The sequence below is a fragment of the Mobula hypostoma genome, chromosome 4 (genome assembly GCF_963921235.1).
Source record: "Mobula hypostoma chromosome 4, sMobHyp1.1, whole genome shotgun sequence".
In the NCBI taxonomy this organism is placed as follows: Eukaryota; Metazoa; Chordata; class Chondrichthyes; order Myliobatiformes; family Myliobatidae; genus Mobula; species Mobula hypostoma.
The window spans coordinates 10,547,685-10,619,773 of NC_086100.1; the positions used below are offsets into that span (position 1 = coordinate 10,547,685).

The 72,089-nt window shown below is 43.8% G+C and overlaps 3 protein-coding genes across 3 annotated transcripts; 1 reads left to right on the forward strand and 2 right to left on the reverse strand.

The window, feature by feature from the left end:
- Nucleotides 1-988: 988 nt before the first annotated feature.
- LOC134344708 (extracellular calcium-sensing receptor-like) lies at nt 989-7,637 on the reverse strand. The gene is made up of 5 exons (XM_063044791.1): nt 7,359-7,637; nt 5,814-6,647; nt 5,013-5,240; nt 1,982-2,105; nt 989-1,896 (listed from the first exon to the last, which is right to left on the reverse strand). Exons 1-5 carry the CDS (start codon nt 7,611-7,613, stop codon nt 989-991), a joined length of 2,349 nt encoding a protein of 782 aa, XP_062900861.1. The 5' UTR covers nt 7,614-7,637.
- A 27,399-nt stretch (nt 7,638-35,036) lies between these two features.
- LOC134345060 (extracellular calcium-sensing receptor-like) lies at nt 35,037-40,773 on the forward strand. Its single transcript, XM_063045194.1, has 5 exons — nt 35,037-35,327; nt 35,511-36,344; nt 37,155-37,382; nt 39,652-39,775; nt 39,872-40,773. Exons 1-5 carry the CDS (start codon nt 35,046-35,048, stop codon nt 40,771-40,773), a joined length of 2,370 nt encoding a protein of 789 aa, XP_062901264.1. The 5' UTR covers nt 35,037-35,045.
- Nucleotides 40,774-50,894: 10,121 nt separating this feature from the next.
- LOC134344709 (extracellular calcium-sensing receptor-like) lies at nt 50,895-56,993 on the reverse strand. The gene is made up of 5 exons (XM_063044792.1): nt 56,703-56,993; nt 55,670-56,503; nt 54,872-55,099; nt 51,903-52,026; nt 50,895-51,808 (listed from the first exon to the last, which is right to left on the reverse strand). The coding sequence occupies exons 1-5, from the start codon at nt 56,958-56,960 to the stop codon at nt 50,895-50,897; spliced, it is 2,358 nt and encodes a 785-aa protein (XP_062900862.1). The 5' UTR covers nt 56,961-56,993.
- Between the last annotated feature and the right edge of the window lie 15,096 nt (nt 56,994-72,089).

Consider the following 72,089-nt stretch of genomic DNA (forward strand, 5'->3'; position numbering starts at 1 on the left):
AGGGAAGTATTGAAGGTTGAGCTCTGCTACGTGGCCAAAAAAGAGGAAGTCATACGTGAGGCCTGTCTCAATACCCATGGCTACAAGTTTGGTTCAGAGAAATTAGGAGAAAGAGAACATTTTGAATATGTGGACCTGTTCATTAGTGTGGTGGAGAGGAGCTGGTCGGTCTGTTGTTGAGTAAAAAAGTGGAAACCCTTAAGACATTCTGAGTGGGCGACAGTAGTGTATAAGGACTAGATACCCATGTGAAATTAAGGCGATCCGGGTCAGGTAAGTGAAAACTGTTTCGGTGATCGGGAACATAAAAAGTGTCCCGTATGTAGGTGAAAAGCGATCGAACCAGTGGGGATACAATAGAGTCAAGACATGCGGATACAAGCTTAGTGTGACAAGAATAGGCGAATGTAAGGGCTACGGGGTCAGTCAAGTGATGTAAATACACATTCTTTGTTGATCGCCCCAGTCACCGCTCAATCTGTCGGGTCAAAGATGCAGTCTTTAATTTTTCCCAGTTCCAAACCCTTAATCGTATGGATGTTGAGAACTGAAGGAGATTCGTGGCCCGAAACGTCGACTGCTTATTCACTTCTATGGATTATGCCTGATGTGTTGAGTCCCTTTAGCATTTTATAGGTATTGCAATGGATGGAATGTGTTTAGTGTAAATTTGAGATCAGAACCCGTTGGAGGAGAGGTTTCGACGGCTAAAGTTTAATCATCAAGACACCATGAGAATAAATCGGACATCACATTACTGTGGAAATAAACATGTGGCAACGATTAGCGTGGTCGCAGTCCATATTAAGGCATTCCAACTGTGCAATCTAACCTTTTTGGAGAATGTCTTAAATGATTTTAAAACACTGAATTTCAATTTTCACAGATGTAACCTGCTGATACACGAAATTAAATAATCAAAACTACGTTTACTGATCCATAACTACACACACCTAAGCACGAAATGAATATGAATGTACACTTGTAGTTACTGTGATGTCCCTTTAGCCATCATATGTTTCTTTGTATTAACGTCCGGTTTCAGTAAGATAATGTAACATTTCGGTGCAAATATACACACAAGCAGACCGAAGCTCGATGCCCAGATAGCAAACACTTCAACAGCCACAGTGTACTTTCCTGGAGAGCTCACATAGGCCGGAATAAAAGTTATCCAAACAGCGGAAAAGATCAGCATGCTGAAGGTGATGTACTTGGCGTCGTTGAAATTGTCCGGGAGTTTCCGAGCAAAGAATGCAAGCACTAAACACAGGACAGACAGCAGAGCAATATAGGCCGAGACTGCATAAAAGGCGGTCCATGCGCCGACGTCACATTCCAGAATAATGATGTTCCTGTAATAGTTCATGTTTTTCAGGGGGTAGGGAGGTGACACACTTAGCCAGACAATGCAAACTAAACCTTGGAAAAATGTAAGGAGGAAGACGCCCAGACGTTGCTGCGCCTGCCCAAACCATTTCATCACACTACTGTCCGGAAGAGTTGCTTTAAAGGCAACCAATACAAGAATGGTTTTACTCAAGATGCAGGAAATGCAGAGAGCGAACACAACTCCGAAAGCTGTGCGGCGCAACATGCAAGACCAGCCCGATGGATGTCCAATGAAGGTGAGCGAGCAAATGAAGCAAAGCAGGAGGGCGAAGAGGAGCAGGAAGCTGAGCTCGGAGTTGTTCGCTTTGACCATAGGAGTGTCACGATACCTATAAAAAATAGCAGCTGTGGCCAAGGTAAGACACATTCCTACAAGAGCAAGCGTCACTAATACAAACCCTAGAACTTCTCGAAAGGAAAGGAACTCAACATTCTTGAGGACACACTGGGTTTTCGCCTGATTGGACCAGTATTCCGAGGGGCACTTGATGCAATCCGTGGCATCTGGAAATGAATTATTTTATGAGATAACACGTGTGAGCACAGAAATGGTGAATTGAGGGATATTGCTGTGCATCTCAACACTTACCAGTGACGTTGCTAATTTCACCATCTGCGCAATCTGTACAGTCAAAACAACATATCGGCTGCCCTTTCCGGCTGACTCTTCTTGTCCCAGGAAGACAGGGTTCTGAACAAATTGCTCGGGGGATCTGAAGCAACAGAAAACATCCTGACTGTGTTTGTTTATTGGTAGTTAATATCTCTATGCGCATGATCGAGTTTGATCTTTTCCAATATTGTTCTCAGTCCACAAAGATTCCCCGAATCCGACCTGTATTTTCTTCAAATACTTTTAAAAATGAATTTGAATTGAATTGAATTGACTTTATTTCTTACATCCTTCACATATGTAAGATTTAAAAATCTTTATGTTAGATCTCCGTCTAAATGTGCAATGTGCAATTTATAGTAATTTGCAATGAATAGTATGTAAAACATAAAAGTCAATATAGCACAGAAATATAATTGTGTGAGTTAATCAGTCTGATGGTCCGGTGGAAGAATCTGTCCTGGAGCCGATCGGTCCTGGCTTTTATGCTGCGGTACCGTTTCCTGGTTGGTGGCAGCTGGAACAGTTTGTGGTTGAGGTGACCAGGCACCCCACTGATCATGCTGGCATATTTATGCACCCGTCTCTGTAAATATCCTGAATTATGGAAACTTTACATCTACAGATGCTCTGGGCTGCTCACACCACTCCCTGCAGAATCCTGGGATTCAGGGATGTATACTTGCGATACCATGCAGTGATGCCACCAGCCAGGATGCTCTCAATTGTGTCCCTGTAGAAAGTTCTCAGAATTTTGGGACTCATGCCAAACTTCTTCAAATGTCTGAGGTGAAAGTGGGGCTGTTCTGTTTTTCTTCCCCTACATAGCCGGTATGTACAGACTATGTGAGAACCTCGGTGATGTGTATGCCGAGGAACTTAAAGCTGTTCACCCGCTCAACCCCAGACCAATTGATGTGAATAAGAGTTAGCCTGCCTCCATTCCACCTGTAGTTCACAACCAACTCCTTTTTTGCAACATTGAGGAAAAATTTGTTTTCTTGACACTATAGGAAACATGTGGAAACCTAGAAACGGAGAAACGGTGCAGATGAGATTTACAAGGATGTTGCCTGGTTTGGGGACAATGCCTTCTGCGAATAGGTTGAGTTAACTCGGCTTTTTTTTCCTTGGAGCGACGGAGGATGAGAGGTAACCTGATAGAGGTGTATAAGATAATGAAAGGCATTGATCGTGTGGATAGTCGGAGTTTTTTTCCCAGGGATGAAATGGCGAGCACAAGAGGGCACAGTTTTAAGGTGCTTGAAAGTAGTTACAGAGGAGATGAAGGGGGATGTTTTTTTTCCACAGAGGGTGGTGAGTGCGTGGAATGATCTGCCGGCGACGGTGCTGGAGGCGGATACGATAGGGTCTTTTAAGAGACTCCTAGACAGTTGCATGGAGCTCAGGCAAATAGGTAATTTGTAATGTAAGGACATGTTGGGCCCAGCTTTGTAGGTTTTCTACGTTTCTATGAGATCAGTATGTAAGGGTGATAACTTCTTCTCTGTAGGCTGCTTCGTTATGATTTGACCTTAGTCCAACCAATGTAGCCAATTTTAATTAGCAGTTTGGAGCTGTGGGTGGCGACACAGTCATGGGGATACAGAGAGTGAAGGAGGAGGCTTGAGACACAGCCCTGAGAGGCACCTGTGTTGGGACCGCTCTGGCAATCTGACAGGAAGTCCAGGATACAGCTACACAAGACAGTGTGAAGGCCGAGGTCTCTGTGCTTGTGGTTGAGCCCAGAGTTGAATGCTAAACTGTAGTCCCAGAACAGCGTTCTCACATGACCGTCCTTCTTCTCCAGATGTGTAAGGACGGTGTGCAGATCTGTGGCTATTGCGTCAACTGTCGATCGGCTGTGTCGGTAGCCGAATTGTGTGGGGTCCAGTGTTGTTGGTAGCATGCTGGAGATGATGCCTTTGACAAGCCTCTCAAACCTAGTGCTTGTTATTGAGGTTAGTGCGACAGGACGCTAGTCCTTCAGGCATGTTACTTTGATTTTTTTTAAGTACCAGAACAATGCTGATGTTTTGAAACACGACGACACTTTACACTGGGAGAGGGAAGGATTAAAAACGTCTGTAAACAGGCCTGCCAGTTGCGCCAAGCATACTCTGGGTACCCATCCTGGGATGTCGTTCCGTCCTGCAGCCTTGCATATGACATCAAACTCGACTTTCCTTTTGAACTATTTCGTACATTGAATCAGGAGCATCGCTTACTCTGTTTGTAAACGAGGATCTCCATCCATCCCACCCACCACCCACATACAGCACACCGTCACGTCCCAAGGTTTTACCATTCATCCCAGATAAACTTTGAAATAAAATTGCTTCTGAAGCCTTTTTAAACGCTAAGCAGCAGTTGGAATAGCAATGAATGTACTTTCGTGGAACTGCGACCAAATTAAGAACCGAGAATTAAAAGTCCGTTCCAATTCTATACAGGAATTATATGGCTAAAATATAAAACAAGATTGCATTCATCAGCACTGTCTTAAAGATATGTAATTGTCATAGCGGGAGGAGTAGAACGTGTTGTCTCGCAAGGACTCAATGAAAGAAGATATTGTCACATTGCCCTTCATGCTCAGTCAGATCACGGCAGATATCCGATCTGCCACTTCGCCACCACCTTCGATTCCATTCAAATACCTATATGACGTAATCTTGAATATACTTGACTTGACCTCCAGGATCCTTCAGGGGCAGAAAATGCAGGAAATTCACCAGCCACAGAGACAAAAAATGTCCAATAACATCATTTTAAAATGATCAGCCTCATAGCTCGTGTGGCAACGCGCTGTTTGAGGCTCCTACTGCACAAACCAGTTCTACATCTGCTTTAAGGTTATATATTATATGTTTGAATAACGTCATCCCTTGTAATGCAAGAGCATTATTTGCAATAATCACATCTATCGCCAATATCACCCATATCACAAGCATGCAAATAATTTCCGTTTCCCCAAAGTAAATTAATTGTAAATGAAGGGCCTTACCGTATTTCCCTCCGTGCTCCACATGATATCCCCGATATTAATCATCAGTTCGTGACCTGGCGGAGCCGTGCCATCATAATACCCAATGTTTATAATGTCAACTTTACCCTTCAAATTCGTTTGCAAGTTCACGAATTCGTATCTTGGCACTGGGTCTCCATTTACATCAAAGTATACGGTTTCACCCGTCTTGGCTGTGAAATTCACTGTGCGCAGGTAGTGCAGTAACTAGGATGGAATAAAGCAAGGGAAGCTTATTATTAACCGGATCGTAGATTCGTTGAATGTAAGCACAGGCGTACAATAAAACTGTCATCAGACCACACTTGGAAAATTGTGCTCAGTTCAGTTCCGGTTGCAAATAACTAATACGTGAGTGCAAAATTTTGAGGAGATTGGAGGACGGCATAGGGGGCGTCGTTGGTAATCATTTTTTCACACAAAATATTGTAGGTGCATTGCACGCGCTGACAGGGACATCTAAACTATTCCTTGATTAGTGCATGGATGACAGAAAAATGGAGGGCTACGTGGGACAGACTGGTTGGATTGATCTTTGTGCAGGTTGTGTAATCGGTACAACTCTGAACCACCTGGATGTATCGGAAAATTTATGATATACAAATGTGAAATATTTTCTGAGAACGAAGGTTTAGCGGTTATAAACGGAAATGGTGACTAAAGTATAATGGACAGTGGTTGAATGCACAAGAAAATGGAGCAATATCAGCTTCAACTGTAAGCATACCTGTCCCCGTTATTATTGAGGCTCTTGCTTTAGCAAAGGAAGTACAGCCCTACCTGCCACGGCTGGAAGTTTGAAAGTTGCGCACAGGTGTTATTCGTAAAGGGCCCGTTTCCTTCTTCGCAGGTTAACATATCGTGGAGTGCATGAGCGATGGAGTAGACAGCTTTGTACACGTGGTACGAGCTCCCGTCCATTATCGCCGGAAGATAGTTATTTTCTATGCCATCCATTTTCTCCTTCCCTGAGCATTGCCGAATAGCATCTGAGGAATTTCCCGGGCTCGTCCCGTCGTCTGTAGTAAAAGAGCAGCTGAATAAAGTTTCCCAAAACTCAGTTACCAGAATGTTGCCAAGAAAATTGGAAGGATGGACGTTATGAAGAAAATCTCTGAGATCATCTATCTCTGTCCTGCGTGTGGCCGGACCTATTGTCCCGGCGAGATAAATTGCCCTTTCTGCAGGCGGAAGAAGATTTCTTGTCACCCACCCTTCACTTCCAATCCACTGAATACCGGTTACATTTTGACGCCAAATCTCGTTCAACAAAATTCTCATATCACCACCTTGGACAAAGGCCACGACTACTTTAGTAGACGCCTGTTTAATCACCTGGACAATTTTACTGATTTTTTCTGGCGGGTCGGTCCTGTAAAAAGACTCAGAGTAGGCAATGCAAACCCCAAACTTTTCCACATGTTCCACAAATCCTTGCATTCCGAAATTACCGTAATCGGTATTACTTCTGATCGTTCCAATCCAAGTCCAGCCAAATGTTCTCACCAATTCAGCAAGGAGTTTGGACTGGTACTGGTCGCTGGGAACGGTTCTCAAAAACGTGGGATATTCTCTCTTATCGCTGAGACAGGAGCAGGTGGAGTAGTAACTAATCTGTAGAGAAGGAGATAAATTAATCAGTACCTGGATCTGACTTTTAACTATCAGTGTCTGATGCACCAATAGTGTTTCATTCCGATAGCCTTTATCTACCACGTAACTGTAATTTTTAGAATACAGCATGAAATATAGAAAAAAATATATAAAATCATTAACCGGAAATTACTGGCATAATATACAATTTTTCATAAACTACTTACTTATTACACCACAAGACACTCATTTAAGTTGAGTTTGGTAAATACTAATGCAATGCGATGGCCAACCTTATACGGAGAAAGTGATGGTGGCCTGAAATACATTGCCAGAGTTGGTGCTGATGGCAGAAGCGTTTAAGAGGCTTTCAGAGAACTGATGAATATGAACGTTGAGGAGTCAATAGATACTCTTTATCTTATAGTTTAGGCTTATGTTGTTCTATGTTCTGTGCTCTGTGATTCAGTAAAACAAAATTTAACAAAGGCTAGAATTATGTAAGTAGAATATATTATTATGAATACAGCATAATCAAAGTCTGGCGGATTTTGACTATTATAAAATCGAAAGGTATAAAGTATCATTTTACTGTGTTTTTACGATTAGTTGAAATTATGTCAGATCCCCATTTCCTTTCTGTCCTGACATGAGAATAGCATGTTCATGTTTGGGCTAATAAAGTGACTTCACCGCAAGATTAAAAATGCTGTCAGCTATTTGATACATTACCAGCGGAACCCCAAATGATCCGATTGCTCTTGCGGCTACGATAGAGTGTCTAGATGTATCGCAGCCAATAATGGCAGCGACCTTAGAGGAGCCTCTACATTCCGGATATTCAATTGATTCTTCTCCATTGATCAACTCTAGCGCTGCTTCAGACGCGATCGTGGGAGATGAGCAGTCATCGTGGATTTCATACCCCAGTGCGATCCCCGGCAAGAGATTCCCATTCCGATTTATTTCTTCAATGGCAAAAATCATCGTCTGCGCCAGTCGGAAGCTTTCAAAGCCAAAACTGTGGGATAAATGTTCGAGAGCACGTACCCATTACACTCAGCAGTGCAATTAAGCCATTTCACACATTGAGTCTTTTCGGCCATTTGATTATCTTCTAAACTTCTATCAGGTGTCATGTCAGCCTCCGCCCCACCGCGGAGGAAACCACACAGGCTTTTCCATCATTTCCTTCTATTACAGGCACTTTAACCTATGCAGCATCCCGGTAAACCTGTGCTTCACCATTTCTGAAGGTGGTTGGGTGACAGTCAGAGGGGGGAAAGCGAAGGTGGTTGGACAGGTAGTGCAGAGCACCCCTGTAGCCATTCCCCTGAATAATAAGTTTACCGTCCTGGCTACTGTTGGCGAGGACAAGCGACCAGGTGTGAGCCACGGTGGCAGGGCCTCCGGCACTGAGTCTGACCCTACGGTGCAAAACGGTGGGACGAAATGGAGGAGAGTTTTCGTCATTGGAGACTCTATAGTCCGGGGTGCAGACAGGAGATTTTGTGGACGTGAGAAGTACACCCGCACGGTTTGTTGCCTCCCGGGTGCCAGGGTCCGGGATGTGTGTGACCGGGTGCACGACATCCTGGTACAATAGGGAAAGCAACCAGAAGTCCTGATACATGTTGGCACCAACGACATAGGCAGGAAGAGGGATCAGGTCCTAAAGTGTGAGTTTCAGGAACTAGGCTGGTTGAAGAACAGGACCTCAAGGGTGGCGTTCTCAGGAATGCTGCCAGTGCTACGTGACAGTGATAGTAAGAATTGGAGGAGATGGCAGTTAAATGTGTGGCTGAGGAGTTGGTGCAGGGAGCAGGGTTTTAGATTTTTGGATCATTGGGATCTCTTCTGGAGAAAGTGGCACCTGTACAGATTGGATGGGTTGCACCTGAACTCGAGGGGGGGGGCAATATCCTTGCAGAGAGGTTTGCGAGCATGGTTCGGGAGGGTTTAAACTAATTTGCAAGGGGGATGGTACCCGCAGCGATAGAGCAGTGAAATAAGTGCATGGAGTAAAGCCAGATCTAACATATGGAGAGGCTTTGAGGAAAAAGAAGCAGAATAAAGGGTGTAAAAGGTAGTAAGGTAGAAGGGCTAAAGTGTGTGTACCACAATGCAAGAAGCATCAGGAACAAAGGTGATGAACTGAGAGCTTGGATACATACATGGAATTATGATGTAGTGGCCATTACAGAGACTTGGCTGGCACCAGGGCAGAAATGGATTCTCAATATTCCTGGATTTCAATGCTTTAAAATAGTTTGGGGGGGGAGGGGAGGAGGGGTGGCATTTCTGGACAGAGATACTATTACAGCTACAGAAAGGGTGCGTAATGTAGCAGGATCCTCTTTTCAGTCAGTATGGGTGGAAGTGGGGAACAGGAAGGGAGCAGTTACACATTTGGTAGTATTCTATAGGCCCCCTGGTATCAGCAGAGATACCGAGGAGCAGATTGGGAGGCAGATTTTGGAAAGGTGCAAAAATAACAGTGTTGTTATCATGGATGACTTTAACTTCCCTTATATTGATTGGCACCTGATTAGTTCCAAGGGTTTAGAGGGGGCAGATGTTGTTAAGTGTGTCCAGAACGGATTGCTAACACAGTATGTTGACAGGCCGACTAGGGGGATTGCTATTCTAGATCTAGTATTTGGTAACAAACCGGGTCAGGTCACAGATCTCTCAGTGGGTGAGCATCTGGGGGACAGTGACCACCGCTCCCTGGCCTTTAGGTTATCATGGAAACTGATAGAATCAAAGAAAACAGGAAAATTTTTAATTGGGGAAGGGCAAATTATCAGGCTGCAAAGCTAGAACTTGCGGGTGTGAATTGGGATGATGTTTTTGCAGGGAACTGTACTATGGACATGTGGTCGATGTTCAGAGAACTCTGCAGGATGTTAGGGATAAATTTGTCCCGGTGAGCAAGATAAAGAATGGTAGGGTGAGGGAACCATGGGTGACAATTGAGGTGGAAAATCTAGTCAGGTGGAAAAAGGCAGCACACATGAGGTTATGGAAGCAAAGATCAGATTGGTCTATTGAGCAATATAGGGTAGCAAGAAATGAGCTTAAGAAGGGGCTGAGAAGAGCAAGAAGGGTGCATGAGAAGGCCTTGGCGAGTAGGGTAAAGGAAACCCCCAAGGCATTCTTCAATTATGTGAAGAACAAAAGGATGACAGGAATGAAGGTAGGACCGATTAGAGATAAAGGTGGGAAGAACGGCCTGGAGGTTATGGAAGTGAGCGAGGTCCTCAATGAATACTTCTCTTCGGTATTCACCAATGAGAGGGAACTTGATGACGATGAGGACAATATGAGTGAGGTTGATGTTCTGAAGCATGTTGATATTAAGGCAGAGGAGGTGTTGGAGTTGTTAAAATACATTAGGACAGATAAGTCCCCAGGGCCCGACGGAATATTCCCCAGGCTGCTCCACAAGGCGAGGGAAGAGATTGCTGAGCCTCTGGCTAGGATCTTTATGTCAGTTGTCTACCGGAATGGTACCGGAGGATCGAAGGGAGGCGAAAGTTGTCCCCTTGTTCAGAGGTAGGAATAGTCCGGGTAATTATAGACCAATGAGCCTCACGTCTGTGGTGGGAAAGCTGTTGGAAAAGGTTCTTAGAGATAGGATCTATGGGCATTTGGAGAATTATTTTCTGATCCGGGACGGTCAGCATGGCTTTGAAGGGCAGATCGTGTCTAACAAGCCTGATCGAGTTCTTTCAGGAATTGACCAGGCATATAGATGAGGGTACTGCAGTGGATGTGATCTATATGGATTTTAGTAAGGAATTTGACAAGGTTCCACACGGTAGTCAGTAAGTCAGAAAGCATGGGATCAAAGGATGTTTGGCCAGGTGGATTCAGAATTGGCTTGCCTGCAGAAGGCAGACGGTCGTGGTGGACGGAGTATATTCGGAGTGGAGGGTTGGAACTAGTTGTGTCCCACAAGGATCTGTTATGGGACCTCTACTTTTCGTGATTTTTATTAACGGCCTGGATGTGGGGGTAGAAGGGTGGGTTGGAAAGTTTGTAGACGGCACAAAGGGTGGTGGTGTTATAGATAGTGTAGACGATTGTCTAGGGTTGCAGAGAGACATTGATAGGTTGCAGAAGTGGGCTGAGAAGTGGCAGATGGAGTTCAACCCAGAGAAGTGTGAGGTGGTACACTTTGGAAGGACAACCTCCAAAGCAGAGCCAAAGTAAATGGCAGGATACTTGGTAGTGTGGAGGAGCAGAGGGATCTGGGGTTACATGTCCACAGATCCCTGAAAATTGCTTCACAGCTAGATAGCATAGTTAAGAAAGCTTATATGGTGTTAGCTTTCATAAATCGAGGGATAGAGGTTAAGAGTCGCGAGGTAATGATGCAGCTTTGTAAAACTCTGGTTAGGCCACATTTGGAGTATTGTGTCCAGTTCTGGTCACCTCACTATAGGAAGGATGTGGAAGCATTGGAAAGGGTACAGAGGAGATTTACCAGGATGCTGCCTGGTTTAGAAAGTATGCATTATGATCAGAGATTGAGGGAGCTAGGGTTTTACTCTTTGGAGAGAAGGAGGATGAGAGGAGACATGATCGAGGTGTACAAGATATTAAGAAGAATAGATAAAGTGGATAGCCAGTGCCTCTTCCCCAGGGCACCACTGCTCAATACAAGGGGACATGGCTTTAAGGTTAGGGGTGGGAATTCAAGGGGGATATTAGAGGAAGTCATAGAGTGGTTGGTGCTTGGAATACACTGCCTGAGTCAGTGGTGGAGGCAGATACACTAGTGAAATTGAAGAGACTACTAGACAGGTATATGGAGGAATTTAAGGTGGACGATTATATGGGTATAGGGTTTGAAGGTCGGCACAACAATGTGGGCCGAAGGGCCTGTACTGTGCTGTACTGTTCTGTGTTCTATGTTCTATGTTCTATATCCTTCCCATAATGCGACCACTGGAAGTGAATGTAATGCTCCAGATTCCGTCTTGCTAGACTTATATGCACAAGAAAAAGAATTTTTTTAATGTATATCTAATGTTTAAATAGTGACGCACGCTCTAAGAAGTTGTTTTCGCTATGGTAAAATAGCATAATCTTAAAATTTCAAGTATACGCAAATACCAGGCGGTTCATCGTCCCGTGTAGTTGAAACTGCCTTTCATAACAAATGCAAGAGTTGATAGTCATTTATACGTGTAAATGACAGGTGGAAAATGACCAAATGCACCCAATCAGTCGGCATAGACACGATGGGCCGAAATGATAGCTTTGTCTGACATGAACGCTTATTTTTCTATCTTACTATGACTCGAACAGAGTTTCTATTACTTGCAGCGTTAAGAGGAATGTTAATTCTTTAAGAAAGTGACATAATTCGGCGGTCCCGTTTGACAATTACTGATTATTTCGAAAGTGTTCCTTCTGGATACATCCTCGCTTGGCGTGACAAATAATTTACATCTGACAGCAAGAATATGCAGGAGATGCGGACACACATTAGCAGTCACAAAAGACACCTTCCTCTCCATGACTTCAGCCTATTCTGCTGCCGCTGCAAAAGAGACAATACTCTTCCTCTCGTTGAGCAGGAGATATAAACGTCTGAATATACGCACTAATAGGCTCAAGAACAACTTCTATTCCAAAGTTAAGAAAATACTGAACAGACATTTATACATTAGAAGAACTCTTGGCATCCCACCTTACTGGGTCAGGGATTTACACCCAATTGAATTCCCTCACCGCTCTTTCTCTGTAACGGTCGCAGATTATTCCGTGAACATTTACTGTTTTCCTTGTACCACATAATGCATCTTGAATGAAATGACTTGTATGAACGGCATGCAAAATGAAGCTTTTCGCTGCACATCAGTACACTGACTTATTTACCCATTAAAACATAAGAACATAGGAAATCGAAGCAGAAATAACCAATCTTTGCATAATTTGCGTTTCTGCTCTATTTATATCAGCAACCTTTTTTTCATCACCAAACATAGATACGCTGCACCCGGTCTCCACTTAAAGTTCGTTAATGTGCTTCAAGAACAGTTGCGGGCTGTGCAACGACATTTGCCTCACACCATACAGCAATGACCGCCTTGTAGAAAAGCTATCTAACTTCTTTTCTATCTATTGGTTAGCTAATCCTCTACACATTCCATTTCCACTCTAATCCTTAATTGCGGAATATCCGTGTATGTGGCACGTTATGGAATGCCTTCTGGAAATCCACGCAGACAACATATACTTATTGCTCTCCATCCACTGCACTCGATATATTTTCAAAGAACTGGGTGTAGCATAAGCTGGTCGGTAGAAAACAGAGAGTGGGAATAAAGGGATCCTAATCTAATAAAGGGAATAAGGGATCATAGACTGTTCCACATACCCAACGAAGAGGCAGGCATAGCTGGGGCCCATGCGGGTGCCCATAGTTACACCCCTGGTCTGAAGAAAGCGGGAAGAACCAAAAGAGAAGTTATTAAGTGTGAGTACCAGTTCCACCAACTGGAGGAGGGTGGTGGTGGTGGGGAACTGGTGAGGTCTATTGTCCAGAGAGTAGCGGAGGGCTTTGAGGCCGTCTTGATGGGGAATGGAAGTGTAGAAGGATTGGACATACCTAGTGAAAATGAAGCGGTCGGGACGGGGGAACTGGAAGTTATTGAAGAGGTGGAGAGCATGGGATGTATCCCGGATGTAAGTGAGGAGGGACTGAACTATGACAAAATGGAGTCCAGGTAGGCAGATACAAGTTCAGTGGGGCAGAAGCAGGCAGAGACTAGGGGTCTACCGGGACAGTTAGGCTTGTGGAATCGTGGGAATTAGGTAAAACCGGGCAGTGCGGGGTGTGGGAATTATGAGTTTATTGGCTGAGGATGGAAGGTCTCCGGAGTTGATAAGGGTGCTGATGGTGCAGGAGACAATGGTATGATGTTTTTTGGTGGGGTCCTATTCCAGGCGCAAGTGAGAGGTGGTGTCAGACAGCTGCCGTTTGGCCTCAGTGAGGTAGAGGTCCGTCCGCCAGACTACTCGGCAGCACCTTTGTCTGCGGGTTTGATGGTGAGCTTGGGATTAGTGCGGAGACAGTGGAGGGCAATGCGTTCAGAACGAGTGAGGTTAGAACAGGAGAGAGGAGTGTTGAAGCTGAGACGGTTTGACCCTTGTATCTGCAGATTATTTTGTGTTTACGCTTTATTCATGATACTCCTCGCATTAAAATAGACACATCTCAAACCGTCGGACTGAGCGCGTCCCTCCTCTATCACCCGGTTATCGTCCCTTTCGTACTGTCTCCAATATATCTCTATTTGTGAGCTAATCCTATTTTCCTCTGTCACATCAGTTCGGTTCCCACCCCCCAGCAATTCTAGTTTAAACTTTCCCCAATAGCCTTAGCAAACCTTTCCACCAGGATATTGACCCCCTCGGATTCAAGTGCAACCAGTTGTTTTTGTACAAGTCACACCTGCCCCAGAAGAGGTCCGAATGATCCAGAAGTCTGAATCCTTGCCCCCTGCTCCAATCCCTCAGCACGCATTTATCCTCAACCTCATTCTATTCCTATACTCACTGTCACGTGTCACAGGCTGTAATCCTGAAATGACTACCTTTGAGTTTCTGCTTCTCTACTTTTTTCTGTCTTTATTTTAAATAGATAACACACCTGGCCTCGACCCCTTATCGCCTGAACCCTGTTGAGCCAAAACCTTCCTACTCTGTGTCCCACTACTCCGTCGACGGCACCTCCCATGCCCGTACTATTAATCTGTCTTCCTTTTTAAACTCTTCCAGCTGTTCGTACTGGCCGACCTCCACGCTCTTGCGCAGTCGTGCCCCGTTCAAACCGCTGAAGAAATAACCGTCACCTTTTCAATTCTACTCGCTTTTAAACTCTTCCAGCTGTTCTCACCGGCCAACCTCCACGCTCTTCCGCAGTCGTGCCCCGTTCAAACCGCTGAAGAAATAACCGTCACCTTTTCAATTCTACTCGCTTTTAAACTCTTCCAGCTGTTCTCACCGGCCAACCTCCACGCGCTTGCACAGCCGTGCCCCGTTCAAACCGCTGAAGAAATAACCATGTCGCCAAGAACCTTTTCCGCAGCGAATACTGATTAAGTACCTCTGCTATCTCCTCTGATTCCATACACACTTTTCCACTGTCACACATGATTAGTCCGATTCTCTCACGTCTTGTCCTTTTGCTCTTCACATACTTGGAGAATGCCGTGCGGTTTTCTTTAATACTACCCGCCAAGGCATTCTTGTGACCCCTTCTGGCCCACCTAATTTCATTCTTAAGATTCTTCCTGCTAACCTTAAAATCTTCGAGATCTTAATCATTACCTGTCCTTTTTATTTTTTTGGAACCTTTCCTAAGCTCTTCTTTTCTTCATGAGTAGATTTACAACAGCCTTTGTACACCACGGTTCCTATACCCTACCATCATTTCCCTGTCTCATTGGAACGTACCTAAGCAGAAGCCACGCAAAAATATCACCTGAACATTTGTCACATGTCTTCCGTACATTTCCCTGAGAATATGCTTCTAAGTTCCTGCCTGAGAGCCTCATATGTCCCCTTACTCCAATTAAATGCTTTTCTGTTCCTATCCCTCCCCAATGTCATGGTAAAGGAGTTAGAATTGTGATCCCCTTCTCCAAAATGCTCTCCCACTGAGAGATCTGACATCTGATCAGGTCCATTTCCCAATACCAGATCCAATACAGCCTCTCTTCTTCTGACAAAGTTATTTCCGATGGTAGGGAATTCAAAGACAAGACGGCACGACTTCAGGATTTTGGAACTAGATGCGGAGATATTTCTTTAGACAGAGTGTGTTAAGTCTGTGGAATTTGTTGCCAAGAGCTGATGTGAACGCCAGGTCATTGGGTGTATTTAAGACTAAGATAGATAGGTTCCAGATTAGCCCAGTCATCAAAGGGTATGGGGTGAAAGCAGAGGAGTCGGGATGACTGGAAGAATTAGGTCAGTCCATAATTGAATGGCGGAGAAGACTCAATGGGCCGAACGGCCCACTTCTGCTCCTATATCTTATCGTCTCATGGTCTAACTCCAGGAAGTTTCTCAAACTGCATCTACCCTTCATGGATCTATGCAGCGTCCGCCTGATGAAACCACTTCTATCCAGATGTCTCGCTATTTCTTCGTTAAGTATTCAAGCATCTTCTCGACAACAATAATTAAGTTAAATGAAGTGTAGTTACCCACCCTTTGTCATGAATTCTGCTATAAACGGAAGTGTGGATTTCACTGTTTCATTAGTTAGTACCACCGTGTCTACTATAATCTCCGCCATTACTTTCGGTAGCCTGGGATTCATTTTATTCAGACGAACGGACTTGTCTACCTTTAACCCATTAGGTTGCTCATCACTATCTCTTCAGATACGACACTTGAACTGATGTCTCACGTCCCAACCAATCCATAGATTCACTTTTGGCGTGCTGGACAAGTGCTCTACAGAGAAGGTCGACAGAAAGTAGACTTCCTAGGACTCATGTAGTTCCAAATTATCCAATATTAATTCAAACTCCTTGTCTTCCTAGGGACATCCGTTCACTTCATCCACCTTATTCTACCAATGTAACTATACAGTCTGTATTTATATTCTGTCCCAGTTTAATTTCATAATCTATCTGCAGTTTTCCAATTGTTTCCTCAGTGGTTCTTTTTTGTTTCTCAAAGTTTTTTCCCAGCTTTCCAGCAGTTCATTGTTTTTTTTTTACTGCAATTTTCAGCATCTCACGTAATTGCTGCCGCCACTTATCGTATCTCTCCAAAGAATACAAAAATATCTTTCACAGTACACCCAACACCTAACGATATATAACATCGAAATGGACAACCATTGATTGTCGCAGAACTACCGCTGCAGATTCGTGGTATCGGCATAGAAGGGAATGTTCTTATTTAGCTGATGACAAAAATCCTCGTCTGCCGTTGTGGTAATTCAACAAAAACTTTTTTTCCACAAAACGTGAACCTCCAGCCGTCAAACTATTTATTTCAATTGTTGTACTTTTAATTTCTAGCTACAGCACGATGAAAGGCCCTTGCCACCAGATTACACACACATGAGCAATAGGCCAACTAACGCCTACACCCTTGGGAAATGTCTTATCGTTCTTTTTTCTTTTTTTTTTGCTGCGATATCTAAGCTGAATACCAGAACCACTAATAGACAATAGACAATAGACTATAGGTGCAGGAGTAGGCTATTCAGCCCTTCGAGCCAGCACCACCATTCACTGTGATCATGGCTGATCATCCACAATCAGTACCCTTTTCCTGCCTTCTCCCCATATCCCTTCACTCCGCTATCTTTAAGAGCTCTATCTAACTCTTTCTTGAAATAATCCAGAGAATTGGCCTCTACTGCCTTCTGAGGCAGAGCATTCCACAGAACCACAACCCTCTGTGTGAAAAAGTTTTTCCTCAACTCCGTTCTAAATGGTCTACCCCTCATTCTTAAACTGTGGCCTCTGGTTCTGGACTCCCCCAACATCAGGAACATGCTTCCTGCCTCTAGCCTGTCCAATCCCTTAATAATCTTATATGTTTCAATCAGATCCCCTCTCATCCTTCTAAATTCCAGTGTATACAACCCCAGTCGCTCCAATCTTTCAACATATGACAGTCCCGCCATCCTGGGAATTAACCTCGTGAACCTACACTGCACTCCCCCAATAGCTAGAAGGTCCTTCCTCAAATTTGGAGACCAAAACTGTACACAATACTCACCAGGGCCCTGTACAACTGCAGAAGGACCTCTTTGCTCCTATACTCAACTCCCCTTGTTATGAAGGCCAACATGCCATTAGCTTTCTTCACTGCCTGCTGTACCTGCATGCTTACTTTCAGTGACTGATGAACAAGGACACCAAAACCTCATTGCAACTTCCCCTTTTCCTAACTTGACACCATTCAGATACTAATCTGCCTTCCTGTTCTTGCCACCAAAGTGGATAAACTCACATTTATCCACATTAAATTGCATCTGCCATGCATCTGCCCACTCACCGAACCTGTCCAAGTCACCCTGCATTCTCATAACATCCTCCTCACATTTCACACTACCCCCCAGCTACGCGACAACAGTATCATAGAGCAAAATATCTATAGACTATTCCCTGCAAACCTGCATAGTGCCACTATATTGTTTTAATGACAAAGTGGTGATCAAAGTGCTGAATAGCAAATACATATTTTGACAATACACAAGAGAACGCTACGCCCATCATTTCACGTTGATGTACAATGTTAAAATTACCATTCCACCACGCTGCAACACGCTGCAAAGACGGTGACAAGTGGACGCAAACTTGTTAGACGATAATTAGCTATCGAATTCAATTATCTACTCAATGGTTAATAGCGATTTCTATAAGACTGAGCGGTGAAGAATTGCCAGTATACAAGAAGTTAACTCACGTTTTGCACAGGGTGCTTTTCGGGGAAAAGGTAAATGTATGGAAGTCGTGAATCGGATCCAGATGTATTGTGAATATCCCGCCGATGGTGATGTCTCCATCTTTGGACAAAACAGGTAAACTGACTTTTGCTCGGCGCTTGCAGATTATTCCATGTGTCTGTGGCTTCGCGACCAATAACAGGATAAACAGAAACGGAGACATGTCCTGCTGAAGGGACCTTTCAGAATCAGAGGGAAGAGCCTGGATTTATGTTGTCTCTCTCAAGATCCGAAGACGTCCCAAAGTGGTTTACCACTTCAGCTACTATTGCAATACATTTAGTCTCCGAAGACGACATGGTGTATAGGGACACATGTATTCACAGAGAAGCAGCTGGGGGAATTCTCAGAGAAGAAGAATTACTTCCAGCAGAAGAAGGGCACCGTGCTCTCTCAGCAGCGGGCCGAGACTTTCTAATGAAATCCAAAGGAACCCCGGAGAGTTCGAAGGTTCTTTACTGTTAATAATTGAATCCAGATATGCAATTTTGTCATTAGACACCTGATCCCATCCAGATTCCAGCATTTGCACTCTTTTGCTTCCCCAGCAGAATACAAGTATCACTGATAATTTCACACACGACTCGCACTTGGGAAGAGTTGAAAAAATCAGCCAATAATGATGTATTGAGGAACCAGAGCGGGAGTCTTTTATTGACCAGGAATTCTGTCCGAGAGGCAGCAAAGTCTCTATCGCGAATTGTCTTAACACTGCTCCCTCGAAAAAGCTACGTCCTTTGCCCCCGATTCTTCTCCCTGTAAATTCAGGACTCGGTGGGCATATTCTGCTCGAAATCCAGTGAAACGTTTGCCGATGATACCACTGGAGGGTGCAATATTAAACAGAATGATGAGGCAGTGTAGAAGAACGAGACAGTGTGCTTACATGGTGTTATGATAAAAAAAACTTCCAAGATATGCTGAAAATAAAAGCGATGGTTGTTGACTTCAGGAATTGCGGTGGTGCACTTGCTCCTTTATTTCAACGATGCTGAGCTTCAGAGCATGGAGAGATTCATAGGAGTTAACATCCCAAATTCAAATTTCAAAGTAAGATTAACATCAAAGTATATTTATGTCATCCTATACTGAGATTATGCTTCTTGAGGTCACTTCAGAGTAAATACAAAGAAACACCAGAGAATCATTGGAAAACACACAGACCATGACGGAGAACTTATGTGTAATAGACAACAAAATGTGTAAATACATAAAGAAATAATTATATTAACAGGAAAGCTTATAAAGAAAAATAATAACTGAAATGACAAGGTTCAAAAAAAATTATGCACATTGCAATGCACGTGGATTAACATGGCCTGGGACAGAAGTTGGGAGAGGAATAACAGATATTAAAGATCTACATAATAGTCAGTTAAAACTTTAAAAATATAATTTCATCAACGAAAAGAAGAATCAGCACTCCAGACAAGCATATGTAATTTTGATAAGAAGTAGACACCACTAAGCTTGAAAGAGAGCATATCCCAGAAAAAAAGAATACGTCATCATAATTGAAGAAAAAGTTAATCAATACTGTAGGGCTCTGAGTAAAACTAGATAGACAGTTAACTGTTAATTGCTTATTACCAAAATGGCTTCTCTGAGGTGTAATATTAAAATGGCTTCTCTTACTGTTAACTGCTGAGCAAGGGGTTCTGTGTAACAGCAATGTTTGGGTTATACAATGTGATAATGGAAACTGTATTCATTTGTCAGCTAATGGAAGACATGTTCTGTTATCTTGTATATGTGTGCTGAGTTGAGGAGCGTGGGCTTTTCTGCGAGGCGAGCAGAGAGGACGGATGTGTGAGGAACGGACAGCGGTTCCAGGGCGGCGGATACCGGACCTCGGGGGTTCGGAGGGTGGCCAGAGTCTCGAAAGGACGTTGTGGATGGAATCGGAGGCGTTAGTTCCAACGTATTAATATATTATGTGCACAAGACTGATAAGTTACTTATGTGGTGCCTTATCATTTAGTTGTTGCTGCTAACCCATCACCAAAATTAGCTATAAAGTATAATTCTTTACTCCCACTTTGTATATTGTTTCATATTTGTGTGTTGGCTGATCATTGAGCGACTCACACCTTATCGGCACCAAAGCATTTGCACTGTTTGGCAGGGTCGACGGCGATTCAGCCTAGGCAACGGGAGTCAGTGGGGACATTTTGGGCCTCGTCTCACGGATTTGAATTCTGTCAGGATAAGGGGTAAGTCGCCCGAGTTAAATTAGAATGGATGGGCGCGGATAAGATCGAACTTTGGTATGAGATCACGGATATACCGGTTACTCATGCCTGCGTATTAAGTGGGGCGTTTAGGCTGACGGAAAGCCGGGTGGGTCTTTTAGGGGGGATTCAGAATCTGCGTCAGGAGAAAGGGGAAAAGTTTTCTGAGTATCTTCTTCGACTTGAACGTGGGCTAAATTGCTTGAGGCGCCGGGGAGTCATTTCGGCCGCTGAGGTGGATCAGATAAGGATCGACCAGGTAGTCAGGGGCGCGCAGAGACATGATGCGATCGCTAAGAGCCTCCGGCAGTCTCGCAGAGCGCGTCCACACCACACCACCACCCCCCCACCCCCACACACACATCTTTTGTTCAGTTGCTCAGAGAGGTAAGGGAGGAGGACGAATTGGAAGCGGAAGAGGGCTCTGTTAACAAGGTACAATCCTCGGTAGTAGACTCTTGAGGTGAAATGACCGGGGCCAGTTACACGCGCGAGACGTAAAAGGGGGTCGCGGCAGGTGGGGTCTCTCTGCGGGAGGGGACTAGCGGAGAAGGCCCCTCCCAGAAGCGAGGGATGGCACTGAGACCAGGCGGAGGCCGGGTTCCGGCGAGGCGAGGCGTGTACTATAACTGCGGGGAAGAGGGGCACTTCAAGCGGGAATGTGGAGGGAGAGTTCCCGGGTGTCCCAGCAGAAAGGGGGGTCGGGAAACTTAGAGGGGACTCAGTGAGGGAGCGGACTGGAGTCTCTGCGAAAATATGTTCCCAAAAATGCGCCGCGGGTTCCTCGAGAGGAAAAGACCCTATCCCAGAAGGATTGGTTGGGCCCCGATCCAGCGTGTCGATAAATTAGTTTACTCGTGTTACTCACGCTAATTTACTGTGATACAATTGTCCTTAAAAAGCTGATAAACTTGTCTTGTACGACTTCTATATATTAGAATAGTTCATTACTACAGAACGTATTTGCACCCTCCATCTATTATATTCAGTATTCACTTGAACTCTGCTCTAAGCAAGATTAAACCAACATAGATTCTATTAATACTTTGCAGAACAGTTACATTATTACATAATCGATCGTCAGTTGTCAACAAAACTTCCACTTTAATATGTGTGGTCGAAGTATCGTTCACAATTTTACTTAGTTTTGGTTTAAGAACAGCATTTATTCATATTGTCACAAACGGCTTTGGGAACCAGTACTATTTCGGTAATGGTTAAGTTTATACGATATATACAGTGTTTTCGGAGTTATAGATTAATATAACATTAATGGAGGCCATTCTGCCGAGCTCCTCCATGCTGCCCATGATACACTTTTCAAATGTCCCCATTTGGCACATTTCATGGCTTATCTCTATCTCATTCCATTTATCTCCTGTTTGTTGCATTTCCGATCTGCAAACCTGGCTGATCAAACTCTTAGAAACGTTACCATTCATGCTTCCCATCCTTTCCCATTTTATCTACCTGTTGAAACAAACTAAAGAACGTAGCGGTTAGCAATTCCATCTGGACTGACGGCAAGTCGTCAGTGATGCAAATCAGAAAAGTGCAGAACAGGTAAATAATAAGCTTTCAGATCATAACGGAGTATATTGTGAGGTCAGAGTCCAACATATCGTGCAACTGAGCTATTTAACAGTCTCACACAGTAGGATTGGAGCTGTTCTTGAGTTTTGCTGCTGTATTCCCAGAAAGCTATTTTAGGTGTTCTAGTTAGACCAAGCATAGTGATGAACGTGGTAGATTGATGTGCCGTTGAAAATGAGCTTTGAACAGAGTCCTGACATGAAAACAGGAGGCTTTGAAGAAAGTCCAATATAAGCAGATGAATAACAGAAAACAAATTGACTGCTATACAGGTATAAGTTTAGACTGCTATAAGTTTAGAGTGAACTTGGAGTAGGTTAAAAGGTTGGCACAATATCCAACATCCTGTGCCGAATTTCCCGTACTGTGCTGTCATACCTGTTCTGTGTTAATAATCAATTTCTGAAATTTGCACTGAAAATAATGTTTGATCAAGACTAAAATGTTAATCAGCTATTTCTGCCATCCTTGAATATGCATATGCTTCACCTAATAACCTTTTCTATGTCTGTATCGTATTTGATTCTATGACTAACTCCGAAATCCCGTTCCAGACAGCGACTACTTTCTGTGCAAAAGGCGTGCCCTCAGGTCTCCATTAAACTTATCCTCTTTCATCTTGTATTCATGCTCAGGAGTTTATGGAATCACCGCCCTGCGGAAAAGGTGCTGACTATCTATGATAACTATCTCTTGTAAAATTTTGTAAACTTCTATCAGGTGTTGCCCTTATTGGCTGTGTTTCATTCAGGTAATTATTCTCCTGTAATCCGTTAACAACTAATTTGCATGGGGCTCACCACATTCGGAACTCACCACAGCCTTGATCCAACACAAACTACAGTCTTAAAACAACCTGGCAGTAACCACACTTGATTTGAATACAACATTAGTCTATGTAACATCAACGAACGGTAGCAAATCTAATCGAAATCAACAAATAACGGTTTCTCTTTATTCTCTGCTGAAGACTAAATCACCGTGAAGGTTCCTGACAGTGTATTTACAGCTATTTCATCAATGAACATCTGGATTTGTGTACACCCAGGGTGACGGACAGCTTCTACCCCCATTGCTGGAAGGGTATTGAATGGTTCTGTAGTGCAATAAGATGGATATGCACATAGCTGCATTGCACTTTCTCTCTAAATATACCACTAAATCTTGCATTCTGTTGTTGGTTCCCCATCTACTACTGCGGTGTTCTGTGATAAGGTTATCTCTATGGATGGCATTCAATGCAAAGTATTTCAAAGTACCTCGCCACACGTAAAAATGATCATCATGTGCCAGCCAAAGGAAATGGTGGAGAAACATCATTCACTATTCATGGCCCTTTTCAACAGCGGTAAAGACTTTGAACATCAGTGGAGCAGGATGGCGGAGAAGCTCCGTCCGTCTTGAAGAATCTCCATCACACAGGACATATATGAGCTGAATAAACTTAATACAATTTACAGTTATTTTTCTCATTATTATGCACTGAATTGTACTGCTGCCATAATTTTTTTTTAAAAATCACGGCATATGTTGGTGATATTAAAATTGACCCTGATATCTATTGGCACAATAAATTTACCTCCGATTTACATTAGTTCAGGATTATACACATTGATTTTAGAAATGTGCCGGTACCAGTAAAGCAATATGACAAAAAAAGGTGGATCGTCAGCTGTCACTTTTCCGAATATCTCTGCCACCACTACATCGGCGGGATGTGTGTTAACATACAGCGACTATGGAAAACTGTTGAGGATGCATCAGCCTAAACCAAAAACAAGCCTCTACGGAACCTCCGTAGCGAAGCTGTGCTGCAAACACCACAAGGTAGGTGTCAACGGATAGAGAGTGATTGCGTCGTAGAACGATAGAGCATTGATCATTTCAACAGTAAGTAGAAAAAGCTTGTCAGAAGGGCAGTGTTATGATAATTGTGGGGGATTTTAACATGCGAGTGGACGGAGAAAATCAGGTCAGCAGTGGATGTCAAGAGAGAGAATTTGTAGAATGTCTGCGAGATGACTTTTTAGAACAGCTTGTTGTTGAGCCCACTAGGGGATCGGCTGTATTGGATCAGGTGTTGTGTAATGAACCGGAGGTGATTAGAGAAATTGAGGTGAAGGAACCCTTAGGAGGCAGTGATCATAACAGGATTCAGTTCACTGTGAAATTTGAAAAAGAGAAGCCGAAACCCAATGTGTTGGTATTTCAGTGGAGTTAAGGAGATTATAGTGGCCTGAGAGAGGAGCTGGCCAAAGGTGACTGGAAAGGGACTCTGGCGGGAAGGACGGCACAGCAGCAGTGGCTGGAGTTTATGCGAGAAGGGAGGAAGGTGCAAGACAGGTATATTCCAAAAATGAAGAAATTTTCCAATAGAAAAAGGATAAACCCGTGGCTGACAAGAGAAATCAAAGCCAAAGTTAAAGCAAAGGAGAGGGCATACAAGGAAGCAAAAATTAGTGGGAAAACAGAGGATTGGAAAGTATTTAAAAGCTTACAATAGGAAACTAAGAAGGTCATTAAGAGGGAAAAGATGAACGGTGAACGGAAACTAGCAAATAATATCAAAAAGGATACTAAAAGGTTTTTCATGTATATAAAGAGTAAAAGATAGGTGAGAGTAGGTATAGGACCGATAGAAAATGATACTGGAGAAATTGTAATGGGAGATAAGGAGATGGCAGAGGAACTGAAAGAGTATTTTGCATCAGTCTTCACTGAGAAAGACATCAGCAGTATACCGGCCTCTAAAGCATGGCAGAGAAGAGAAGTGTGAGCAGTCACAATTACGACAGATTGCTATGTTTCTATTCGTGAGATTGGGAGTATCAGGCCTTGGCTCAAAGGAAACTTAGGATACGATTAGGCGTTGGTTTCTGTTAATTTTCAATTTTTACCTAATGCATTGTTTAAATGACCGTTGTGTGTTCTTCATGCCGGCTGTTAAGAGTCCTGGGAGACACTGGTACTCCCAGGGAACTATATCTGTGTGATGTGCATCCATCTGCAGCTACTTGAAATCCATGTTAAGAATCAGGAGCAGTGGCTGTATGATCATTGGCTTGTACGAGAGAGTGAGGACATCATCCATCGGGTTACAGCGAAGTTTTCACCCCATAAGTTGCAGGAAGCTGTGTCACAGCCAGGAATGGACAGTTACCGCAGAGCAAATCTGTGGTCATTTCATTCCCTCAATAATAAGTATACCTTTTAAGATATTGTTTTGTGGGATGACCTCCCACTGGAATGCGACAGAACCAGGTTAATGATACTGATCAGGGGTCCGTGGTGCAGAGGGGAAAGAGGGAGAAGAGGGGCGCGGTAGCAATAGGCGACTCAGTAGTCAGAGGAGCAAACAACAGATTATATGGACATAAACAGGGCAGACCGAATGCTATGTTGCCTCCCAGGTGCCAGATCAAGGATGTCTCGGGTTGCTTCCACAAAATTTTGGAGGGGGAGAAGGAAGCAGCCAAATTTCTCGGTACATATTGGTACCAAATATATAGGGAGGAAAACAATTAGTTTCTGAAGGGAGAAGTTAGAGAGCAGGCAGAAAGCTGAGAAGCAGCTGCCTGTTACAGGCGCCCATGAGGCTAGGTACAGGATGATTACACAGATAGTGGCGTGGTTGAGAAGCTGCTGCACGGGACAGGGTTTCGGATTCTGAGATCATTCGGATCTCCTCTGGTGAATACATGACTGTAAAGAAAGGACCGGTTGAACGTGAACCGGTTCGATCAATATTCTCGCGGTCAGGTTTGTTGGAGTCGTTGGGGAGGGCTTAAACTAATTTGGCAGGGGGATAGGAACTGGAGTGAAATGACTCCGGATATGAGAGATGATATAAAAGCAAAGATACCGTGAAGTCAGATTGTCGAGAAGGGTAGACAGATGATGGGGCAAAATTGCAGCCAGCAGGATCACTGTCAATGCTAGCCTTCTAATCTTCTAGATTCATAACAGTACCTAGTGTTTTGAACCTTTCGTAAGCTCGTCTTTTCTTCTTGACGAGATTTACAACAGCCTTTATACACCACGAATCTTGCACTCTCCCATCCTTTCCATGTCTCATTGGAACGTACCTGCTCAGAACCCCACGCAAATACCCACAGAACATTTGCCACATTGCTTCCGTACGTTTCCGTGAGAACCTCTTTTCCAATTTATGCTTCCAAGTTCCTGTCTGATAGCCTCATATTTCCCCTTACTCCAATTAAACGTTTCCCCAACTTGTCTGTTTCTATCCTTCTCCAATGCTATGGTTAAGGAGATAGAATTGTAATCACTGTCTCCAAAATGCTCTCCCACTGAGAGACCTGACACCTCCTCAGGTTCATTTTCTAATACTAGATCAAGTACAACCACTCCTCTTGTTAGCGTATATACATATTGTGTCAAGAAAACTTTCTGAACACACCTAACAAACTCTACCCTATCTAAACCCCTCACTCTAGGGAGATACCAATCAATATTCGGGAAATTAAAACCTACTACCACAGCAACCCCATTATTATTACTCCTTTTCAGAATTTGTCTCCTTATCTGCGCCTCGATATCCCTGTTACTATTGGGTGGTCTATAAAAACACCCAGTAGAGTTATTGACCCCTTCCTATTCCTAATTTCCACCCACAGAGACTCCGTAGACTACCCCTCCATGAGTTCCACCTTTTCAGCAACCGTGACACTATCTCCGATGAACAGTGCCACGCCCCCACCTCTTCTGCCTCCCTCCCTATCCTTTCTGAAACATCTAAAGCCTGGCACGTGAAGTTGCATTTCCTGCTCCTGCACCATCCAAGTCTCTGAAATGAACAGAACATCACAGCTGCAAGTGGTGATCCACGCTCTAAGATCATTCGCTTTATGCATGATACTCCTCGCATTAAAATAGACACATCTCAAACCATCGGACTGAACGCGTCCCTTCTCTATCACTTGGCTACCCTCCTTCTCTCCAAACTTTCTCTATTTGTGAGACAACCTCCCTTCCCTCCGTCACTTCAGACAAGTTCCCACCTCCCAGCAATTCCAGTTTAACTTCTTCCAAATAGCCTCAGCAAACCTTCAAACCTTCCCCGCTGGACATTGGTCCCCCTCCGATTCAAGTGCAACCCATCCTATTTGTGCAGGTCACATCTGCCCCAGAACAAGTGCCAATAATCCAGAAATCTGAATCCCAGCCCCCTGCACCAATCCCTCAACCAGGCATTTTTCCTCCAGCTCATTCTATTACTATACTCACTGTTACGTGGCACTGGCAGTAATCCCGAGATTACTACCTTTGAGGTCCTGCTTCTCAACTTCTTTCCTAACTCGCTGTAGTCTTTTTCAGAACCTCCTCCCTTTTCCTAACTATGCCGTTGGTACCAATATGTACCACGATCTCTGGCTGTTCTCCTTCCCACTTTAATATATCGTGGACACGATCTGAAACATCCCGGACACTGGCACCTGGGAGGCAAACTGCCATCCGCGTTTCTTTCCTGCGTCCACAGAATCCCTTTCTGAACCCCTAACTGAAGAGTCCCCATTCACTGCTGCCATCCTCTTCCTTTTCCTACCTATCTGAGCCAAAGGGCCAGACTCAGTGCCAGAGGCGCGACCACTGTTGCTTCCTCCAGGTTGGCCGTGCCCCCCAAGAGTACTCAAGCAGGAATACTTATTGTTAAGAGGGACAGCTACTGGGGTACTCTCTAGTACCTGACTCCTGCCTCTTCTGACTGTTATCTACTTCTCTGTCTCCCGTGGTCCCGGGGCGACCACCTGCCTATAGCTCCTCTCTGTCAGCTCCTCACTTTCCCTGACCAGACGAAAGTTATCAAACGATCTCTAAGGAGCTGCAGCTCGACGCACCTGGTGCAGATGTGGTCATCCTGGAGGCAGGTAGTCTCTGGGACCTCCCATTTCTGACACCGAGCACAGAAAACAGGCCCCACACACATACTCTCTGCCTTTATTTTAAACAGATAACCTACCTGACCTCGGCTCTTTATCGCCTAAGCCCCGTTGAGCCAAAGCCTTCCTACTCTGTCTCCCACCTCTCCGTCGCCCGCTCCTCCGACGCCCGTCCTGTAAATCTGTCTTCCTTTTAAACTCTTCTCGCTGTTCTTACTGGCCCAGCTCCACGCTCTTGCGCAGTCGTGCCCCGTTCAAACCGCTGAAGAAATAAAACAGAAATTTTCTATTTATATTATTATTTTCTGAACACACTTTAATAGTTCACAGTTACTTTACTATACTAAGAAGAACGTCAAATACTAAACATTGCAAGATCTAATTGAGGACTGAGTAAGTAGGAGGAACAAGATTAGCAGATTTATTGAAGAGATATTTATGTATCTAAGCCGGTGTCCTCAATCTTCCACTCTCAGGAGTCTCGGATTCCCCTTGAATTTGATTGATCGATCGAAACGACGTCAACAAACAGTGTGCAATTGCGATCGTACCCAGAATCAGCTGTTCGCTGACAACTGCCCATAAAGAAAGACAGAAGAAGCGAAACCACCTGGAGCATCACCTGGTGCAAAGGACATTGAATTCCTCAGCACTATTTGTTTTTTTTTTCAAGCTCCATCTGTATTATGAGTAAGTATTTCTTGCAATGTTCTAATGAAGCCAAAGGCTGCATACGTTAAAAAAAAATTTAAAACGTTACCGAATCCTCTTAATGTCAATTAGTCGCTCTAAAGCAGAAAGTATTCTCTGACATTAATCCACTTAACCAATGCCTCACCAGGTTCAAGTAGATTAGCGGTCCCTTTTACTGAGTTTCTGAAGAGCGTAATGTTATACCATGTGTTATTAGTTACATTATCTTACCGTTATGGCATGGATAATTATGATTAAACAGTAAACAAAATTGAGCACTTTCAATAGACGACCATACCTGACGCTTACTCGCGCTCCAGATAATTTGATTGGGATTCAGCACAATTTACCCGAAGGCGCTGATTCATTGTGATATCCAATTGTCCGAACTTCATTGCTACCGTTCGTATTGATTTGCCAATTGATAAAATCATAAGCGGCTGTTGGACTGCGTTTCTCATCACAGTATACCTTCTCCCCGGTTGTTGTTGTGAAGCAAGTTCATTTAATCTAAGTGAAGAGCTACAAAATAAAGTGCAAGAGATTTCTTCCAGATTCTTGTATATTAAATCCAGCAGCTTGACCGATGTTTGTTGCACGGAAGAAACGATGTTGCATTCAGGAATTTATCGTCCAGTTAAAAGTATTTGAGTCAGGACCTGACAGGTTTGCATCTCCTTGGCATCATAGATCAAGGCAGAGGAGACAAAGTGCGTTCCGTCCAAGAGGACCGAGCCAACCAAGGCATTCTCGTTGCTAGTCCCAGGTGCTTGAGTTCAACCCACTATTCTCCCGGATATTCCATGTCACTTTTTAAATAGTTCTTGAAACTTGCAATTCTATCTGCCTAAATATCTTGCTCAGGCCGTTCACTCCAGGTACTCACTATCCCATGTGAAAAGCAGTTAACCCTTACATCTCAGTAACTACTTCCATATGCAAAAATATTGACCCTTCTCCTAAACTGTATCTCCTGACTGTTGAAGCCTAGCATGCTAAACAGCTCTTTCATCACACTGTATACATTCACAGCAACTATCAGCGAAATTGCTCTTTTACTTCAAGGCCAGATCGAGGGACGACTACAGAAGCGCGTGGACGTCAGCAAGAGAGACCGGCGCGAAGAGTTTAAAAGGAGGCAGATTTCTCTTTACTGGTTTGATCAAGGGATGGCTGTGCAAGCGAGGGGCCGTCAGCGAGTTAGACCGGCGCGAAATGGACACCCCTCTGTTCTGGGGCTGTGCCCCCTGGTCTTAGGTGCTCCCATCACAGGAAACACCCACTCCATATCTACTCTATCAAGGCCTTTCAGCATTCGATAGGTTTCGAATAGATCAGCATTCTTAATTCCAGTGAATACAGGCCGAAAACTATCAAACGATCTACAAATGACAAGGCGTTTAACCCTGGAATCATTTTCATGAACCTCCTTTGAAACCTCTCCAGTTTCAATACATCCTTTCAAAGGTCCTTGCGGCAAAACCCCTCACAATCGTGCTGGTGAGGCTTCACCGGTGTTCTTTAAAGTTTCAGTATTGTGTCATAACTTTTATATTCTGGTACTCTTGAATTGAATGCCAACATCACATTTGCGTTCCTTACCACAGACTCAACGTGCTAGTTAACATTTCGGAATCCCGCACAAGGACTCTTGTGCTGCCTTAGTAGTCAGTTATTTTATTTGTCATTTAGCACCCTTTGCTGGTAGTTTTGTATAGCAGTCTTTTAGGTCATGTGATCTGTGTCGCTAGTTGATGACATCATCAGTAGGCGTCGAGAAAGTTCTCCATGTAGAGTTGAGGGAGAGCTTGTGCCTTTTCATCCGACATCATCCTGACGTTCAGGTTTGGAAAGCATAGTCGGTATGTAAAAGTAATCTTTGGGTTACTTATTTATTGATGCATATGCATAATTCCACAGATCAGAGATATTTGAACGGTTTGTGTGCAGATAAGATACAGATGGAATATTCATGTGGGGCACGTGTTCTGGCTAACCTGCAGTGAGAAAATGTGCATAAGATACATTGTATGTTGCAACATCTTGCTTCCCAGTAACCTATCTGTTTGATATATTTGGAACTTATCTGTATACAGTGTCTTGTGTATTATTTTCTATCACTTCTGGTGTACTTTACGCTTGCCTTGTACTTACCATAGTGGGAATTTGGACACCTTTTGATTGTAAGTTTTTCTTTCTGTCAGTTTTACCCTACCGCCAGTTGTTACATTAAAGGACGTCAATTTGGAGCATCTTTGTCAGTGTAGTAATTGGGGATGGAGTTCAACTGCCTGTAAATTCATGCAAGGCGTGTGAAGGGGGCAGGACAACTCCCAAAGCTCCTCGTGCCTCAGATTTTTGTATTTTCTCTCCATTTAGAAAATAGTCAACACTTTCATTTCTTGTACTTCCCGACACCCTATTCTATCTGCCACTTATTTGACCATACTCCTACACTGTCTTGGTCCTTATGTAGCCTCCCTATTCGCTGACAACTACCTGTCCCACCACAGATCTTCATATCATATGCAAACCTTGCAGAAATTTCTTATCAATTCCATCAATGAAATCACTGACATATAACGTAAAAAGAATCTGTCCGAGCAGAGACGTCTGTGGAACATTATTAGCCACCAGAAGCCAACCAGAAAATTCCCAGTCTTTATTTCCTGCCAATTAGCCACTGCTTTATCCATGCCAGAATCTCTCCTGTAAAATCATGCGCTCATAGCCTGTTAAACAGGATGATGTGTGGGACCTTATTAAAGACCTTTTTAAAATCCAAGTACACAACGTCAACTATACCTGCTTTGCCCATCCTAGTTGTTAATTCTTCAAAGAAATCAAGCAGATTTGTCCGACAAGATTTTCCCTTGTCTAAAATATGATGACTGCAGTCTATTTAATAATGTGCCTCCAAGGTCTCCGAAGCTACATCCTTAACAATAGAATCCAACATCGTGCCAACCACTGAGGTCAGAGTAACTGGCTTATAATTTCCTTTCTTCTGCCTCTCTCCCTGCTTGAAGAGTAGAGTGGCATTTGCAATGTCCCAAACTTCCAGAACCATTTTACAATCTGGCGATTCTTGAAAGATCGCTACTAATGCCTCGACAATATCTTCAGAACCCTCTTTCATTACCATTCGATCTACTCCATCTAGTGCAGGTGATATATTTACCTTCAGACCTTTCAGCTTGTCACACTTGATGAACCCTGACATGTGGAGCATCTGCCGTGCTGCTGGTGTTTTCCATAGTGAAGACTGATACAAAATTATTATACGGTTCGCATGCAATTTTCTTGCCCCCCCCCCCATACTACCTTTCCAGCATCTTTTTCAAATGGTCCGATATCCACGTCGCATCTGTTTTACATCTAACGTATCAAGAGCAAACCTTTGGTATATCCTTTAACCATATTGACTAGTTTACTTTCGTATTCCATCTTTACCTACTTAAGGACTTTTTAGATGCCTTCTGCTGGTTTTTAAAAACTTCCCAATGCTCTAACTTCCCACTATTTTTCCTCTGTTATATGCCCGGTCTTTGTGGTGTATGCTGGACTTTGCTTCTCTTGTCCGCCATGGCTGTGCGATACTGCCTTTAGAATACTTATTATATTCTTCCTCGTTGGTATGAATATATCCTGTGCCTTCCCAATTGCTTCCAGAAATTCCAGCCATTGCTGCTCTGCCCTGCAAGTGCTCTTTTCCAATCAATTCTGTCCAACACCTCCCTCATGCTTCTGTAATTTACTTCACTCCAATTTAATGGTGATCCATCTGACTGTAGTCTCTCCTTCTGGAATTTCAGGGTGATTTCGGTCATATTATGAACAATTGCCTCGAACGGTTCTTGTGTCTTTACTCTCTTATCAACTTCGGTTCATTGCACAACACCTCATCCAGAATAGCTGATGCCTGGTGAAAACAGCCACGAGATGCTCTAAAAAGCTAACCCGTAGTCATTGTAGCATTTTCCCCCTCTTGAATTCCGCATCAATTTATTTTCCCAATCTACCTACATATTGAATCTTCCATGACTATTGAAAACTTGCCTTTCTGCCATGCCTTTTACATCCCCTCTTCTACTTGTGGACTACATACTTCCGACTGTTTGGGTGTTACTTAGCTCTATCCATAACGATTCAACACGTTCAGATCATATGTTACTGCTTTCTAATGATTTACTTCACATGTTACCAACAGAGGCACGTCCCCCTCTGCCTTTCTGATTATCCTTTCGATACAATATGCATCCTTGAATATTAACCCCCACCCAGATATAACCTTCTTTCAGCCATGATATGGAGATACTTACAGCATTATATTGCCCAATCTGTAACTGGGCTACAAGTTCATCAACCTTATTCCATATACTGCGCACATTCAAATATAACGCGTTTCGCCCTGCATTCACCCTTCTCGATTTTCTCTGCCTTTTAAATTGTAACTCATCATGTTAGCTGTAATTTTTTTCCTCTCGTCAGCCTCTCCTTGCGAGGCGTCTCACTGCACATTGGCTCTGTTTGTAAGCCAAGTCGCTCATTTTCAGCACTATCACTCCTGTTCCCATTTCCCTGCGAAATTACAAGTAGAAATAGAAATCTTTATTGTCATTGCATAGTGCAATTTGTCATGCACCAATACAGCGAAAATGAATTTGCAAATCCACCCGATCAAATGTCCCCACCCTGCCCTCACGAATTTTGGGACCTCTCGGGTTTAGGTCTGAACTATTCTCTTTTGTACAGTTCATAAATTCCCGAGAATAGATCCCAATGATCCATCAATCTGACCCCGGGTTCATTGCACCCGTTCCTCAGCCACGCATTCAGCAGCCAAAGCAACCTATTCTTACTCTAACTGGCACGTGGCATAGGCAGCAATCCAGAGATTACTACCCTGGAGGTCCTGTATCAGTGCTTTCTATCGAGCTCCTTAAAACCGCTCTTCAGAACTCCTCACCGTGTCCACCTTTGTCTCTGGTGCCAATATGCGCCAAGTCTTCTGGCTGATCATCCTCGCCTTTGAGAATTCAGTGGATCCGATCTGAGACAACCCTGATTCTAGTTCCAGGAAAGCAAAGTGGCACGTGGGTGTTTCTACCGCTCCCGCAGGACCACGTTTCAGCTCACCTAACAAAAGAGTCTCCTAAGAACACTGCCGTGACCTACGTTTCCTTTAGGTTTCTCTTGTGTATATTGTTTTTGTGATGATGGGTGCCTGCGATGCTGCTGCAAGGAAATGTTTTATTTCACCTGTGCATACCTGTACCGGCACATTTGAGAATGAACTAGCCGCTGGCCTTGACATTAACAGAGTCCCCGAACAATATTTTCTTCTGCTACGACAGTTTGTAATGCCTCTCCTTTGTCTTTTGGCCCTTTTAATCTTTATATAGGTATCGAAACAATTTGCCGGATCGTTTTCTCCCGATATCTTCCCAGTTGCTCAGTTCTTCACACTCACCATTGAGAACGGAGTACATATTTTGACATCACCTCCTGTTTTACGTTCGAACTTACCTTCACAGCGTGTAGTGCCTTGCCACCAAACTGATATTTTATTACTGTTACCCGGCAATTCGGAGTATTTTTCCTTTATTTGATTTAATCATGCTGAACTTTGTCTCGGGTATACTGCATATTTCCCAGATTAATGGTGATTCTTCTGTGACTTTGCGTTTGCCTTCCAGCTTAATTAAACAATGAACCATTTGCTAGTCACCTGATAATTGACACAAAAATAGCTGTATTCATTTGGAACTTTACTAATTTCTACAAAGAGCAGTTTTCCTCTGAGAGTATCATCGTCAGTACTTAAAATAATTGTGTGACATTTATATAGAGATTCTAAACCGGAGTCAGCAGTCTGTAGTCGCCGATTGTATTAATGCTATGTTTCGGCTGCTGTTCAGAGTCTTAGTAGTGTGGTGTTTTGCGCTGGGTTCGGGTGAACTAACCTGCAGGCTTCAGGAAAGTGTCCAGCTCTCCAATATCTCTAAGGATGGCGATGTTGTTCTCGGGGGAATATTTCCTGTGCATTTTAGCAGTATTCATCAGATAAATGTATTCACCAAAGAAAAGGAAGAAAAAGGTTGTAAAAGGTGAGTTTATTTCAGCTATGACGGCATGCAGTTCTGATTAATATCTCTCAGTTCTTTTGTAAAGAAGAATATTACGAGGACGTTCTGGTAAGTGTAGTTCGTTTTGGGAATACATCAGGTTGAAGGTGCCGAATATCGCTAAAAGGGGCGAAGCAGCGTTTGTGGAGGGAAACGGACCGTCGACGTTTCCAGACTCTTCACTCTGATTTCTAAAGAGTCTCGACCGAAACGCCTGACTTGCCAAAAGTGCAAATTCTGGGGCTGCTTTAATTTTCAGCATTTACTTGTACGGTGCCGAGCAAATTGAAGGATTTGTTGATGGAAATGATTCGAGTGCTTAGAGCTCAGAGTTCCTCCCTCACCTTCATCTGTGGTTTATTTTCAGTTTTGATCTAATGGCCTTCCGCATGTTACAGAGCATGATTTTTACAATTGAGGAAATAAACAGCGATAAGAGAATCCTCCCGAACATAACACTGGGCTATAAGATTCACGATGACTGTGACTCCCCCGAGATTGCAACAATGGTTACTCTGGCTCTTCTGAACGGTCAGGAGAAAACATACGCAGATCAAGTGTGTGACGGGCCTCTCGATATCTCTGGGATCGTTGGTGGTGCCGGATCGTCGGTGTCCATCGCTGTTGCAAGAACAACCGGACCTTTTAGAATACCACTGGTGAGATTTGTTTAAGACTATTGTGGTCACTGTGACGTACACGGAATCGAAAGTTTATCGGGGCCAAGTTTTAACACTGACACCTTTCAGTATTTAAAATTCAGTCACTCTCATTAATGAAGGATATTTGACAGTGTCACACCCGCACACTAATCCACACACGTAATGTCTGATTGATTGCAGGTCAGCTACTTTTCCACGTGTACGTGTCTCAGTGACAAGAGCGAATATCCAACTTTTCATCGAACTATCCCAAGTGACCAACATCAGTCCAAAGCGCTGGGGCATCTCGTTCAGATGTTTGGGTGGGCATGGATTGGAACCATTAACAGCGACGATGACTATGGAAACTCCGGAATAAAGGCCTTTATAGAAACTGCTGTGGATTTCGGAGTTTGCATTGCCTTCTCTGAATCATTTCACAGAACGGACCCCGCAGAGAAAATCACCAGGATTGTGCAATTGATGAAAGAGGCGACAGCAAAGGTCGTGGTAGCCTTTGCTGGACCTGGCGAAATGCGCATTTTATTTGAGGAGGTTCTACGACAAAACCTGAGCTGTGTACAGTGGGTGGGCAGTGAGGCGTGGATTACAGCGGATATCGGTGGTGAAGAGAGGGTACGGCGCCTCCTTGTCGGGGCAATCGGAACTACGGTGCGTGCAGTGGAAGTTCCAGAGGTGCGGGACTTCCTACTCAAAGTCCATCCTTCCAGTTTTCCTGGTAATCCATTAGTGAGGGAGTTCTGGGAAACCACCTTCAGGTGTACTCTAAGTTTAGAAAACGAGACAAGCACAGTAGGCTCTCCTGGTCGGCTTCCGCAGTGCAGTGGAAATGAGAGTTTGCATAAAATCAGCAACACCTACACTGACTTGCCCATGGACGGAAGCTCTTACATTGTATATAAAGCGGTCTATGCTTTCGCTCATGCGCTTCACGATATGTTTTCATGTGAAAGAGGCAAAGGACCATTCGTGAACAACACGCGTGCACGTCTTTCAACCTTTCAACCATGGCAGGTAGGGATCTGATTCAGTTTCACTGCACCTGTTCTACGGCATCTTTCAATGTTGCTGGTGCAGTTTGGACGTTCAGACCTGTATTGCATTTATATAGTGAATGATAGGGGACGGAAGCTCTGTGGAACAGAAAGAGACCTTCCAGTGGAAAGGCTAAGTTTTATGATATTGGGCGGGTAATTGTACGGTGTGGTGTGGGGCCGTTCAGCATCGGAGTTGGAGTTTAGGAGTACGGACACTACTTTGCTCTCATGAGGCCGCATTCGGTGTATTCTGCACAGCTTCGGTCAGTCCGTTAAAAGCAGACTGTAAAGCTGGAGTGGGTAGATGACTGTATGAAGGGTTTGGATAAGGTGAAATGCTTTCGTCCTTTCTCAAGGGTTCAAGACTCCGGAACCAGAGGGCAAAGATACAAGGTAAAAGAAGCGAAATTCAAAGAGACTTCAGAGACGGTAGTTAATACCTGGAATGAGTTGCTTGATGAGGTGGCTGAGTCGGTTATCATTCCAAGATTTAAGAGGCATTTGGATAGATACACGAATGAGGCGTCCTGGAGGAGTAATGGGGGAGAGCAGGAATCTGGGACGAGCTGAGTAGATCTCTGGTTAACACGTACCAATTGAGCCGAAACAGTGGTGCATCACTCCATCACTTTAAATAAAGACACACCTGTCATTTCCCGTCTCAGTTATGTTTAACTGAATAATAATTTCTTCAAGGAAAAAAACTTCCCTTCTGTGCAAGATACAAGGCAATTTGTTCGATTCAGTATGTAAGAACCTTCATAAATATCTTCTACTTTATTTTTAGCTGCTCCATTACCTGTCGTCAATCTTCTTCACAACAAAAGTCGGGGAGAAGATGTATTTTGACGAGAACGGCAATCCGACAGCCGCGTATGATTTTATAAACTGGCAAATGAATGCGAAGGGGAGCATTAAATTTCGACGAGTTGGATATTACAATGGATCAGCGCCTTCCGGTATAAAGCTTGTGCTGAACCCAGATCACATTATCTGGAGTGGTGGTAAACGTGAGGTAGGGTTGCCATTGAAAATGGGTAACTTTGTTTAATCATAATTATCCTATTTAAATTTGTGAGAAATTATAATTAATGCTGCAAGCAATTTTTTTTAACTATATTAGGGATTCAGGGTCGCTTTGTAAAGTGCCTGGGAGACGATTTCAACCCAGTTAGTGATTGCCTATCGTGTCAGATGAGATAGGAAACTTGTGTGGAAAATCCTTTGAACTGGGGCAGGTCCAATCTATCGCTCTCCAGCTTCGGAGTCCAGTGGTAAGAACACGCGTCATTTACAAGGGTTCTCCCTCGTTGCAGTGGATGATAATGACATCTTCTGTATGTTGTCATACATGCTCTTCGCAATCCACCGAGCGTTGAGGTACCGCCAGTTTAGCGGTTGGATCTTACTGCGATTTCATTCTCCCAGCCCGCCTGAGCTACCTTCGCACCTTGGGACAGGCATTTCAAATCGGTATGAGGACGCTGGCTACCCTCACCTGTCGAAGCGGTGTATGTGGGTATGAAAACTACTTCATGGACAAAGTTAGTTACTTTGAGCCACAGGTGAGAGCTAAGTGTCCGATGGTGACTGAAGTTGAGTGACCTGTCCCGGAATGTACACAACAAACCCGTTTAACAAAGGTTCTACTGCCCTCTGGATACATGGATACACCTCAAAAACCCAGTTACCATATAGATTATGTGAGTTATTAGCAGAGAGTACCTTCTGTACTAGTGGAATCATGATGGAATTACCTGGAGATGGTGACTTTTTAAACCAAATGTAAGCTACGTAAGAAGCTTGCAGAAAATACTAACTCATATTACAGACGAAATTTAAAAATGAAAAAGAAAATAGTGCTGCCATCGGATCAGTGAATCATTAATCACAGGGATAAAGTGAGATCTTTGGGTGGGACAAATTAGAGACAACGGCAATGACATGCAAGCTGCTGTCCTCAAATGGTCATACCTGGTTCCTCTCGGTCTCCATATCCTCAATACATCTGGCAATGTTTGACGACGTTTCTCTAAGAACAAAATGTAGTTGTGACAATTAAAATTTTTTCATAAAAATAGGAGACGTTGATAAGTTTCCAAGGAGTTGACATGTGATGAGAAAAATGGAAGGAAATTTGCAGCAACATGTCGCCCAATAACATCAGCTTCCCTGCACAGACGTTGGAATACAAACAGCAACATCATCACCGCACCAAGCAGTCAACACACTATGAATGTTTCTCATTAGTTATCGAGGAGACTTAACCTAATCGATGCGATGCAAATTTAGCAATGAGCAAATTGCATTACCCACATTTAGAACATAGAAAATGAGGCACGGGGGGGGACACACGATGTTGTTCCAACTTCCTAACGTCCCCTAATATCAATCTGACTCTTCCCTCGTACATAGCCCAAAAATCTCCATTTTCCTTTCATCAATGTGACTATCTAAGTCATTTCATTGCCTCTGATGTATCGGCTTCTGCCCACACTTCCGTCAGTGCTTTCCAGGAAGTGACCATTCTCCATGTAAAAAAGATACCTCTGATATCTCACCTGTGATATTGGTCCACTTAGCTTAACGCTGTTCTCCAGCATTAGTCTTTGCTACGCTGAAAATTGGCGCTGGCCGTATATTCCATGCAGTATTTGCCCCATCCTGCACTCCAAAGAGAGAAGACGTTTCTTGTTCAACATTTTCTCACACGACATGTTCTGTACTTCAGATAGCGTCCTGGTAAATCTCTTTTACAAGTTCTCTAAAGCTTCCATGGACTTCTTATAATGAGGAGATCGGAACGAAACACAATATTCCATGTATGAAACATCCAAAACTTCAGAGAACTGCAACATTAAGTCGTTGCTCTTGCACAAAAATAACAACAACTAAGAAATTTTAGGTAAAGTACAGTAAAACGAAGTTTCTCTGGATCTGATTGTCTCCGCAAGTTTCGGCATTTTTTTTAGTTTATTCGTTCGTGCCCGAGGACGTGATGTTGTATTTAACTACTTCCTTGTAAGCCAAGCTCGTAACATACAGAACATTCCAACGAGCAAAAAGATGAGTGGGGTTTTTTAAAGTGTTGTCGTGATTGTTCTAGAACGAAAACGTACGTACGTTCAAGGAGAACTAGATTATGGGCACTGATAAGCAAATTAAGTCCAAGTGACTTGTTTTTGTCAACGTAATTGGTTGAAGAATAGTTCCACACAGCTGGACGTTAATCGACGCATATGGTATGCAAACAATCAACCATTGTCTGTGTTTCAATCTTTAAGATTCCCCGGGCAGTATGTTCTGAAAAATGTCCTCCTGGAACAAGAAAAACTGCCAGGCAAGGACAACCAATTTGTTGTTTTGATTGCACCTCCTGTCCAGATGGAGCAATTAGTAACATTACAGGTGAGCGGAACTACATGTTTGGGTTCTGATAATTGCCCACAAGGATTTCTGAAGCGTCTTCATTGCCAATGATTGCATTTTCATTTTTTTTCGCAGACTCCACAGACTGCATCAAGTGTCCTCCGCTATTCTGGTCCAACGATCAGAAAGATAAATGCATTCCAAAGAAAACTGAGTATCTGGCTTTTACCGATGTCCTGGGCATGGTGTTGGTGGTTCTCGCTCTGGTTGGAGTGTGCATGTCTGCACTGGCAGCAGTTCTCTTCTATAAACATCGAGAAACACCTTTGGTTAAAGCTAACAATTCCGAGCTGAGCTTCCTCCTTTTATTTGTGTTAAGCTGCTGTTTCTTGTGCTCGGTCTCATTCATTGGCGAACCATCAGAATGGTCTTGTATGTTACGCCACACAGCATTTGGTGTCTCCTTTGTCATGTGTATCTCTTGTGTTCTGGTCAAAACGATTCTGGTGCTGACGGCATTCAAGGCAACTCATCCCAGCAGTAATTGGATGAAATGGTTTGGTCAAAGACAGCAGAGGATAAGTGTCTTCCTCTTGGCGTCCGTACAGAGTTTGATATGTGCAATTTGGTTGCTTTTTGCGCCTCCTTTCCCTGTATTCAACACCAAATATTACCGCGAGACGATTATTTTAGAATGCGATACAGGATCGTCTGCAGGTTTCTACTCAGCGTCGGGTTATATCGCCGTGTTATCGTGCGTTTGTTTTATCTTGGCCTTTCTCGCACGGAAGCTGCCAGATAATTTTAACGAGGCAAAGTGTATAACGTTCAGCATGCTCATCTTTTGTGCGGTTTGGGTCACTTTTATTCCGGCCTCCGTGAGCTCTCCTGGGAAATACACAGTAGCGGTTGAAGTGTTTGCCATCCTGGCGTCTAGTTTTGGATTGCTGCTTTGCATTTTTGCACCGAAGTGTTTTATTATCGTAGTCACTCCGGAGAGAAACACAAAGAAGCATATCATGGGTAAAGTGGGATGAAATAATGCTCTAAAAGATGAGGATTAATATGTCCTCATGCGTAAAATCGCATGTTTATTTTTCCAGGAGCTGACTTAGAACATCAAAAAGCCAGTCACTTGTCAGGCTGAATTAAATAGTTCATTTGAGTTCATCATCTAGTACAGTACTGCAAACATTTCTTTTATTCCCGAGAGTTAGTCAACTGTATGTACTCAATAAACTATTGTTATGCGAATGTTTTGATTTGTGTGTTTATGTAGTTGACGCTAGTATAGTTGGTAACATTAATTTCTCAAAATTGACTGTAACTGAACCTTGTTCACTTCCGTTTTTAAGCTTTTGAAACTTCTCTTGTCAGCCAGGGTTCCCTTCCTCCCTTTAGAATATTTCTTCATCTTTTGAATGTATTTATCTGAGCCTACCCAATTGCTCTGAGAAATTCTAGCCATTACCATTTCTGCCGTCATCCCGGACAAGTTCCCTTCCAATTAACGTTGGCCTGTTCGTCTCTTATGCTTCTGTAATTCCATTTAATGAACTGCAATATTTATGCATCCGACTTTATTTTCTCCGGCTCAAATTTGGGGTATATTCTATCATATAATGATCACTGCCTTTTTATGGACCCTTCACTTAGCCGCCTCATCAAATCTGGTTCATTGAACATCACCCAATCAAGAATTACAAGTCTTCTCGTGGGCTCAACCACATGTTGCTCTAAAATCCATTTCATAGGCATTTGACAAACTCTCCTTCTTGGGATCCAGCACCAACCTGCTTTTGCGAAACTACTTGCATATTGAAATCCCCATGACTGTCGTAAAATTGCCCTTTTCACAAGCCCTTTCTTTCTTTCTGTCTTTGTAATTTGTAACCCACATCCTGGCTACCGTTCGGAGATCTGGAGATAACTCCTAACATAGTGATTTTACCCTCTGCAGTGTCTTAACTCTATCCACATGGGCTCTACATCTTCCTATCCCATGTAATCTTATCACCTCATCGAAATATTTTATTTCTGGTTTTTCTTTGGGGTTACCAGCAGAGCGGCCTACCTGACCGTCCTTTCAATACAATGTGTACCCTCTGATGTTAAGCTCAGAACTAGGATTATTTTGCTGTCACGGCTCATTGATACCATAACATGATGCTATAAACGCAACACGAGAGAATCTGCAGATGCTGGAAATTCAAGCAACACACACAAAATGCTGGTGGAAACTAGCAGGCCAGGTATCATCTATAGGAAGAAGTATAGTCGACGTTTCGGGATTTCAGGTTCGTGGCCCCCATCGTCTTATTTTCACCATGGATGTCCAGTCCTTATATACCTCCATCCCCCACCAGGAAGGTCTCAAAACTCTCCGTTTCTTTTGGGATTACAGACCTAGACAGTTGCCCTCTACCACCACTCCCCTCCGTCAAGCGGAATTGGTCCTTACTTTTAATAATTTCTCCTTAAGATCCCCCCCCCCCCCACCGACTCCGTTCAATTAAATGTGTAGCCATGGGCACCCGTATGGGTCCCAGCTATGCCTGCCATTTTGTTGGCTATGTGGAACAGTCCATGCCCAAGCCTATTCTGGTATCTGTCCCCCAGTTCTCCTTCTCTACATCGACGACTGCATTGGCACTGCTTCCTGCACGCATGCTGAGCTCTTTGACTTCATCAACTCTGCCCTCAAATTTACCTGGTCCATTTCCGACACCTCCCACCCCTTCCTTGATCTCTCTGTCTCTGTCTCTGGAGATAGCTTATTTACTGAAGTCTGCACGGACCGTGAAGCCCACGTACTCTCACAGCTACCTGGACTATTCCTCTTCCCAACCTGTCACTTGTAAAAATGCCATCCCCTTCTCTCAATTCCTCCGTCTCCGCCGCACCTGCTCTCAGAATGAGGCTTTTCATTCCAGGACGCAGGAGATGTCTTCCTTTTTTAAAGAAAGGAACTTCCCTTCCTCGACCATCAACTCTGCCCTCAAACGCATTTCTCCCATTTCACGCACATCCGCTCTCAGCCCATTCTCCTGCCACCCCACGAGGGATGGGGTTCCCCTTGCCCTCACCTACCACTCCACCAGCATCCGTGTCCAATTTATAATTCTCAGTAACTTCTTTTTAGATTATGAGAACACTCAGTCCTCTTTTATTGTTATTTACAAATGCATACATGCATTAAGAAATGATACAATGTTTCTCTGGTGCAATATCACAGAAAATAGGACAGACCTAAGACTAACACTGACAGAACCACATAATTATAACATATTGTTACAGCAGTGCAAAACATTACCATAATTTGATGAAGAACAGATCATACGCATAGTTAAAAAAAAAGTCTCAAAGTCCGGAGTCGATCGACTCCCGAGTCCCCGATAGCAGGCGGCAAAAGGGAGAAACTCCCTGCCATAAACCTCCAGGCACCGTCATCTTGCCGATACCTTGTAAGCACCCGACCACAGTCGACACTGAGTCCATCCATCTGAAAACTCCAAGCTCCCGACCAGCCTTCCGATACAGCCTCCCGAGCGCCATCCTCTGCCGAGCCTTCGACCTCTCCCCAGCCGCTGAAACACGCAAAGCCGAGGATTTCGAGGCCTTCAGCTCCGGAGATTCCGGTTACCACACAGTAGCACCGGCAGCGAAGCAGGCATTTCAGAAATTTTCCAGATGTTCCTCCGCGCTTTCACGTCTATCTCCAACAAAGCAGGATGGTACACGGTTCCCAACTTGACAGATAACAGATATCATCACCGAAGAGGATTGGAGAACTTTTTAAAACCAACAGAAGACAGCTAAAATAAAACTACGGGGGAGAAGATGAAATATGAAAGTCAGCTACCCAATAATACCAAAAGTGTTACGAAAAGCTTTTTCAGTTGTATGAAGAATAACGGAGATGCAAGAGTAGTTATTCAACTGCAGGAGAATGATACTGGAGAGATAGTGACGGGGAAGAAGGAAATGGCGGGCGAAATGATTAAGTATTTTGTATCAGTCTTCTCTGTGGAAGACAGTAGTAGTATCCTGGAGGTTAGACAGTGTGAAGGCGCTGAAGTGAATGCACTTGTTATTACTATGGAGATGGTGGTTGGGAAATTGAAAAGTCTGAAGATAGGTATGTCACCTGACCTGATGAACTACTCCGCAAAGTTCTAAACAAGGAAGTGGACGAGATTATAGAACGTTAATAATGATTTTTAAAGAATCACTGATTCAGGCATGGTTCCAGAGGACTGGAAAATTGTAAATATCACTCCACTCTCAGAGGCAGAAGAAAGGAAATTCTTTGCCAGTCAGCATGGTCTCAGTGGTAGTGAAAGTGCTGGAGTCGGGTGTTAAGAGTACAACATCTCTAATCAGGGTACATAGAGGTACATGATAAAATAACCGGAGGTCAGCATGGTTTCCTGAAGAGAATACTTTGCCTGACACATCAGTTGGAATTCATTGAATAAACAACAAGCAGGGTAGACAAAGAAGTTGTGTATTTGGAATTTCAGAAGGCCTTGGGCAAAGTGCTGCACATGAGACTACTAAAGGAAATAAGAACCTAGGTTATTACGGGAAAGACACAAGCATGAATAAATGACTGATCGGAAAGAGGCAAATATCGGGAATAAAGGGATCCTTTTCGAATTGACTGCCAGTGAACAGTGGTATACCACGGGGATCTGTGTTGGGACCGCTTCTTTTTAAGTTGTATGACAATGATTTGGATGATGAAGTTGATTTGTGGCCAAGTTTGCGGCTGATATGGAGAATCAGGTAGTGTTGAGGAAACGGATAGACGGCAGAATTACTTGTACTGATTAGGAGAAAGGGAAAAGTGGTGGCAAATGTAAAACAGTGTTAGAAGTGCATGGTCATGCATGTTGCTAGAAGAAGTAAAAGCATAGACTGTTTTCGAAACGGGTTGAAAATTTAACACACCGAGGTTCAAATAGATTTGGCAGTGCAAATACAGGATTCTTTCGTGACTCGCTTGCAGCTTGAATCGGTGGTGAGGAAGACAAATGTAACATTAATATTCATTTCAAAAGGACGAGAATATAAAAGCAAGAATGTAATGCTGAGGCTGGATCAGGAACGGGTGTGCTCTACTTGAAGTATTGTAAGCAGTTTTGGAACCAATACTTAAGAAGCCATATGCTGATATTGGAGAGGTTTCAGAGGTTTACGAGAAAGATTCCTGGAATGAAATGGCTATCATACGTGCAGGGATTGGTGGGCCTAGAATCGCTGGAATTTAAAAGAATGATGGCGATCTAACTGAAATCATTGAATGTTAAAAAGACTAGATAGTGTGGATGTGTGCATTGTTGGGAGAGTCTTGGATCAGAGGGCAGAGCACCAAAATAGAGGGACGTCCATTTAGAACAGAGATGAAGAGGAATTTCTTTAGCCAGCGCGTGGTGAATCCATTCAATCCTTTGCCGCAAGCGGTTGTAGGGGCGAGGTCACTGGTTGCATTTAAGGTGGAGATTGATAGCTTCTTGATTGATAACTTCATGGTGTGAAAGGTTACGGGGAGAAGGCAGGAAAATTGGGTTGAGTGGAAAATGGATCAAGCAAGATGAATGGGCCAAAAAGACTTATTCGGCTCCCATAACTTATGCTTTTGTGGTCTTGTAGTATAATTGGCATTGACAGAGTACAAAGTCAGAACCATTTTCCCTATGGGAGAGAAACAGACTATGAGTTCCAGCTGAGAGGGGGCAAATTTAAAAGGGATGTAAGGGGTGATCTTGTACACAAAGAATAGTTAATATCTGGAAATACGGGTGATGCTGGAGTCAGGTGTAATCACTACCTTCTACTGTCATTCAGACAGGTACTTAAATAGGCAAAGCGTGGTAAGATAGCAACGTAACGCCGGCAAGTCTGACTAGTGTTAACAGGCGAGACGTTAGAATGGTCGAGACCAACTCCTTGACTCAATTACTCTAACTACACATGATACAGCCAATTCTCAGCCACTGCTGTTCATGTTTTCATCTGAAATGCATAAAATGCAAAACCCATTTATTCTGAAGCTAGTACATTCATCTAATTGCACAGTGTGGAAGTAAACGGAACAAATTCTGACTGGCAAGTGTTAGTTCGCAGGGGTCAGTTTTGCGACCGTTTTTCCCCGTTATATACCAATGAATGCGGCGACTGAATCGATGGTTTTCTGCCCACGTTCGCGACTGATAAAGAGATAGGTGGAGGAACTGGTAGTGTTGAGGAAAAACGGAGTCGGCACGAGCCATTAGAATGGGTTCCTTAGAATCAGGAGTGGGCAGCAAAGTAGTAGTAGTATAGTGTACGTGCAATTTAGTAGAAGAAATAAAGGTGTAGATAATAGTCTAAACGGAGAGCAAATTCGGAACTTAGATGTACAAAGCGGATTTCGAGTACTTATGCACGATTCCATAAAGGTTACCTTGCAGGTTGAGTTGGTGTTAAAAACAAGCAAACGCAGCCTCAGTATTTATTTTGCGAGTTCTAGAATATAATTAAGTGCAAGAATGAGGTGCTGAGGTTAACAAGATATTAGGCAGACAGCACCTGGAGTATTGTAAGTAGTTTAATCCCGAGCAGAAAGAATGTGGTCCACAAGCTACTACGGGAGATAGGAAATGCATACCAAAAGGGCAATGTTATAACAGTCTTGGTGGATTTCAATGCGAAGGTAGATTGGGAAAATTGAGTCGCTACTGGATCTTAAAGGGGAAATTTCGAGAATGGGTACGAGATGGCTTTTTGGAGCAGCTCGTGATTGAGCCCACTAGAGGACCGGTTGTTCAGGGCTGGGTGTTCTGCAAATACCGGAATTGATTGGACAGCTTAAGGTAAAAGAACCCTTATGGGCAAGTGGTCATAGTATAATCGAATTCACCCTAAAATTTGAGAAGGAGAAGCTAAAGTCCGACAGTAAAGGGAAATTAGAGAGTTGCGAAAGAGGGGTTGGCCAGAGCTGATAAGAAAAAAACATTGTCAGTGATAACGGCAGAACAGCAAAGGCTGGAATTCGCAAATGCAAAGTATTATGATGACAAAATAATACAACACCGGCTAACAAGAGAAGTCAGATGCAACATTACAGTCAAAGGGAGGGCATTTAATAGAGCAACAACCAGTGAAAGTGGGAGGACTGGGAAGCTTTTAAAACCAACAGAAGACAACTAAAAATGGCACTACGAAGAAAACGATAGAATACGAAACTAAGCAAGACAATAATATGAAATAGGATACCAAACGTTTCTTCAGATACTTAAAGTGTAAAAGATAGGCAAGAAAGAATAACAAACAGCAGGAAAACGATACTGTAGACGTAGTAATGAAGGACAAGGAAATGGCAGACGAAATAAGTAAATATATTACATCATTCTTCTCTGTAGAAGACACTAGCAATGTAGTGGAAATTCAATAGCGTCAATGGTCATGCAGTGTGTGATGTTATCATTAGGAGGGAGAAGGTTCGTGGGAAACTGAAATATCTGAAGGTAATTTGGCCAGCTGAGCCAGGGTTCTGAATGAGGTGGCTGAAGAGATTGTGGGGGCGGTAGCAATGATTCTTCAAGAATCGCTAGATTGTGGGATTATTGCGGAAGACTGGAAAAGCACTGATCTTCTGCTTCATATGTCAGCAGAATCTCAGGTCTTGGACTTCGTGTCTCGAAGTAAGGATTAACGCAGGATGGAAGGCCGTGCAAGGTGAACTGATGCAGACCAAAGTTGCAGTTGCCTCCAGCTACCTTGGAGCAATTTAAACTATTATAGAATGGAGTCTCTCTTTACATGACCTTCAGCATTATTTACAGACTGGAGTGGAACATGAGGAAGGTACGATCTGTACAAAATGGACAGGTTACAGCTGAACTAGAGGGCGTCCAAAATCCTTGCTGGCAGGTTTGTAAGAGACAGTTATTCGGGTAGGATTAAAATAATTTGGTAAACAGATGGAAACCGATGTGATGGTGCTGATGATAAGATGCTTTGTTTACAATTACAGACAATGTGTACTGAGACTCTGAGCAAAACGACGCTGATGATAGGTCATAAGTGCAGTCCACAGCACAAATTGCAATGTAAAAGGCGGGCAAAATCGAAAAGGGTGAATACAGACTGACGGTGTTATATTTAAATGTGCGCAGATTATGGAATACAGCAGATGTACTTGTAGCACAGTTTTAGATTGGCATGTATGATGTTGTACGCATCCCTGAATCATGGATGAAAGAGGATTATAACTGGTCACGTCGAAAGATAAACAATATACCGAAAGGATAGGCGGGTTGGTAGAGGCGGCGGCGTGGCTCTGTTGGTAAAATATGAAATCAAATTATTAGAAAAGTGACAAAAGTTGGAAGGTGTTGAATCGTTTTCGGTAGAGCTAAGGAACTACAAGAGTAAAACGACCGTGATGGGAGTTATATACCGACCCCAAAATTACAAATTACAGCGGGATATGGAAACCACGCTGAAATCGCAAGGTTTCTATAGCTATGGGGGATTTAATATGCAGGTAGATTGGGAATATCAGGCTGTTGTTGTGTCGCAAGTGCGGGAGTTACCGGAATGACTACAAGATGGCTTTTTAGACAGGCTCGTGGTTCAGCCAACTTGGGGCTCAGCTATTCTGGATTCGGTGTTGTGAGTTAATTACACAGCTTAAGGTAAAATCATCCTTATGTGAAAGTGATCATAATATGATCGAATGCGCCCTGAAATTTCAGAAGGAGAACTTAAACACGGATGCTTCAGTATCACAGTGGAGTAAAGGTAATTAGAGAGGTATGAGAGAGTATTTAGCCAAAAATTATTGGAAACGAACACTGACAAGGATAATAGATGAGCAGCAATGGTTGAAAATTCTTGAGGCAATTCGGAACGCACGGGATGTATACGTTCCAAAGGGGTCTTAGTAGTATAAAAACAAGATCACACACCGTAGCTAAAAAGAGAATCAAAGTGAAAATAAAATTGGCTGTTTAGGGCATAAAGGGATATGTAAGGCATGGCGGGGGTGGGGGGTTGCTGGCGGGATAAATGGGCTTACGCAGGCGATTGAAGCTGAGAAGGAACAATAGTATTCTAATTTGACTACTGTTTGGGAGCCTACATGGGGGAAGCAACAGTGGCCATGCCTCTGGCACTGAGTCTTGCCCCGTGGCGCACAAATCCAGAAACCTAAAGAGGACGGCAGCAGTAAAAGGTGGCTCTATAGTCACGGTGACAGACAGCCAGTGCTATGGACGCGGAAAGGAAACACGCATGGTACTTTGCCTCTCAGGCGCCAGGGTCAGTGATGTTTATGAATGCGTCCACAATATCCTGAGAAGGGAGGATGAGCTGCTAGAAGTCGTGGTACACACTGGTACCGACAACATGGGTATAAAAACGGAAGAAGTCCTGAAATCAGAACACTGTGAGTTAGGAAGCAAGCTGAGAAGCAGGATCGCAAGTCGGGATTTGTGCCTGCGCAACACGACAGTGAGGACAGGAATAGAATGAGGTGGCGGATAAATGCGTGTCTGAAGAATTGGAAGGGCGCAAGGACTTCAGTGTCTGGAGAATTGGGACGTCTTCTGGGGCACGTATGACCTGTACAAAAATGGACAGGTTGCAGTTGAATCCGAAGGGGACTAATATCCTTGAGGGCAGGTTTGCTAGAACCGTTAGGAGCGGTTTAAACCAATCCGTCCATTACAGTCAGGAAGCAGGAGTGAGTGGCATTGCTGTTACACAGGAAAAAGCTGCGAGGCAAGCTCAAAGGTCTTTAGGTGGTTAAGTCACCTAGATTCCAGATTTGAACGTCTTGTCATATGAACAGTGTTTGATGGCTCTGGGCCTGTAATCTCTGGATTCATATGTTTCCTATGGTGAGAGAGTCACGGACCAGAGGACACAGACAAATGGCCGTATTCTGTTCATGTATTTTATGGTTTTGTGGTGTTATGGTTCTGGGTAGAAGGCACGGGAATGGAATTAAGACGCCTCGAAGTTCGAATGGATTAATTCTGTCCTTATGTCTTATGGACCTATGGTCTATTTCTGTGCTATAAATCTCGTTGACTCAGTGACTCTGACTCTGACTACATCAAGTGGATACATTACTGAGTCGACGATAGTTACGTTTTCTCTAAGTGCAAGAATATTACATAGTATAGTATATTGAAATATTACGTTTATTGATTTCAGACCTTTCACTAAATCCGTACCATAAACTCATGTTTCTTATCATAAAATACTAGAAGATTGATATTGAAACACTAAATTCAGTCCAATAAGTGGATGGATTGTAGGTTCTGTGCCCGCTGCTGCAGCGGAATGATAATGCATTATTTCAATACAAATAAATGTGAAAAAGTAACATCAGTTTAGGACTTAAACTACGAATGGTACAGCAATGGAGCGCGACATGGAACAGAGGAATCTAAAGGTAAAACTGTGTAGTTGGTTGACAGCGGAAGTATAAGCAATGAGATGTTGATAAAAGACATTTGTTACGCTGTCCTTCAGCAGATAGGGCGCCGCATATAGACGTAGGGACATCAGGTTTCATTTGTATAACTCATTCATGAGGCCATACTTGGAGCAATGTCTCCAGTATTGGTCACTCTGTTATGGCAAAACCGTGTTAAACTGAAAAGAAGGAACGCTAGCATGTTGCCAGGATGTGGGGTCTCGTGCTTACGGATCGTCAGGCCAGATTAGGTCGTTACTCATTTTCACGTAAGCGAATAGAGCTCGACCTTATAAAAATGCTTTAAATTAAGAAATGAATGGAGAACAATTCTTCCCATGTTGAGAGAGCCCAGAATTAGTGAATATAGATTTTGGGTAAGAGGTGAATGATTGAAAGGAACCTGAGTGACAACTTCTTTACAGAGAGAGTTGTGAGTTTATCGAAATAAATGCCAGAAGACGAGAACAAACAGGTACAATGGTATAATTTTAAAACACTTGCAGAAGTACATGGAGTGGCGCAGTATCTGGGGATATGGCCGAGCGCAAGCATTTGAGATCAGCTGGTTTGGCAACAAGATATTTATGGACTACCATGGCCGTGGTCTGTATCGGTGCCGTATTGCTCTATGAATCAGCGACTCTATGGTGTTACAGGCCAGGACGTATGGATACGCACCCGTTAAAGATTCCTCTGATCTACTTTACCCATAATGCGCTTCTTTGTGTTTTTCTCCGGAGTGAATACAATAATAAAACACTTCGGTGCAAAAATGCAAAGCAGCAGTCCAAAACTGGACGCCAGGATGGCAAACACTTCAACCGCCACCGTGTATTTCCCAGGAGAGCTCACGGAGGCCGGAATAAAAGTGACCCAAACCGCACAAAAGATGAGCATGCTGAACGTTATACACTTTGCCTCGTTAAAGTTATCTGGCAGCTTCCGTGCGAGAAAGGCCAGGACAAAACAAACGCACGATAACACGGCGATATAACCCGAAGCCGAGTAGAAGGCTGCAAATGATCCTCTATCACATTCTAAAATTATCGTGTCGCGGTAATATTTAGTGTTGATCACGGGGAAAGGAGGCTCAATCAGCAGCCAAAGCACACATATTAAACCCTGCACGGACGCCAGGAGGAAGACGCTTATCCTCTGCTGTCTTTGACCAAACCATTTCATCCTGTTACTGCTGGGATGTGTTGCCTTAAATGCCGTCAGCACTAGAATGGTTTTGATCAGAACACAAGAGATACACATGACAAACGAGACACCAAACGCCGTGCGGCATAACATGCAGGACCAGTGTGACGGTTCGCCAATGAATGTGACCGAGCATAAAAAACAGCAGCTCAACGCAAATAGAAGGAGGAAGCTCAGCTCAGAATTTTTAGCTTTAACCAGAGGTGTCTCTCGATGTTTAAAGAACAGACCCGCTGTCAGTCCAGACATGCACACTCCAACCAGAGCGAGTAACACCAACACAATGTTCACGATTTCCGTAAAATGCAGATACTCTATTTTCTTTGGGATGCATAGATCTTTTTGATCGTTGGACCAGTACAGGTGAGGACACTTGATGCAGTCTGCAGAGTCTGAGAAAAACAAATACGACCATTCCATTATTAAAGGGACACTTCAGGAATCACTTTGGGTAAATGTTAGATTCCAAGATGTATATCCGCTCACCTGTGGTGTTAGTAATTTCTCCATCCGCACAGGACTTGCAGTCAAAACAGCAAATTGGTTGTCCTTTCCTGGCTATCTTTCTTGTACCAGGCGAGCAACTTTCAGAACAGACTGCCCGGGGAATCTTGAAGGAAAAACACAGACAAGATTTGGTTATCTGCATGTTCAAATGTGTGGAATTAGTCTGTGACCCTATTACTTTTACAGATAACGAAGTATTTGATACTTAGATTTACAGTTCCAACAAACACTGCGTCTAATGTTCCTTGAATGTTTTCGCTTTTCTATTCTTTACAACTTTTAGAGTTACTATTGGATACGAATCGCAGGTCGCTTCAAAGACGATGAACTGATTGCATTATGCTCTTCCACGTTCAAAACAGAGGAAGAGCATAATTTGCTAATTGCTTCATCACCTTATCTGTGCCGTTTTGTTGTTGATCATTCAGCCGTTGGAAAGTTTAGTTCATATTCCCTCTACTTACACACTTCAGAATTCTACACAGCTGAAACAAATGCTTTGTGATATAGTGTAGGACAATGTGCTGCGGTTACAATGTTTTGATAAAAATAAAAAACAGTGATGGGGATTAAACATAACCATCATAGTACAGGTTGAAATTAAATTTAGGCTGAAATCTTAAAACCTTCATGAACAACTGTCACCAAAAAATAAGGCTGCCCATTCGGTATTTTCACCCATTTCGAAAGATTGATATGCGAGTCCATAGCTACCGACATGGCTTACTATGGAATGCTTATACACGCAATCCTATTCTCGGGTATTTAAGGATGAACTATAAATTCTGGAACTTTCCCGCACATACAGATCAAAAAATGCCTTAGTTAACTTTCACTTTTACTAATTTGTTTCTTTTTTTTTATTTCAAGAGCAGCGAGGTAATGTTGCATTTCTTTATCTATCGTGTTGTAATGTTTCAGGCCATGTAATGGTTTCTCTGTAGCAGCAGTGTATGGGTTATGTCCAGAGATAACGGGGGACTTTGGAATGTGCGCTGGGGAGATGTTTTTCCTTCATGTGTGCCCGAGCGGCCTTTTGTTCGGCGGAAGATGGAGAGCAAAGATGCCAGAACGGGGAAGTTGTAGTCGGCAGGACGGAGTCGGTAGTCGACGCCCAGGAGGAAAATCGACGGAGAAAGAGTAGACGGAAAAACGGTGAGCCTCCAACGTTCCGCCTTACGACTGTTTCATGAGAATTGGCCCATTTTTTGTTTCTATTCGAGCCTATAATCAAATTAGGAATAGTAACGCTCAATCGTTTAATTGCATTTTGTGTACTGTTGGTCATTTCGTGGTACTGAATTGCAACAGGCGAACAGATCACGCAGAATCCACCCAAACCAGATTTCTCAGGTTTGGCCGGGCCGGGTGCTGTCTTCCCCTAGAAGAAGTCGCTAACAGAACCTGAGTGTTACATATAAAATTCTGATGAGATAATATTTGGACATTGCGTTCATGTCCGGTCTCTTCGTTATAGATTTTAAGCGGAAGTTTTAAAGCAGGTGTAAAACGAGCTTTACTTGACACTATCCAGATCAGAAAACATGCCTTAGGAGGACCGGTTGACCATGCTGGAGCTTTTCTCTTTGGAGCGAGGGATGAGAGGCGACTTAATAGATGTATATAAGATCGTAAGAGGCATATATAGAAGGTTGTCAAGCCGAGGGGTGGTAGTGAGGACAACCTCCACAACCTCAAAGTGTTCATCACGGCATGCGCCTAAAATAGCCTCTGACAACCAAGTCCATCTCCTGGCCTTCTCGTGTGGCTTAGCCTCTAACCCAGCGGAACTGTTTCTACTGACAGACATGGCGAAGGCGGGTCCCGGCGCCTTAATACCAGTGCTTCGGGTAGACGGAGCTCGTCATCCTGGGAAGATAGTCCATCTCAGAGAGCGAAACTCTGATCTGAAACCTCCGCTGCCTTGGGGCCATATCCACTCATGGGAAAGACTTCAGGAGTAAACCCTGAGGACAAATCCGTGCTGGAGTTCCTAAGGCAGTCCGACGGTGCCTTCAACCTCGTTCTGGCAACTCCTGCGACGACACGCGACGACACCGGTGCCAAGCTGTATCGGCCCTTGCCCTTACCGTGGACAACATCGGTGACCTGGAGACGGGAGACTTGCAGAATGGGCAACTGCCGGTCTTCCATACAACCTTGCCCAGGCCTGCGCCCTGGAGAGGGCACTCCAGCGTCGCCTCACCGCCACAGACGCTGCTCTACCAACACTGACTGAAGCAAGCCTTACCAGGACCAGATCCATGGTCTCGGGAGCCTAACGGATGCCACCAACATCAGGGTGACTTCAATATTCATAAAAGAAATATTCAAATATTAATCGGAGTAAATTTGAACTGAGGACTTTCAAAGTAAGAGTAGCCAAGTTTAGCAGATTTAGAGGACGGTCTGTACGTATACCGGGATCCCCATTCTGCCCTGTCAGGGTTGTTTCTATCTCTCTGAGTTCGAATGCTTAATTGATTTGATGTCATCCAAAAGCATGGAATTACCGCTACTGCTCGCAACTAGAGGTTCTCCGATAGCCAGCTGCACGGAAGTGATGGCAAGAGTAACACCTGGACAGAGAAATCTTGAATTCTTCAGCAATGCTTCGTTATAACATTCTGACATCTGCATTGTGATTTAATATTTACTGAAACCTTGTTACATAGCTTAAATTGGCTTTAAAATATTAGTAAATTGAATTAATGTCATTACGGTTGCTGTACTCTAGAATTTAGTCTCTCGTATTAATCCACAGAGTCAACGTGATGACTGGGTTGAAATGGACTCCCTGTCCCTTCACTGTGTATTGTTAATACCATAATTCAACGTATGCAAGTGTATTTTACTTGCGCTGTTGATCACAATAACTTATTATTATAACATCGATAATTAACATTTAACTGCTGACAAAATTGGTCACGTTCAATGGACAACCGTACCTGACGCTTACCACCGCTCCAGACAATCTGATTCATGTTCAGCACGAGTTCTTTACCCGGAGGACCTGATCCGTTGTAATATCCAACTGTTCGAACTTCAAGGCTACCGTTTGCATCAATTTTCCAGTTTACAATGTCATAAGCGGCTGTTGGATTGCCTTTCTCATCAAAATACACCTTCTCTCCAACTTTTGTTGTGAAGTAAATTGACTTCATGTAATGGAGGAGCTAAAAATAGAATCCAAAAAATTGCGTTAATGTTCCTGCACATAAGAGGAAATTTAGTCTTCAGCATTTTATTGCTATACTTCTTCAAGACATCTCACTCCATAGAACTATCCAGATGTGTCTTAATTACACCTGTCTGGACCACTTCCACTGGCAGCACATTCCAGATATCGCTGCCCTCTTTGTAAACAACATGTCTTTACCGTCTCTTTTCAAATCTCTTCTCTCCTGGCGTGTATCTGCCGTCTAATTTTGGGCTCCCTAAACCTTGGGAAAAGACTAATACAGTCCACCTTATCTATACCCCTCGTGATTTCGTAGAGTTCGATGAATTCGCTCCTCGTTCTCCTACACTACAAAGTATGCAGAATCAATCTTTTGCTGTAACTTAGGCTCACTGCCAATTTGCGCGGCCACTATCGGCGAAGTGTGCATTTGTATATCATGACATTCAGTGCCCTGCCATTTACTGTATAATTAATACCCTGGTCTGAATATCAAAACTGCAGTAGCAAAATTGAAAGATGTCTACAATAAAAAGTATGAAGTGCAAGGTAATACGTTCCCTACCTGCCACGGTCTAAAGGTTGAAAACCGTGCACAAGTTTTGTTCGCGAATGGCCCTTTGCCACTTTCACATGAAAGCATGTCGTGAAGCGCATGCGCAAAAGCGTAGACTGCTTTATATACAATGTAGGAGTTCCCGTCCATGGTCAAATCGGTGTAGGCGTTGTTGATTTGAAGCAGACTCTCATTTCCGCTGCACTGTGGGAGCCGGCCAAGTGAACCGATTTCGTTGGTCCCGTTATGGAAATTAAAAGTACACCCGAAGGTGGTTTCCCAGAACTCCATCACTAATAGATTACCAGGAAACCTGGAAGGATGGATTGTGAGCAGAAAGTCCTGCATCCCTGGAATTTCCTGCGCACGCACAGCAGTTCCGATTGCTCCGGTAAGGAAGCGCCGGCCACTATCTACAACGACGAAGTCTGCTGTAATCCACCCCTCACTGCCCACCCACTGCACGCCTCTGAGGTTTTGCCGTAGAACCTCAGCAAATAAAATCCGCATTTCGCCAGGTCCAGCAAAGGCCACCACGACCTTTGTGGTCGCTTTCTTCATCACTTGCACTATCCTGGTGATCTTCTGTGGAGAGTCTGTTCTGTGAAATGATTCGGAGAAGGCAATGCAAAGCCCAAATTCCTCAGCAGCTTCGACAAAGGCTCTCATCCCCGAGTTGCCATAGTCATTATTGCTGTTAACGGTTCCAATCCAAGTCCATCCAAACTTCTGAACGAGAAGCGCCAGTGCCTTGGACTGATGCTCGTCACTTGGGATAGTTCGATGAAAAGTCGGATATTCGCTCCTATCGCTGAGACATGCGCACGTGGAAAAGTGGCTGACCTGCATTCAATCAGATAGTTGGTGTTTTGGTTAATGTGTGTGTCACGGGGTGAAATATTATACATTAACTGGTATGAGGAACGTTCAAACATTAGAAGATATCTGTGATAAACTTATTCACTGGTAATGTAGATCTTTTTTTAAACAGTTGATTCCTTGTACCTCACTGTGGCCAGTATAATTTTTAACCAAATCTTACCAGTGGAATTCGAAAAGGGCCGGTTGTCCTTGCAACAGCGATGGAAGCCGAGGACCCACGGCTACCAACGATCCCGGAGATTCTGAGAGGCCCGTCACACACTTGATCCGTGTATGTTTCCTCCTGCCCATTCACCAGAGCCAGAGCCACCTTTGTTGCAATCTCGGGGATGTTGCAGTCGTCGTGAATCCTGTAACCCAGTGTAATGTTCGGAAGTAGTCTCTCATCTCTGTTTATTTCCTCAATTGTAAAAATCATGGTCTGTAACAGGCGGAATCCCCTTAAATCAAAACTGAAAATCATCACAGGTTGGATTTGGAATTGGAGTTGTTTTTTTTTTATAGTTATATATACGGTCATGGAGTCAGAGAGTATTGTTTTGTTTACCGAGGTATATTCCTTTCAATAAAGCTTCAATCGCTTCTCTATAAATTAAAAACGATTAATTAAAATTCTCTATGTGTGTTGTAAATCATTTCTGGTAGGATGTCCATGCCATGTTTTAATAATGCCAAAACGAATCAGTCATAATGGATTGGGATGAAAAACAATAGGTTTTGTTTTGCGTTCTTCGTTTCATTGGGATCGTTAGACCTAGCACAACCCGATGTCAATACAGTACTTCAGTGGGTAATTGTCCCTTTGTCCCTCCCGCTCACACACGTCTCTACCGCCACCTCTGCAGAAGCCAACAAGAATTCTCCGACTTCCGTCTCTGCTACAGATGTTATCCTTAAATCCAGATGGTCCGAGCTTTCACCTCGTTCTTTATTTCATATGAATCTGAGACAGTGCAATGTTACCACCTGGGTCTCCAACGTTTGATGCAACAGGACTTAACATCTTATTATTGAACAAGTCGGCGTTGGTTTCAGGTCCGATAAATGTCAAAATAGTAGGTCTATCCCTTGAAGACTCCAGTCATTCAGATGCTTTTTATTGCTAAATTATTACCGATTCACTGTTACAACTACAGATAATGGTGCATTTATTTTTGACTTAACTGACAATATTCAGGTTCCTGGTCCCATAACACATTCACCAAACCATCTGAATCTATGGTCATTGGCTAACCCATTAGGAACACCTGCACACATGCTTGTTAATGCCTATCACTTGGTAGCAATTCAACGCATAAAAGCATGCAGACATTGTCAAGCGGTTGAAGTTGTTCTTCAAGCCAAACATCAGAATTGAGGAAAATGTGAACTAAGTGATTTCGACAGTGAAATGATTGTTGATGCCACACAGGGTAGTGTGAGTATCCTAGAATCTGCTGATCTCCTATTTCACGCACAAAACACTGTATAGTTTACAGTGAATGGTGCGATGAACAAAAACAATCTAATGCGCGGCAGTCCTATGAGTGAAAACACCTTGTTGATAAGACAACATCAAGGAAAATGACCAGACTGCTACAAACTGACAGGAAGGCTGGAGTAACTCAGATGACCAGTCATTACGATACAGATGTGCAGAGGAGTATCAATGAACTCACAATACGTCAAACCTGGAAGTGGATAGGCTACGGCAGCAGAAGACCTCAGCCAAGCACTCGGTGTCCACCTTATTCCGTACAGGTGTTACGTAATAATGTGGCCACTGAATGTATTGGTGACAGCCTTAACATCAATGGGCAGAAAAATTCTTATCCACGCCGATATTCCTCAATTTAAGATGCTTAGTACAGATTTTCCCATATGCATTTAGTTCGTCGGTCACTGAACAAAGAACAAAAATACTCTGTAAAATTTCATCGTAAATTTTCTTCTTGAAAGAAGAAAACAGAGCGATTAATCAAGGCCACAACCAATCAGCTAATTAACTAACTTTTTACATCTCTCCTCTTCTGTGCGTTTGGTGAATGAATTCATCCGCTGGAAACTGTTTAAGTGCACAGAAAATATACCCCCAAGTAAAACATCACCATCCTTAGATATGTTGGGCAGTTGGAATCTTTCCCGAAGCCTACAGTTTAGCGCATCCAGACCCAGTGGAAAAGCCGATCCTACCAGGACTCCGAAAACGAACTGAAACATTGCAGGTATGAAGATGGCGACTATCGAATACGTCTTCTTCTGTACTAATACTGATGGTAAACACGAGTCCTGCTTTAAATAGAGAAGGAGATATTCTCAATAGAAATCTGTACCTGCTAGAAAATAACGAACGTCCCGAGTGAATATAAATATTTTACGACACTGCGATAAATTCCATGTGCCAGTTGCCAAGTGATCATTTGAGCCGCAAGGCAAATTCCGTGTTGCTAATTAAATACAACAATAATAACATATAACAATAACTTTAACACCATTGATTCAAACAACTCAGAGATTCACAGTTTCGTTTCAAAGTCAAAAGTCCATGTCAAAGTAAACTCTATTATCAAACTTATTCAATACTACAATATACCAGTTCCAGATTACTATTCCGCCCGCACTGGAAAATAAGTCAGTACAATAGAACATACGAAAAATCATACATAAACAAAGACAGACAAACAGTCAGTTTGCAAAAGGAGACAATTTGTGCAAGTAAAAAAAAGTAAGACTAAGATTATAAAGTGTACACATTCGCCCCACGCAGAATATGGTTGGCATTCAGCCTTCAGATAGTGACTGGAGCAATCCTAACGTTACCGTCCTCAAAAAGCCACCTTGAGCTTATGCGCTGAATTTCCAGAAGTTGAATGTCATTTATCTTCTTTATGTTGATCCTATACCCCGCACTGATGACCTGCTGGAAAGGATTGGACGGGCAGACCCCACGACTACACTGGATCGTTGCAAAGGCTACCGGCAGGTTCCCCTGGATAACCAATCAAAACCGCTCACTGCCTTCTGCATACCTCTGGGCCTGCTTCAGTTCACCAGTTTCCCTTTGGTCTTAATGGTGCATCAGCCGCAGTCCAGTACCGGGTGCTCCAAAGCTGTGAGGACAACAGGGTGCCCTACCTAGATGGCGTGGTGTTCTGCAGTCAGATGTGGTCGGAGCACCTGGACTTTCCGCGTACGGTCCTGAGGGAATATTCATGTTGCCTCACGCTCAATCTGCAAAATTGTGAGTGGGCAAAAAAAAGAAATTAAATAATTTGGCTACCAGATGGGACATAGAAAGGTTCCAGCACACGTGGACTTAATGGAAGCGAACTGCAACAGCTCTGAACCTCACACCAAGAAGGAAGTGAAGTCCCTCCTCGGTCTGGAAGGGTAGAGTCACCGCTACCCTCCCCAATTCGCCACTCTGGCCGCACATCTAATTAATCTTACTGGAAAACTCTGAGCAACCCTGTGACGTGGACAATGGGGTCTGGAAACGGTTTCCCAGCCCTTCAGTCCACACGTGTTCTTCGGAGGCCTGGTTTTGACAGACGGTTCCTTGTCTAGGCGGGTGCCTGAAGAGGGGGCTCCGGAGCACTGCTAGCACAAGGAGACCTGGAAGAAAGCGACCTATCCTTTACCCGAGCCGAAATCTCTTTCCAAGGTAAACCGACTCATTACACATGCGCATTCACTCACACACAAACATTGCTTTGGCATTCTGCTGTCGTTGGGGAGAGAGTACGCACTTATTTGTCTTCCTTGGTGTAGTCTAATAGTTGACCTGTTGGTTTCCCTCCGCATTGCTGTGTTTGTTCAGAGTCAAGCACGAAGGTTTGGTTTAACTTCAGTCTTTATTTCTACATAACTGTCAAGTGAAATTGTGATAAGCACACTTTCGTTTCCCGGCAGTCACTTGGCGTCCGGTGGGTCCTAAACTGAGCTGCTGCGCTCAGGTTTGCTTTATGGTGCCTTTAAGAATCAGAATCAGCTTTATCATCACCGGCATGTGTCGTGAATTTTGTTACATTATCAGCACCAGTTCACTGTAATGCAAGAAGAAAATAAAATAAAAATAATAATAAATTATTCAGTCAATTACGGTGTGTGTGTATATATATGTATAGAATACATTAAAAGTCGTGCAAAATAGAAATAATATATGTTCAAAAGAGAGGTGGTGTTCACCGGTTCAATGTCCATTTAGGAATCGGATAGCAGAGAGGAAGTAGCTTTTCCTGAATCGCTGAGTGTGTGCCTTCAGGCTTCTGTATCTCCTACCTGACGGCAACAGTGAGGAAAGGGCATGCCCTGGCGCCTGCGGCTCCTTAATAATGGACGCTGTCTTTCAGAGACACCGTTCCTTGAAGATGTCCTGAGTACTTTGTAGGCTCGTACCCAAGATGGAGCCGACTACATTTAGGACCCTCGGCAGCTTCATTTGGTCCTTTGCAGTAGCACAACGTCCCCAAACCCGTACCAAACAGTAATGCAACCCGTCAGAATGCTCTCCACGGTACATCTATAGACGTCGTTGATTGGTTTTGTTCACATACCAAATGTCTTCAAAATCTAATGCGTCTCTGCATCTCTCATTACAATGTCTCCAGCGTCATTTTGTATTGGTCCTATATCTACCCTCGACTCCCTTCTACACTTTATATAAGCTTATGCCCTTTATATAAGTCTTTAGTACCTTCTTTGATATTAATCGCCAGCTTCCTCTCACAATTCATCTCCTAATGACCTGCTTAGTTTCCTTCTGCAAGGTTTTAAAAGCTCCCCAATCATTTATCTTTCCACTAGCTCTGGCTTCCTTGTACGCCCTCTTTTTTGCTTTTACTTTGGCTCTGATTTCACAGCACGGTAGTGTCCTTCCCTTTTGAAAAATTCTTCCTGTTTGGAATATATCTGTCTCTAGCCAAATGTCAGAGATGGCTACAACGTGATATTTGCCAATCTGTAGCTGAATTTCGAGATCGTCCATTTTATTCTTTATGCTGCGTGCATTCAAATACAACACTTTCATACGGTATTTGTTGCTTTCTGTTTTAACTGCACCACGCCTCTATTGCCCTATAACTCCTACCACTGGCTTTGATTTAGCCTCATCTCCTGCCTGTTCTTTCTAGAATCTCTTTTGCACTCTATCTTTGATTTATTTCTTCTTACCTCTTCCTCAGTCTTACCACTCCAGTTCCCATTCCCCTGCCAAATTAGTTTAAACCCTCCCTAACAGCTCGATTAACTGTGCTCGTTAGGATATTGGATCCGCTTGGGTTCAGGTGTAACTCATCCTATCTGTACAGGTCGTACCTCGCCCAGAAGACGCCTCAATAGTCCAGGAATCTGAAGCCCTGCACACACACCCCCCCCCCACACCAGACTGTCAGCCACACATTAATTTGCCTGATCATACTATTCTTGCCCACGCTAACCCGTGGAACAGGCAGCAATCCTGAGAATACTACCCTAGAGGTCCTGTCTTTCTTTTTCCTACCTAATTCCCTCAATTCTCTCTTCACGAACTCCTCCCTTTTACTACCTACGTCGTTGGTAGCAACGTGTCCCAAGACTTCTGGTTGGTCACCCTCTCCCCTAAGAATACTCTGCACCCGATCCGAGACATCCCGTACCCTGGCACCTGGGAGGCAACACACCCTGCGGGTATCGCTATCAGGCTGACAGAACTTCCTGTCTGTTCCCCTCACTATGGAATTCCCTATGACTACCACATTTCTCATCTTCCTCTTTCCCTTCTGCGCCACGGAACCAGGCTCGGTGCCAGAGACCCGATCGCAGTGGTCGCCCTCCGTCAGGTCATCGCCCTCAGCCGCATCCAAAACGAGATATCGATTACACAGGGGGATGGCCATCGGTGTGCTCTCTGCTGTCTGAGCTCTTTCCCTCGCTTCCCTGACCGTCACACACTTATCTAACTCCTGCAGCCTCGGGGTGACTAACTCCTTGTAGCTCCTCTCAATCTCCTGTTCACTCTCCTTAGTAAGCTGTAGGTCATCGAGCCACAGGTCCAGATCCCTAACACGGTCGCAGGAGCTGCATCTCCGTGCACCTGGCACGGATGTGGCCATCTGGGAGACTGGAAGATTCCCAGGATTCTCACATCCGACAGCCAGTGCAAAATACTAACCCTACTGATATGCTCTCTATGCCCCATAAAAAATAATAAGAAAAATTAAAAAAACTAAGTCCATATCAGAATCAGGTTTATCATCACTCATGTATGTCATGAAATTATATTTTTGCTGTGGTTGCGAAAGCAGTACAGTGCAATAAATAAAATTACTGCAGTACTGTGCAAATATCGTAGGCATCATATATATATATTTATATATCTGTGTGTGTGTGTGTGTGTGTGTGTGTGTGTGTGTGTGTGTGTGTGAGAGAGAGAGAGAGAGAGAGAGAGAGAGAGAGAGAGAGAGGGAGAGAACGCGCTTGATTTTAAACAGTATTTTACGATTATAGCGGTTTTTAAGGAGGTTACCAGGAGGTTGATGTTCGAAGAGCCGTGGAAATTGTTTACGTGTTAGCAAGGTCTCTCATAAAGCTCTACATAGCAGTTTGATCAAAAAAGGTATAGTCCTTTGGCATTCATTAAGAGTTCGATTTGACATTGACTTAGCGGGAGATACCAGAGAGTGGATGTAGATGGCTGTCTCTCTGACTACAGGACTGTGGCTTGTGGAATGCCGCAGGGAGCAGTGTGAGTGCGTTATTGTTTTTCATCTGTATCTATAATCTGGATAGTAATATGGGAAACTCCATAAGCAAATTTGCCTATGACACTAAGATTGGGGCGCAGTCAAGAGCGAGGAACAGAGCTCTAAAGTCTAGAAGCAAAGGTGTAAAGTGTCGGGTCCTGCACTTTGGTGGAGTAAATAAACGGGCAGACTATTATTTAGCGTTCCCGTCCGTGGTCAAGTCAGTATAGGTGTTGCTGATTTGATGCAAACTCTCATTTCCGCTACACTGCGGAAGCCGGCCAGGTGAACCTACTGTATTTGTCTTGTTCTCTAAACCTAGAGTACACCTGAAGGTGGTTTCCCAGTACTCCCTCACTAACGGGTTACCGGGAAAACTGGAAGGGTGGACTTAGAGTAGGAATTTCCACACCTCTGGAACTTCGTAGTTCCGATTGTCCCGGTAAGGAAGAGCCGGTCTCGATCTTCACCAGCGACGTTCGCTGTTTTCCACGCCTCACTGCCCACCCACTGCACACCGCTAAGGTTTTGTCGTTTAACCTCCTCAAATAAAATGCGCATTTCGCCAGGTCCTGCAAAGGCTACCACGACCTTTGTGGTCGCCTGTTTCATCACTTGCACTATGCTAGTGATCTTCTCTGCGGGGTCCGTTCTGTGAAATGATTCAGAGAAGGCAATGCAAACTCCGAAATCCACAGCAGTTTCTATAAAGGCCCTTATTCCGGAATTGCCATAGTCATCGTCGCTGTTAATGGTTCAAATCCATGTCCATCCAAACTTCTGAGTGAGATGCCCCAGCGCTTTGGACTGATGTTCGTCACTTGGGATAGTTCATTAAAAAGTCGCATATTCGTTCTTGTCACTGAGACACGTACACGTGGAAAAGTAGCTGACCTGCATTCAATCAGACATTAGGTGTGTGAGTTAATGTGCGGGTGTGACCCTGTCAAATATTCTTTATTAATAGGAGTGACAGAAGTTTGAACATTGTAAGGTTTCAAAGTTACATTTAATGTCAGAGAAATGTATACAATGTACATCCTGAAATGCTTTTTCTGCTGTGCTAAAACCAGCGCATCGGACCCGGTAAACTTTCGGTTCTGTTTACGTCTTGGTGACCTCAATAGTTTTAAACAAATCTCACCAGTGGTATTCCAAAAGGTCCAGTTGTGCTTGCAACAGCGATGGACACCGAGGACCCTGCGCCACCAACGATCCCAGAGATATCGAGAGGCCCGTCACACACTGGACCCGTGTATGTTTTCTTCTGCCCAGTCAACAGAGCCAGAGTAACCTTTGTTGCAATCTCGGGGGAGTTATAGACATCATGAATCCCATAACCCAGTGTTATGTTTGGCAGGAGTCTCCCATCCCTGTTTATTTCCTCAAAGTGTAAAAATCAAGGTCTATAACATGCGGAAGGCCATTAAATCAAAACTGAAAATAAAGCAAGGATTAAGGTGAGGGAAGAGCTTCTCGTTTTTCTAAAGCCCTCGAAACATTCCCTTCCAGAAATTTTTGAGTCTGCTCAGCACCGTAAAAGTAAATATTGAAAATAAATCAATACCCAGTATTTGCACTTTCGGCAACTCAGGCGTTTAGGGCCTTGGCTCTTTGGAAATCAGACTGAAGTCTCGAAACGTCAACTGTCCATTTTCCTCCACAAAGGCTGCTTCGCCCGCTGAGTTCCTACAACAGTTTGCCTGCTTTTATCCATATTCCACATCTTTAATCTGATTCCACCAAACGAGCTGCACTTACCAGACTGTCCTCGCAATATTGTTCTTGACAAAATACGAAGAGACCTTCATCAAAACTGCATACGGTCATCCCTGAAATAAACTCACCTTTTGCAACCTTTTTCTTCTTTTTGTTTGGTGAATAAGTTTATCTGACGAATACTACTAAAGTGCACAGGGAATATTCCCCCGAGTACAACGTCCCCATCCTTAGAGATACTGGGGGGCTCGATTCTTTCCCGAAGCCTGCAGGTTAGTTCACTCGAACCCAGTGCATAAGACCACACAACTAGGACTCTGAACACGAGCTGAAAGATAGCATTAACGAAGACAACGAACTACTGACTGCAGACTCTTGTTTAAAATCGCCATATAATTGTCACACTATTCAATTTAAATACAAACGATGGTACTCTCAGTGGCAAAATGCGCTTTGTAGAAACTCAGTGAAGTCCCAAATGAATACATCTATTTTTGTGTCAATTATCAGGTGACCAATAAATGGTTTATTGTTTAATTAAGCTGGAAGGCAAACGCAGCGAGTTACAGAAGAAGAAGAAGTAATGTGGGAAATAAGCTGTATACCCGAAACAATGTTCCCCATGATTACATCAAATAAAGGAACAAGTTTCCGAAATGCTGCCTAACAGTAATAAAATGTCAGTAGATGTCAACGCATTGCAGACTCTGAAGGTAAGTTCAAACGCAGAAGAGGAAGTGATATCAAAAATGCGTACTCGGATCTCGAAGGTGAGTCTGAAGAACTGAGCAAGCGGGCAGATATCGGGAGAAAACGATCCCGCAACATTTCTCGATAATTATATAATGATTAAACGGGCCAAACGATAAAGGAGAGGGATTCCAAATTGTCGTAGCGGAGCAATATGTTGTTTTGGGGCTTTGTCAATGTCAACGCCTGCAGCTAGTTCATTCTCAAATGTGCAGGTACATGTATGCACAGGCAGCAGCATCAAATAAACAACATGCACAGGAGAAACGTAAAAGAAACGTAGGGCACTGCAGTGTTGTTAGGAGATTCTTCAGTCAGAGGAACAGAAACGTGGTTCTGTGGGAGCGATAGAAACACCCGTATGCCACACTGCTTTCCTGGAACCAGAATCAGGGATGTCTCAGATCAGGTCCACGGCATTATCAAGGGCAAATGTCTGGGTATATATTGGCACCGGTGACATAGGTAGACAAGGTGAGTTCAGAAGAGAGCCTTTAGGGAGCTAGGCAGAGAGCTCAGAAACAGGACGTACAGTGTAGCATACTCTGGTTTGCCAGTAAGCGTAACAATTGCATGATTTGTCATCTGAATGCGTGGCTGAAGAACGGGTGCATTGGGTAGGGGTTCAGATTGATGGATCATCGGGATCTCTTCTGGGGAAGGTATGACCTACAGAAAAGGGATACACCTAAACCTAATGGGGTCCAATGCCCTTGCGGGAAAATTGAGTACGGTTGATCTGGTGGATTTAACCTAAGTTCTCATGGGAATGGGAACCGGCGTGACAGTGCTATAAATGAGATACTGTAGTTGAGTTACAAAGACAGCCAATCTATAGCGAGACGACTAGCAAGGAGGCTGATGAGAGGGAAAAATTACAGCCAACATGATGAGTTGCATTGTAAAAGGCGGAGAAAATCGAATACAGGACTAAAGCTGTTATATTTGAATGTCCGCAGTATATGGAATAAGGTCGATAAACTTGTAGCACAGTTACAGATGGACAAGCAATATGCTCAGAAAGAATGGCAGAACTGGCAGATCATTGTTCCAGGATATAGATGGTACTGGCGTGGCAGAAGTACAGGTAAGCGAGAAGGAGCAGTTATCTTTTTTAAAGCCGGAGGACCTAACATCAGTGGTTAGAGATGATATTCTTTGTGGAATGGCCATTATGCCTATCCGGATCGAAACTCATTGCCTCACCCACCATACCAACCTTATCCCTAAATAGTAGGTGATGTGTCGGGAGATCGGAACTAGTTGTAAATTTAATAGAATTGTATTAGAGAGATATTTAAAATTCTTTAATATTGACTCTGATAACCAAACTGAAAAGAGAATGGACGGTGTGAATGGAAATGTGTCCACAATAATTCCTTAATCAATACATAACTAAGAACCTACTCGAAGGGAGCACAAACCTAGTCATCCTCCTTAGGACCAATGCAGGGCATGTAACTGAAGATTCAGTCAAGGACCATTTGGAGCTAGTCTACTAGTTCTGTAAAATTGTACAAATTTATTAGAAATTTACAAGTGTAGATATGGAGAAAACAGGTTAATGCCCTAACTTAGGGCCGGGCAGATTTTGAGATATTAGATTGGATCTTACAGTTACCACTTGGGTGAGACTGTAGGTAAAGGGCCAGCTGGCAAATGAGAGGCAATATTAAGCAGTATATCAAAAGATCTGGGATATCACGTTTCTGTTAGGGTGAATGACAACGCCCCCACGTTTAGGAACGCTGGTTGACAAGACATATGGAGGATCTGGCCATGAAAAAGAAAGCATACATCAGATTTAGGCAATGGGGAAAAAGTAATTCCCTCCATATGTATCAGATCACTTAAGAGAGAAGTCAGGAGGGCAAAAAGAGGCAACAATAGCGGAAAAGGCAAATAAGAGGGGGAATAATTTTAAGGTGATTGGACTGAAGAATGGAGTGTGTCTTGGAGGTAATTTTGAGCACGTGGTACGCCCTGGCAAGCGTAATGATGTAGACAGATACATTAGGGACATGAGAGAGAATCTAACATCAGGACAGACTTGATTTGGAGAAGTATCTCACGCAGTACGTCAGCTACTTTCGGAGCTACAAGATCAGTGCAAAAAGGAAGAACAAGCGTCAGTCCTCGCTGCAGTTCAACAACTCGTCACAGACAGCCGGAAGCAGGTGGCAGCGATCACTGCTCTCCGCGCCGCCGTGCAGCAGCCTACTACCAACGGCCAGAATCAGGAGGCAGCCATTACCGTTCTCGCTGCCAAATTCAGCAGCCAGATCAATCCCATCCCCAGCATTTTCTACATCCTTGTCTTTAACGGTTTCATCATCTCGGCCACTAATGCCCTGATTGCCGTGACAGAATCAACTACTCCTCTACCAGGCAGATACTCCAGTGACCCGGACGTCGTCAGTAATTTTATTATTCAGTGTGAGCTGACTATCCAAGCCCAGCCAGGTCGGTTCAGTGATGATGCCCATAAACTGGCTTCCATGGTGAATCTCTGACACGGACCCCCATTCAGCCTATTCAACACTCTACAGAAACAAACTTCCCCCGCAATGCAGTCATTCCAGCAATTTATATTGGAGTTTAAGAGAGTTTGTGGTAATCCAGTACGGGTTCAGGAGGCTGCTCACTGACTTCTGGACTTGCGCCAAGGGAAAGCAACAGTGAGCGACAACACGCCCAAGTTCTGCAATCTTACAGTGGAGAAGGTGTGGAACAAGAGATCCCTCATCACTGCCTTCCAGCGTGGACTGAGCGAAGTTGTCCGACACGAAATCGCAATGCGTGACGACCAGGACAGCCTGGATGACCTGAAAATTTTGGCCACTCGAATTGACAACCGGGCAGCTGGGTAGCGACGGGAAAGAATGCCCATACTGCCTACTCCATAGATCACCGTATATTTTCACCTTCTCCCTGGTTACCCTATACAGTCCGCGGAGGAGCCTATGTTGGTGGGGCGCATGCACTTACTTCCGGAGGAACGAGATCGGCGCAGGCAATATGGTCCTGCTTCAACTGTAGCGCTCCAGGACACTTCAAGGCATCAGGTCCGAAGTGGGTGGTGAAAGTGGATACCCGACAGCAAGAAGGTAAATTCTAAAATTCTAAATTCACTCTGCAAGCATCTTCCTCTAATCTAGTAAAACTTCCAGCTTCGTTGTCGTGAGGGTAGCAGACTCTAAGCTTCATTCCGTTATTGACTCCGGAGCAACCGAACACTTCGTGGATATCTCTCTTGCTCATTGATAGAGAATTCCGACTCACGATTTGGAAGAGATATCAGTGTCAAGGTCGGCCTCAGGACACCGGCAAAATCTACCTTTCCACAGAAATTCTCCAGTGTATGAGAAACAACAAGCATATGGATCAGCCCTCTTTCTCTCTTGTTGATTCGCCAGAACTCCCTCTAGTGCTTTGACTTTTTTGGCTATCTCGACACAAGCCACGGATATATTGTTCCCTAAGTGCGCATGCCTGTCTATCTGTCTGGATCCAGCCCAAGCCCATGCCAGTGCATCCTTACGTTGCCAACTTCTAGAGTGGATCTCTCTGGTGTCGAGGCTGGAAATGCTGACCTTCTTGGGGCCTTCGGTGGGAAGAAGGCCACCCTCTATGCCTGGCGCCGTCCACAAGACCATGCAATTCACCTTCTACCCGTTACTAGTCCTCCCGGGGACAAGATTTTTTCCTTCTCTCGTCCTGAAACGTGGCCAGAAAATAGTACATCAGGGAGGCATAGGCCTTAAGATTTGTCCGCAGCAACTTGGCCAGCAGGGGCTGGCTGCTTTTTTGTGACCAGGTTGGATGTTTCGATTATCAGCCCCTCGACAATATCCACAATGAAGAATCGCTACCCAAGAAAGATCTGCCCGATGATTATACCCTGGTTCATATCTACGAAGCGCACGTGTCGAAGACAACATTCAACACCTCAACTAGCCACTATGAGTACCTTTATTCTGTCTGGGTCGTTTCCAAACTGAGGGCATGAGCATCGATTCCGGTAATTACCCCCTCCCCCCTCACGTTATCTCTTTACTTGCCGATCTCTTCCCCTTGGTGCCTCTTCACCTTCCCTTACTTCCACCTTCTGCTATTTGAATCCCCCTTCTCCAACCCTAAGTCTTATTCACCAATCAAATTACAAGCGCTTTACTTCACCCCTCCTCCTTTCCCGGTTTCAACAATCACCTATCGCATTATTATTCTTCCACCACTCCCCCGTTTGCCTGCTCTGAATTCTCATCTTTTACTTCCAGTTCCGATGAAGGGGCTGGGCCTAAGGTTCAACTGTTTGCTCTTTTCCATAGATGCCGCCTGGACTGCAGAGTTCCTACGGCATTTTGCGGGTGTTATTCTGGTCACCACTGCCTGGAGCTGCAACATCATGGCCTATCCTGTTCGTTCATCGTCGAGGTTGATACGTCTTTGATTTTGAGAGGGCGGAGGGGACCTGACGAAGGACGACCACGGCGATCGGGTCTCTGGCACTGAGCGTGGTTCCGTGGTGCAGAAGGGAGAGAAGAAGATGGGGAATTCGGTAGTCATAGGGGATTCCATAGTGAGGGGAACAGAGAGCAGGTTCTGTCAGCCTGATAGAGATACCCACATGGTGTGTGCCTCCCAGGAGCAGGGCACGGAATGTCTCGGATCGGCTGCAGAGTATTCTGAAGGGAGAAGGTGAACAGCCAGAAGTCTTGGTACAGTTTGGTACTAATAACATAGGTAGAAAAAGGGAGGAGGTCCTGAAGAGACAATTCAGGGAGTTGAGTAGGTTCCTGAAAAGCGGGGCCTCCAGGGTAGCAATCTCAAGATTTCTGCCTGTGCAACGTGTTAACTAGCGCAAGACTAGCATGATCAGGAATAGTAATGCGTGGCTGAGTGACTGGTGTGACTGAGAGGCAGGGATTCGGGTTTCTGGATCACTGGGGCCTCTTCTGGGGGAGGTACGACCTGTACAAAAAGGACAGGTTACACCTGAACCCAAAGGGGTCCAATATCCTAGCATGCAGGTTTAATAGAGCTGTCAGGGAAGGGTTAAACTAATTTGGCAAGGGGTTGGGAACCGGAGTAATAGGACTGAAAAAAAGGGAAAACAGAAATAAATCACAGATAGCGAGCACAGAGATGATAGGAAGGACAAGCAGAAAATGAGGCATAATCATATCAGTGGGATGATTTACAATGGAAAGAAACAAATACTGGACTGAAAGTATTATACTTGAATGCACGCAACATAAGAAATAAAATGGACGATCTTAAAATTCAGCTACATATTGGCAAGTATGACGTTGTGGTCATCTCTGAAACTTGGCTAAAGCATGGCTCCAATTGGAAGCTGAACAACCAAGGATATATGGTGCATCAGAAGGTAGCTTAGTGTGGCCCTGTGTATAAAAAATAATATTCAATCATTAAAAAGGGATGACATAGGATCAGAAGGTGTAGAGTCTCTATGGGTTCAGTTAAGAAATGGCAAGAGTAAAAGTATCTTAATGGCAGTTGCATATAGTCCTCCAAACAGCAGCTGGGATGTGGATTACAAGTTACAGCAGCAGAGAGAACAGGCGTGTCATAAGGACAATGTCATGATAATTGTTCGGATTTCAGCATGAAACTGGACTGGGAAAACCAGGCCAGTATTGGACCTGAAGAGGAAGAATTTGTAGAATATCTAAGAGATGGCTTTTCGGAACAGCTTGTTGCTGAGACCACTAGGGGATAGGCTGTGCTGGATTTGGTGTTCTGCAATGATCCGGAGATGATAAGAGAGTTTAAGGTTAAGGATCCCTCGGGGAATAGTGATCACAATAAGATCGATTTCACTTTGAAATTTGAGAAGGAGAAACTAAATTCCAGTGTGTCGGTATTTCAGTGGAATGAAGGAAATTACAATGGCATGAGAGAACAACTGGCTGAATTTGATTGAAAATTGACACGAACAGGAACACAGCAGAGCAGCAATGGCTGGAGGTTCTGCGAAAAATGAGGGAAGTGCAAGACAAATTATTTCCAAATAAGAAGAAATCTTCAAATGGAGGAAGTACACTACCGTGGATGTCACAGGCAAAGTAAAAGCTAAAGAGACGGCATGCAAGGAAGCCAAAGCTAGTGGGAAGGTGGAGGATTGGGAAGCTTTCAAAAAATTGCAGAAGGAAACTAAGAAGATCATTAGGAAGGAAAAAGTTGTATTATCAAAGGAAGCACGAGATTGAAATCAAAGAAGATTCTAAAAGACATTTTAGGTATATAAAGAGTAAAACAAAATTGAGGGTAGATATAGGACCAATAGAAAATGACGCTGGAGATATTGTATTGAGAGAGGCAGAGATGGCAGAGGAACTGAAGGCGTATTTTGC

Excerpts from the sequence above, each read along its gene's own strand:
- LOC134344709 (XM_063044792.1), bottom strand. The coding sequence starts at position 56,960 with ATGATTTTTACAATTGAGGAAATAAACAGAGATGAGAGACTACTTCCG. Across the intron at positions 55,100-55,669 it reads CAACCTTTAGACCGTGGCAG|CTCCTCCATTACATGAAGTC; the intron begins GTAGGGAACGTA and ends TTCTATTTTTAG. Across the intron at positions 52,027-54,871 it reads GGAGCGGTGGTAAGCGTCAG|ATTCCCCGGGCAGTCTGTTC; the intron begins GTACGGTTGTCC and ends TTTTCCTTCAAG.
- LOC134344708 (XM_063044791.1), bottom strand. The coding sequence starts at position 7,613 with ATGATTTTTGCCATTGAAGAAATAAATCGGAATGGGAATCTCTTGCCG. Across the intron at positions 2,106-5,012 it reads GGAGCACGGAGGGAAATACG|ATCCCCCGAGCAATTTGTTC; the intron begins GTAAGGCCCTTC and ends CTGTTGCTTCAG. Across the intron at positions 1,897-1,981 it reads TGAAATTAGCAACGTCACTG|ATGCCACGGATTGCATCAAG; the intron begins GTAAGTGTTGAG and ends ATTCATTTCCAG.
- LOC134345060 (XM_063045194.1), top strand. The coding sequence starts at position 35,046 with ATGGCCTTCCGCATGTTACAGAGCATGATTTTTACAATTGAGGAAATA. Across the intron at positions 35,328-35,510 it reads GACCTTTTAGAATACCACTG|GTCAGCTACTTTTCCACGTG; the intron begins GTGAGATTTGTT and ends GATTGATTGCAG. Across the intron at positions 37,383-39,651 it reads GGAGTGGTGGTAAACGTGAG|ATTCCCCGGGCAGTATGTTC; the intron begins GTAGGGTTGCCA and ends TCAATCTTTAAG.